Source organism: Malaclemys terrapin, chromosome 1 (genome assembly GCF_027887155.1).
Source record: "Malaclemys terrapin pileata isolate rMalTer1 chromosome 1, rMalTer1.hap1, whole genome shotgun sequence".
Lineage (NCBI taxonomy): Eukaryota > Metazoa > Chordata > Testudines > Emydidae > Malaclemys > Malaclemys terrapin.
Window position 1 is genome coordinate 254666111 of NC_071505.1, and position 72089 is coordinate 254738199.

The 72089-nt window shown below is 39.9% G+C and overlaps 1 long non-coding RNA gene across 1 annotated transcript; it reads left to right on the forward strand.

Annotated features, from left to right (window-relative positions):
- The first annotated feature begins 10866 nt into the window (after positions 1-10866).
- LOC128827810 (uncharacterized) lies at positions 10867-22366 on the forward strand. Its single transcript, XR_008443106.1, has 3 exons — positions 10867-11034; positions 16493-16555; positions 17490-22366. It is a non-coding gene; the product is annotated as an uncharacterized LOC128827810 (long non-coding RNA).
- The last annotated feature ends 49723 nt before the right edge of the window (positions 22367-72089 follow it).

Below are 72089 nucleotides of genomic sequence, written 5' to 3' on the forward strand. Positions count from 1 at the left end.
GCTTTATGCAGGGTAAAACGGATTTATCTGGATTTAGACCCCATTGGGAGTTGGCATCTGAGTGCTAAAGACAAGCACACTACTGTGAGCTGTTTTCAGGTAAACTTGCAGCTTTGGGACAGGAGATTCAGACCCTGGATCTGTGTCTGGAGCCAGACGGGAGTGTCTGGCTCAGCAAGACAGGGTGCTGGAGTCCTGAGCTGTAGGGAAAGCAGAAGCAGGGGTAGTCTTTGCACATCGGGTGGCAGCTCCCAAGGGGGTTTCTGTGATCCAACCCGTCACAGCTTCATCCTGCATTTGTTGTGAGCCCAACATTCCCATCAACTTCAGAGCAAGATTGAGCCATGGGTCCCAAATCCTGAGAGAAGCAAAGCATTTGCAAATCAAATGGAAGTCAATGTTTGGCAATCTTTTTAAACAGCATTTCCTTTTAATGTAGGGCAGATTCTTACTTTTAGTAAACAGAGTTTTGTTCTTAAAAAAGAAATCCAGACTCACCCCTCTGCTCTGAGTCTGAAAGTTCTGAAGGGTGTTAAGGAAGAAGGGTAGTTTAAATATACTGGGCTAGAGAGACAGGATTCAAAGGCTAGGTCTATACTACCCGCCTGAATCGGCGGGTAGAAATCGACCTCTCGGGGATCGATTTATCGCGTCCCGACGGGACACGACAATCGATCCCCGAATCGGCGCTCTTACTCCACCAGCGGAGGTGGTAGTAAGCGCCGCCGACAGAAAGCCGCAGAAGTCGATTTTGCCACCGTCCTCACAACGGGGTAAGTCGGCTGCGATACGTCGAATTCAGCTACGCTATTCATGTAGCTGAATTTGCGTATCTTAAATCGACTCCCCCCTGTAGTGTAGATGTACCCAAAGACAATCTTAAGGAGTGCATACTGACTGTGTCCTATGGGGCATAGCTCCCCAGGACCATCCTGAGAACCATTACCAAGGGAGGATTTCGAAGCAGAATAGAGACAGTTGCTCCATGACTATGCTGATGCGCCTTTTCAAACTCACATGCAGGAGCATGTATGTTTGGGATGTAGGGACAATTATACAGACAATGGTATCAGACCATTTTCTATTGTATAATACAGACTAGTAATAGGATATTAGAGAGCTATTCTAGCTGGAGAGATTGAGAAATACAAAACCTCCATCATTAATGCAATGATGAGGCATAAAACTGTCTTTAATTACCGTAGAATAGTCATGGAGTTGGGCGGAAACAGTGATATCCAGTATAACTCAAAAGAATTCCTAAAGTTTGAGATAGCAATGAAAAGCACAAATTTGATGCACTGTCTGCAACTCAAGGGAAAAAACCCATCACCATCAGTAGAAACTGAATAGCCTACTCAAATAGAGCAGAAGTGACTCATATATTGCTACGCTGGACTGTTGAATATACCAACCGATGGCAAGGAATTACTTGCTTAAATACTACTAAGTTTGCATTTGCATACAATTTTGCTTTCCACAAAAATCAGCAGTTAAAGATAAGAAGTCAACAGTCAAGCTTAGCTGATGTCCTGGGAAAAGATCAAGGTAAAAGGAGTGTTCCTGTCTAGGAACACTAAAATTTAACCTGTAATACAGGAAACAGAGTGCAAATGTAGAATCCTTGTGGATGATAGTAGCCTTGCATTGCTATAGTCAAGTTACGAACACCAAGATCATATATAGTACACAGAAAAATGGAAGCATTATTAGTGAGAAATATTTGCTCAGATGAATTTAATCCGATTGGTTCTGATTACAGCTCAAATTGATTTGTTTCCCAGTCACCAGACAGTTTAGTTTACAGGTGCATTTTACAACATTATATTTTAAATTAGAACTGGGCAAAAAAATTGGGGCAAATAATTTATTTGCAGAAAATTGCAATTTTGGGTCAGCAAAAACTATTTGTGAATTTGACATGAAGTTTCAGAATAGTTTCAGCGCAATTTTTGGGGGGTGGTGGTGGTGGTTAGATTCACAAGGGAATTTAGGCATCATTCACTAAACTGAAGAAGCAGGCACTGCCGCCATACCCCTTTTACCCAATAGCCAGTACCCATCTGGGAGAGACAGATTCAAATCCCCACTCTACAGCAGGGACTTGAATGTTGGTGTCCCCCCTCCAGGTAGTGCCCTAACCACCAGGCCATAGAGTCATTCTCAAGAGCTCCTTCTGGCATAATGACTATTCAAGTATGTATTCAAAGTGGAACAGCTTCAGCAGAAGAAATTCAGAGAAACCGAGCCTAGAATAGCCTGGTAGGTAGGTATAGCCTGATCTATAGATTATATATATTGATTATATTGATTACTTATGAATTCCCAGTTATCCGTTTGAGGGTTGACAGGTTCTTGTCCCAAGATCAAGCCCAGTATTATTCAAATTATTATAGAATTATAGAATCATATAACTGGAAGGGACCTCGAGAGGTCATCAAGTCCAGTCCCCTACACTCAAGGCAGGCCATCCTGACAGGTGTTTTTCCAACCTACTCTTAAAAATCCCCAATGATGGAGATTCCACAATCTCCCTAGGCAACTTATTCCGGTGCTTAACCACTCTGACAGTTAGGAAGTCTTTCCTAATGTCCAACCTAAACTGCCCTTGCTGAAATTTAAGCCCACTGCTTCTTGTCCTATCCTCAGAGGTTAAGAAGAACAATTTTTCTCCCTCCTCCTTGTAATAACCTTTTATGTACTTGAAAACTGTTATCATGTCCACTGTCAGTCTTCTCTTCTCCAGACTAAGTTGGGAATCCTGATGTGCACAGTTGCAACACTCACAGTATAGGAACTCTTCTATATTTACAAACAATGTATTAATACATTTAGCAAACTCACAAACACTCTAACTCAATAAGACAGATAGAAATAATACAGAAAATACACCTGAACATCCATCACATCATCCCTTGAAGAACAACATGAAATGTTAGCTATTATCTTCCTCATTACCGTCACCTTCCTCATCTTCACCAGTGTTCATCATCCTAGCACCTCCCAACGGCTACATCTCTCTCTCCCCTGCTTCCCACAGGCTGGGTGCTACTTTCATAATATGTTACACTAATGCTACCATGTCTAATACACATTCAGTAGGGGGTTCTCCCTTCTTCCTTATTCATATTTTTTCCCCTTACCAAAGTTAATGTGTTCTTCTATAGGTTAGTATATTAATGATCTCAAATTATTATCATATGGCAATTTGTTGAAGGCATGTTCTTTTCAAAACTTTCCAAAAGCTGGTGTTAGCTCAGGTTTCCATGGTTAGCTGATGTCATTATGAAAAAAATTCCCCCTTACACCCAAAACTTAGGGATTACTGTTGGGCCATTTGTTTATGTCAAAGTTCATAGGCCTCAAGCCTCATGCTAACTGCTGAAGTCAATGTCTTACAGAATACAAGGCTCCTTCCATTAGTGCTGAATATTATAAAGGAAGAATAATAAAGGCCTGGCAGTGAATATAGTAAAGGCAAGCTAGCCCTATGGGCTTCAGAGGGCACTCACCTGAGAGGTGGGAAACCTGAGTTCATCCTTGATCCAAAGTAGGGATTTAAACCAACATCTCCTGTAACCCAGGTGAATGTTCTAACCACTGGTCTGTAGTGCAAATGGGAAAGGCAGTGAACCAAAAAAAAAAAAAAAAAAAAAGTAAGTTAGCTGCTTTTAACACAAGTGGTTAGATTTTCCAAGAAATGTAGCTTCTACATAAGCAGTTAAATGGAATGGCTAGATTTACAAAAGGGCTCAGAAGGTCCCACTGAAAATAGCTGGAAGTATTGCATGCTGAGTTCTTCTGAAAATATGGCCCTATAGGTTTTGTTGCCAAAATCCACAGAGAAAACAAAAACTAATATGGTTAGTGCTACCCACTCTCATTGTATTGTAAAACCTCCTGAAAAATAAACCTGTTAACACTTGAAGCTAGATAGTAATGTTCTGAAGTAAGAAATGTTCTGAGCAAATTTCAGGTCAATATTAGCAATACAATGGATTTCTTATTTTCCCCTATAAGTGAGGTGTGAAATTAAGACCAACAGATAGTACTAATGCAGATTGTATTACAGGTTCTGTTTAACTGAAATTATAGACAGCTCACTTTTAGAGAAATGCTTGTTGTTAGCTAGGGTACAAATTTTATTTAGTGAAATCCATTTATTGATTTTTTTTCTATAATTTCTAAAGATACTTATGTACATAATTGTTTCCAAGATCAGGCCAAGTTAAGTATTGGAAACAGTAACCACGAGAAGTTGAGGAATCCTTGTCATTGGAGGTTTTTAAAAATAGGTTAGAGAAACTTCTATCAGAGATGGTCTAGGTTTACTTGGTCCTATCACAATGCATGAGGATGGATTTAATGGCCTCTTGCTGTTTCCAGTGCAATACTTTTTGATGCTAAACCATTCATAATAGGATTTATTTCAGTTAAAGTGAAAGCCCAAATGCTGAAACTAACCTGAACAATTTTAAATTATCTAATTAGCTCAGTGCTTTTGCAAAATGATATTTATTCTCTCTTTAGTGAATATTTTGTTGTAGCAATTGTCCTGTAAGATTTGGTAAAGTCAAACTGTTTTCCAGATATAATGTGATGCTGGAGCCTTTGGAATTTTTTAACTCTGAGAAGTACTATTAAGTCTAGTGGCAGCTAATTCAGAAATGGCTTGCCATAAAAAAATGCATTGCTCAACTAGTGAATTGATTTGCTTTGAGAATTTGACATGACACTTAACAGATAACAAATAGTGCTTTCCTTTGATTTTACAAAACAAGCAGCTGTTTAATCAAAGTCATTCAGCATTGTGACAGACCCAGACCAGTGGGGTACAGGAGTCTGGTAGAGGGCAAATATACTGGTCACTGGATGAGTAGTTTTCTGTTCCCTGAGTGACCAGAGCAGGGGCTACACTAGAGTAATCAGGAACCTGCTAGAACCAGTTAAGGCAGGCAAGCTAATTAGGACACCTGGAGCCAATTCAGAAGAAGCTGCTAGAATCAATTAAGGCAGGCTAATCAGGGCACCTGGGTTTTAAAAGGAGTTCACTTCAGTTTGTGGCATGCGTGTGAGGAGCTGGGAGCAAGAGGTGCAAGGAGCTGAGAGTGTGTGCTGCTGGAGGACTGAGGAGCACAAGTTTTATCAGACACCAGGAGGAAGGTCCTGTGGTGAGAATAAGGAAGGTGTTTGGAGGAGGCCAGGGGGAAGTAGCCTAGGGAGTTGTAGCTGTCATGCACCTCTTACAGGAGGCACTAAAGACAGCTGCAGTCTACAGGGCCCTGGGCTGGAACCCGGAGTAGAGGGCGGGCCTGAGTTCCCCCCAAACCTCCCAATTGACCTGGACTGTGGTTCTTCCAGAGGGGAAGGTCTCTGGGCTGTTCCCCAACCCACATGGTGAATCTCTGAGGCAAGAAAATCTGCCAATAAGTGCAAGATAGAGGAACTTTGTCACAGCATGTATAAAAGTATGCTCTGCAATACCAGAGGAAGAGATTCATCTGTTTTTCCCATTCTAAGTCACACTGAGGAGTTCTAGTTAGCCTGTAATGTCACATGTAACACAAATCAATGCATTTCTGAAAGGGAAAAAGTCAACACAATGACAATAATCCTGCCAGCAAATGAGGTAAAAGAGTAGAGAATCTCTTATATTTTGTTAAAAGAACAGGAGTACTTGTGGCACCTTAGAGACTAACAAATTTATTAGAGCATAAGCTTTCGTGGGCTGTAGTCCACGAAAGCTTATGCTCTAATAAATTTGTTAGTCTCTAAGGTGCCACAAGTACTCCTGTTCTTTTTGCAGATACAGACGAACAGGGCTGCTACTCTGAAACCTGTCATTATATTTTGTTGTTCAAAGTGGAAGTGGAATTCAATATTCAGCAGACTATTTGCTGCTTTGGGTAGCCATCACCTATCAAAACATGTAGAGTTCTCTTGTCAACATTTTTACCACATATTTTATGTAAAAAACAGATATCCAACATACAGGCAGGCAGTTAAATTCCTTGGGGCAGATCTTGGTATATTGGGAGGCACTGAAGAGGGTGACTTGGAGCTCTGTTTTGCAGGAGCAATACACGAGCTTTCTGCAGGGCTCAGGAATTAGAAAGAAAGAGAACAGGGGTGGGAAGACATGGTCTGAGAGACTGGTAGAATAACTCTGCAAATCCACCATTCACTGCCCATAACATGTGGAGGCTACTGGAGCCTCTAGGATGAAGTAATAGCTGTAGTCCATAGTTTCTAGCCTGGAAGAAGGAAGCTATCCCTCCCTGTCTCTGCATTCCCAGCATCCATATTGGGAGGGTAGGGTTAGGGTCCAGAGTGACCTAGACAAATTGGAGGATTGGGACAAAAGGAATCTGATGAGGTTCAACAAGTACAATCGCAGAGTCCTGCACTTAGGACAGAAGAATCCCATGCACCGCTACATGCTGGGGACTGAGTGTCTAAACAGCAGTTCTGCAGAAAAGGACCTGGGGATTAGAGTGGACAAGAACCTGGATATGAGTCAAGTGTGCCCTTCTTGGCAAGAAGGCTAATGGCATATTGGGCTGCATTACTAGGAGCATTGCCAGCAGATCGGGAAGTGATCATTCCCCTCTCTTTGGCACTGGTGAGGCCACATCTGGAGTATTGTGTCCAGTTTGGGGCCACTCACTACAGAAAAGATATGGACAAATTGGAGGGAGTCTAGCAGAGAGCAACAAAAATGATCAGGGGGCTGGGGCACATGACTTATGAGGAAAGGCTGAGAGAACTGGGCTTAAGTCTGCAGAAGAGAAGAGTGAGGGGGGATTTGATAGCAGCCTTCAACTACCGGTAGGGGGGTTCCAAAGAGGATGGAGATTGGCTGTTCTCAGTGGTGGCAGATGACAGAACACGGAGCAATGGTGTCAAGTTGCAGTGGGGGAGGTCTAGGTTGGATATTAGGAAACACTATTTCACTAGGAGGATGGTGAAGCACTGGAATGGGTTACCTAGGGAGGTGGTGGAATCTCCATCCTTAGAGATTCTTAAGGCCCTGCTTGACAAAGCCCTGATTGGGATGATCTAGTTGGTGTTGGTCCTGGTTTGAGCAAGGGGTTGGACTAGATGACCTCCTAATCTACAATTCTATGATCTAGCAGAGCTATTCAAACTGGGAACTGGGGCCGGGGGCGGGGGTGCACTTTGTAAACACCAAAAGCATATGAACTATAGTTACAATAAGATCATCTGCTTGTACTCACCATGATAGCATCAAAGCTACTAATGTTTCTAAGGAAATGGTAGAACTGTTTAGACCTTACTGAATATGACAGCAATTCAGAATTGTAGCTACATTTGTGCACTTCTGATACTTCATTAGAACTATGTGGGCTTTTGCATGTTTACTTTAAAATACACATAGATTTACTTCTTGTCTGAGACTCTATAAGCCTGTAGCAATTCTCCAAAAAGGGAAATATTTTTGGCGTTTAATATACACAGTCTATATACATGCGCATCATATATCATTTTAAATCTTGTTCTGTGTACATATAGAGAAGGAATGATGTGGAGCTATCAAGTGGTTCCATAAGCATGTTGGCGAGATGAAACAATGGTATCCAAAATGAGACAGTGTAATTTTTTGCACAGTTCCAGAAACATAGCATCATGAACTACAGTTGTTACAATTTTAAGTTAATGTCAACAGTTTAATGTGGTGTTTATTGGTCAAAGCTACTAAATGACAACGTGTCAAAAGATGTTTATTTTTTCATGAGTAAGTATTTGTTTATCATGTGGCAAAACTGGAATATCAACATTTTGCAATATAATAACATGAAATGTTTTCACATCACATCTACTCTATTGTCAAAAGTGTCTCACAAGAGATAATACTTTTGTATATTTTCAATTGAAATTTGCTGAAAAGATCTGTCTCACACTGAAGGTTGTCCACCCATAGCAGTAGACTGCATGCTCATAGTGTGTACCACATAGCGGGTAGATATAAATGTATGTGAATTCCTAAAGCAATTCTTTTCCATTTGTAAAGTTTTGTACATATAATGTAGCATCTTGTCTGCCTTATAGATAATTTTACTTTGCGATTGCCTAGAATTTGAAATATTCTGGAAACTAGTTTTTTAAATTCAGTGACACTTATGGTCATTATTAGTGTTTGTTAGAAATGGCAATGCACAGTTCCATGCTGGGTTTCAGTCAAAGTGCTCACTAAATAAAAATAGTGATTTTAATAACAAAGATTTGTTTTTATCTAATTTAGCACAATTTATACAAAATTTATATATATTTATACAAAACTTAAAATGGTGGCAGTGGGGGAAGCAATTCTAACTATATACTTTGGGAATTATACCTGTACTGGGAAGTTACTGTATATGAAGCCCTGGAGGATACCAGCCCCTGAAAGCTTACATCAAAAAGAAACAGACTTTCCACATGCTTTGAAAATATATTATTTGTGAAGAAGTTCAAAATAATATAAAACAGTGAAAAGCCACCAGTGCTATACAGAATTCTGTGATGCTGGGATTGTGACCGGAGTTCCAGGGGGCCCATATTGAGATTACTCAATTAGGGCAACCTGCAAAGAATGGGGCAGACAATCCCCAAAGCTGGTGGATATTCCAATACTTAGATTTACCAAACAGCTTCTATGCACCGAAGCCAAAACACAGCTCCCTTATAGCAACCCAGCTGTGGGCTTCCACCCATACACTCAAGTAAAATATTATAGGGATTACTAAAAATCTTATTAATTTGTATAAGAAAGTTCTACCAATCCCAAAGGATCAGACACATTACCTCCCAAGTTAATGAATATTTCAGATCTTTCCCAATTACATGCTTAAGGCCAAAACAGAAAATAGAGAGTATTCCTTTAAAGATCAGTATACATACAGATATCAGTACAGTTCTGAGATCAGTTTCATAGCAGAGACGGTGAGCCTTGGAGTTGCAAAGAATTCTTAGAATTATTCCATAGCTTCAATCCAATGTTTATATTCAGGGTGATCCAGATTGGACTGGAGATCTGTCTTACGACTAAAAGTTTCCCCTGCATAAAGCAGATCTGAGATAAAAAGGATCAGGACCTAAGACACTTTTATATATTTACAGGCCTTCTCTTGACAGCACGAACTCCTTAGACAAACAATAGGCAATCATCAAGACTTTGGGTAGACTCATTTCCTAAGCATCACTGGTAATGAGCTACAAGGATTAACATAAGGCAATTGCCTGTTTTCCACCATCCGCAGGTGAGTTGCTACATAGTTCAAAAAGAAATCAATACAATGATATCACTCTATTTACAGTTCATTTAAATGTTAATTCAGAGATCAAAAGGAGATCTTAACAGAATACAGCATAGACAGGAACTGTTTGATTACATTGTTAATCTCTAGCAATATATATGAAAACACAAAAAGACACAAACATTATGTACCGATATGTCCCTAATGATTGAATTTGGGTCATTTATCCTGCAGGATGCTTAACCCTTTATGGTCATGTGTCAAACCCCCAACGTGAGATTGGTGTAGAAGGGAGTAATCCTGAATACATCTTAAGACCTTCCAATCTTAATATGAGCTGTGTTTTAAGCACACTGAATTCTTTGTAAGGCCAAATTAGTGATGCATGCTCTAGTGAAACACTACATGTTTGTGAATGTACACCTGTAATAGGTTTAATGTTAATGTGGATACCACAATGATAATGTGGCTAACAGGTCTTGGAATGATTGCAATGTTGATGTCAAAATCGGTAAAAATGTACAGTGTGTATGATTTATAGGAAAAATCCTTAAACATGCTGGAAATGGTACACAGATGCGCTATGTAATGAAAATCCTTATAACTATGTCTTCTTCAATAAGAACACACTTGGTATTGAAAAACCTAAAAAATGTTGAGGTTTCACAGCTAATGCCTATACACAATCATAAAACTTTCCACAGAATTAAAAAACATTACAAACTTGGACTGCTGTGCAAGAAGGAAAACTGAGGTGCAACACTTCACAACTTCATGGCTGAATGTCAGAGTAAGTGCTCTCTGAAAACATTGATGCCTATGTTAAGTTAACACATTGCCAAGTGTGCAATTTTCTAGCCCAGCTGCGCTACTTTTTAACTGTCAGTTGCCAGGTGTTTTTTTTGTTTGTTTTTTGTTTTTTTTTTTTAAGCAGTTGCTAGTTGCGGTATTTTGGACTATTTTGCTTCCCTGCTGCCACTGGCTGCACTTCTCAGGAGGGAGGGAGCCTCCTGATCTGCCCTGCCCCCTGTTGAGATGCCCCACTTGTCTCATGTCATGGCCCCTCCCGTTAGGTAATGTTTGCAGCACCACATCATAAGCTTTCAAATTATGTATGATGTGCATATGTGTAGAGAGGGTTCATTAAGTCACTAGGTGGTGTCTGGTGCTTGTACTTACTTCACACCTTGAACAACACTAACATGATACAATGAAATGAACACTGATGTTAAAAAAATGTAGTAACCAACTTACTGTAGCAACTCCAAAATTGCACAGTACATTTGCCATTTCTGACAAATTTTGCCTGAACAAAAACACCAACTTGTTTCAGTTCATCATGTTTCCCTGTAGCTGTTCACATCTTTTAAATGACTGTGTGGTTTAAAAACAGGCTTTCTTTAATTGTAAAGCTTAATATACTTATTGACTTTGGGCTTTGGAATCTGCTGAGTCTGTGGGTGACCTTGGTTGTGTTGCTTACAAAGAACTACCAAACCAAGTAAGGATCTGCAGGGTCACCTTGAGATGGAAAACATTTTCTGGACTGCAGAAAAGTGAAAATAGTCAGTTGGGGAGTCATAGTGCCCTTTAAGGATAGACATGGACACTTCTGGAGTTGACTCTTGTTACCTGCTTAAATAATCAGCCCAATTATTGGATAACTGGCTGACCCCATGACTGGTCAAAAATGAGGACACTGATTGCAGCTTTGTATTTCAGTTCATTAACCTCATGTTCCCTTTTGTTGTGAAGGTCTCCCTGTGAGCAGCAACCGGTAGGATTTGGTTTTGTTTACTTTTTTAGATTTTCTTGCCTTTGTTATTAACCTGCCTGTCGGAGTTGCCTTGATACAGCTCCAGGCACTTATCTAGTTCTTTATTGTTCAATTAATTCATTTAATTTTATCTGTGATGTGGGCTCTTAATTAAGTGGCCTATTAACTTTTTAATTTTGTAAACTGCCAGTGTGTTAAGTCCATTAGGTTTCCCTATACCGTTCTGTAGTTGAGATGGTACTGTTAAGGTTTGCAGGTTGGGCTACTGCGGTCTTTTTTTGGATGTTACCTATGCTACTTCCAATTTTATGCCAGATCTTTATAAATATCCCTCCAAGGAACAATCAGAGGGATGGAAAAACCTGTCTGTTTATCTTCTCAAACCTCCTCCCAGTTCATAATTATTCAACAGATATCGGCCTGATCCAAAGCCCATTGAAGTCATTGGCAGTGTTTCAATAGATTTCAGTGGGCCCTAAATCAGGATTTATATTCTCTACTGGAAATAGCATGGTCTAGTGGATAGTGAATTGGGGAACCAGATTCTATTCTCATTTCTGTCGTTGACCTGCTGTGTGACCTGGACCACATCACTTCACATTTCTGCACCTGTTTCCCCTTCTGCTTTTGTTTGTAAGTTTTTTTTCAGGACAGGAACTATCTCTCATTATGTATCTGCACAAACCCTAGCACAAAGGAGCTCCCATTTCAGTTGAGGACTCTAGGTCATATTGTAATACTAATAATAGTAATCCAGTTTCTCACCTGAGAACTCAATTACTCCTGCTGTTCATCTATGCAAATACTGACATTTGAGTGGTCCATCATATGCTGGTATCCCTCCTAGGAACACTTTCTCTTAAGCCTTGTCTACATTGGCAATTTACTGAGCAGTAAAGCAGTTCTCTGAGGTGTAATTCCTGAGGTGTACACACTGACAAGCCACTTAATGTGCAGAAACTCCTCAGTTACAGCATTGCAAAAAAGCCACCATGACGAGAGTCGTAAGCCTTAAATCGCAGAAACTCCAGCACTGTATTGGCAGTGTAAACACATTACAGCACAGAAAGCAATCTGTTGGCCTCAGAAGTGCCCCATAATCCTGCAAGTGGCTGCTCTGCTCATTGTTTTGAACTTGGCTGCCCTGGAGACATGTGCCCCTCCCCTTTCAAAGCTCTGTTTCTGACAGCCCTTGCATGCTGTGCTGATCTGCTCCGAGACACAAAGGAAACCATTAATGTGGAATGCTTGTGCCCTTGAACACAGAGGCAGGTGTGTGTAAGAGAGAGAGATTGCTGTGCAGAGAGCTGGGGAGGAAGGCAGGGGCTGATGTTGGGGCTTCCCCCTCCCTCAGGACTGGTTGCTTCCTGCCGTTGTCTGAACTTACAAGACAGTATTCTGACACACTTTCCCCCAAAACATTGTGTCTCTCCTCCGCCTCCATACACATACACACTCCCTGTCACACACTCTGCCCCACTTCAGTTGAAAAAGCAGCTGGCAATGTAGTAGGATACCCATGGAACAATGGGATGTGAAAACCTGCATCATGTGATGCTGTGCCTGCCCCATGAGGCATTGAAAACCCTTCCCAAAGCACCCTGCAGCCAGTTGTACAGTGGGATAGCTACCACAGTGCACTGCTCTGTTTGCCATTGCAAGAGTTGCTAATGGGGATGCACTCCACTGTCACAAGGAGCATAAAGTTGAAGTTGTAGGCGGTTTAATTCCAGCGCTTTAATAAGTGGTATAACTTGTTCCGCAAAAACTTGCCAGTGTAGACATACCCTTAAAGTTTTAAAAGGATGACTGCATAGCATAGGCTGATCAACATTTTGACATTCTGGTTGTGCTACAAGGATGCAGCGAAGAGGTTTGAAACCCTGTCTCCAGAAAAGAAGGCACATATTTGGTCCATCATTAAAGGACAGTAATGAGTAAAATGGAAAACTGTTTGCAGCATCTGTGTAACACTTGTATGTGATTAATATCTATCCTCTTTGCTGCCTTTATGTTTGTTCTGAGATAGAACGGGGGCTCATAGTATATGGATTATTAAATCTTTTTTTCTTGTTTTGAAATCTTCCACAGAAAACCTTTATAGTGTTACTGAAATTGGATTACAGTAAAATTACAAATGTTATTTAAACATTGTGGTTCATAGAAACAATATTTTGCACATAAGAGGATATGTAATGCAGTTAGCATTGAAGGGGTTACAGACTAGCCATCAGGCAATGCAATTCCTCTCTAATATCAAATAATTTAGGCATTGGCTACCTTTCAGAATGGCTGTGTGGCTGTCTCCCAATAAAGCACTCAGCAGAGTTTTCTCTTTGTTCTGAGAGTGATACCTCTTCAAAGATCATGGACAGTTTGTCCTGAAGAACAAAGAAAGCTTATTTCTGCTAATTTTGTCCCAGCATGACAAATGAGGAAGAGGAGAGACACTGTACTACAAAAGGAGACAATAAAGTAGAGAGTATAATTGGTAAAATATTTGGGTTAGAAAATATGTAGGCATGATAATAAGCTATGAGAGGATAAGCTTATGTATACTTTTAAGATAAATATTGAGAAAAAATGCTGATTTGTCAATAAGGATACATCTTTAGGATGACTGGATAACAGCATGAAATTTACTTATAGAATTTGTTACAGTAAGACAACAGAGTGATTCATTGTGAATTACATTGACAATTTGAAAGATATGTTTATTTTTCCTTTAAGGAGGCAAAATTATACACAAGCATGCAGTACTTCAGATAAGTCATAGATTCATAGATTCTAAGGCCAGAAGGGACTATGATGGCACTGTTAGTCATACAACTTTTTTTTTTTCGCATGTAGGTAGTGTAGACTCTAAGAAGAAACGCTGGATTGGTGTCAACTTTATTATGCAGTTTTACTGAGAGATGCTATTGCAAATAGTAATAGTTTACTCTTGGCCTTTATTTTTTTAAGAGAGTCAATTCTTAGAGCATAGTTGCTTCCTGGGAAATGGCCATTTGTGTCTGGGCTCAGATTTCTGAAAGAAAAATTGCTCGCATGCATTTGTGACCATTTACATTTAGTGGCTGATTTATTGAGTTTAAACAAAACAAGACTATATAGAGATTCTACGTCATTGATTTCTCTTAAAGCAGGAAACTGACCGGACATCTGATACTGCAGTGCAGCAGAGAGGTCCCAATATAAATGTAAAACTGCCACTGAATTCAATGGAAGCAGAGTTATGCTTAGGCTGAGCAGTTCTGAAAAGCTTACCATACTTTTAAAAAATGCATGTAAATAATGTATTAGTTTCTGCCTGAGATCATCTTGCCATTTTGTGTATGTGAGAGAGTGTAAAGGAGCTGGAGCTATATATACAATTACACAAGCATGTTAACTTTGCCACTGAAAATGGCACTGAACAACCAACACACACACAAAGGAGCCACCATGTGTGTACCTCCTAATCTGATACCACAGTTCTTATTGAGGAAAAACAACCAGTGACCTCAATAAGAGTTTTAGCATAGTCACTCCTAGCACAGTCTGTCCTTTCAACAAAGTCACAGGCTTACTCAGCTGTACTGAAAACACTGCAAACAAAACAAACCCCCCCAGGCTCCATAGAGTGTAATACAGGGATAAAACTGAATGAGGTTCAAACTACAGTAGATTGTTCATTTTCTGGACATGAGAAAAAAATTGATTTTGGAACCAGCCTTGCTTAAATGACTTCAGAATGTAAATCTTAAGAAGAAATACCACTCAACTCCTGAATGAAATATCAAAGACCCAAATTCAGAAAATTGCCTAATTCATGTCATGTCAAAGAAGATTCCCAAGATAAAAGATCTATACAAAATGCAGTAATATAAAGACATTACTCTGCCTTCTTTCCTACAACTTTGAAAATAGATAAGTAACAAAAAATACAGTATATACTTACTGCAGATACCATAACAAAATTCAAATCAATATCCCCTGCTGCGTCCGCAGTTCGGCTGATCATGGCTCCCACTGGCCGCGGTTCGCTGCTCCAGGCCAATGGGGGCTGCAAGAAGCCGCAGCCAGTACATCCCTCGGCCCATGCCGCTTCCCGCAGCCCTGATTAGCCTGGGATGACGAACCGCGGCCAGTGGGAGCCTCAATTGGACGAACTTGTGGACGCAGCAGGTAAACAAACCGGCCCGGCCTGCCAGGGTGCTTACTCTGGCTGGCTGCGGGCTGAAGGTTGCTAGTCCCTGCTTCAGTCTCTAGATGTCCCAACCCAGTTTGGATCCCCATTGTGACAGATGTTGTACAAACAAATACTGACACATAGCCCCTGCTCCAGAGAGTTTACAGGCTTAAATTTTCAGAGATTAATGATGGTTTTCAGTGCCTCAATTTTTCAGTATCCAGCTTGAGACACCTTAAATGGGTTAGATTTTCAAGAAAGTGCTGAGCACTGATTGGCGGAAGTCAGGTCTCTCAAGTTGAGCACTAAAACTGAGGTCCTCAATCACTAGTGATTTTGGAAAATGTAGGCCACAAATTAAATAGACAAGAGAGATAAAGGAATCATAGTTACCCCCATTTTACAGATGGAAAACTGAGGCACAGAAAAATGTAGGGAGGGATTTTCAAAGCCACATTAGGATTTAATAGCAAAAGTTCATTTACGTGACTTTTGAAAATCTCCCCCCAAGTGACTTGTTCAAGTTCACACAGGAAGTGTGTGGCAGAGCCAGATAATGAACCTAAGTCTTCTGAGTTCTGGTCTAGCTGCTTAATCACAAGACAGTCCTACTCTTCATGCCTTTCTGGCCCTTGATGAGGAGGAAAATTAAGGATTTTTAATCACACACACCCACACACACACCATTTTTGTATTCAAACTCTCATAAGAATGAGCTTTATTTCTCCAATTATTTATTTTTGACTGATAAAAATAAAACAAAACTTCTAAAAACAAAAGGAAAGAGAAAAAAAGACTAAACTCATTTCAAGCTCCACATTGTTTTAATATTATTGGGTTTTTTTAATCACTATATCATGATTGCAAAAGGCCATTCTTGCACAGAAGCTCTTTTAAAGTTATATGTATGAGATAAGAAAACATAAGAGTCCCAGGTACATGGGGTGGCAAGTAGGTAAAAATAAAACCCTATTCAACTGTGCTAAAATGCACCTTAAGCAATATTACTTATAAAGAAAGTTTATACAACTGAAGTGGTGGTTTTTCTTTGAACCTCATCAGTTTCAAACCGCTTGATCTTACATCACCCACAGTTCATTTTGAATTTGGGATTCAGTTAAGCCCCAAATCTGATATAAAAAAAGGGTACTTTAAAACACATACCTGCACACAATACTAGCTCTTTTATCCAAAGCCTATTGAGAGACTCCCATGGCCATTGGATTGCACTGTTTGTATTTAAACCACTCAAATTTATAAATCAGGGAAGATTTTATTTGTTTACAGATTTCAGCAGCCTTTCAAGAAACATGGTGTGAACTTCCTGTTTGTGAAGAAACATGGAAACAGGTTAATTTTTCATGCTAATAATATCTTGAGCTCTATCCCTTTCCCCCAAATGCACGCAGTGTGGGGATTACATTACTTACTGTCACCTTTTTGCTTCCCCCCGCCCAATCTCTCATTTTACAAAAACAAATCTACCTTTCTTTTAAAATGTGCTATATTATTTGTTCTAAATTTCCTTCTCTTAGTGAAATTTTAGAGGCTTGTCAAAACAACTGTGAAATGCCACATAGGGGACAAAAACTGGTTCAGATCTGACTGTGTTGCACTTCTGAAGCAAACTGTAAAAATGGAGGATGGTAATAAGAAATGTAAGTGTGTCATGCAAACTCCAGTATTGTATAATGACCCAGAATAGGAAGCATGAATAAAAACCGTGTGCTTTGTTCATTTCTATTCATGTGTGAAAATATTTTGTGAGGAGGTTGGAACAAAGGAAAGGGCTTTAGAAAGCAGATTTGCTAAAGGCATGTTAGAGAAAGGTGCTGAGCATTATTTCAGAGTGTGAATTGTAGATATCTTGAAAAGAAATCTCAGATTCCTTTGTTGGAAATAGATTTTAGTTTGGATTATCAGTCACAACCCAGTTTTGATTTACTGATGCTGAGAGCACGCAAAATGTCATCATTGCTCTAGTCCAGTCTCTGAAAAGGATCAAAGGTTTTGGCTTGGAGGGTTTCCAATATGTGTGCACAATATATAGTGAGAAATATAATTGTTGCCAATATATAGTGAGAAATATAATTTTGGCCACTGCACTGCACTCACATTTTGAGCTCCCACCCCCCACATTTCTCCCAACCCCAAATCAACTCCACCCACCCAGCCACAGAACAATTCTACACCTTTCTTGTGCCCAAGCCCCACATTTGCTTCAAGTCCTTTGCACTTCTTCTCCTTCTGCAGTTATGGAGGTTCTTTCTTCTCTCCCTTCCAGGTCTGGAGGGACGCAGCTCCAAGGGGATTCTTCTCTCCATCTTCCCAAGATTGGTGCTGCAGCATTAGAGAAAAGACAAGAAGTGGGAAGAAGCAGAGGGGAGCAATCCATTTCCACAAAGTTGGAGTAGGGAATGAGAAAGCAGAGCCTCCTCAGAATCTGTGCTGTTTGTGCTCCCACCTCCTTTCTTTTGAAAGTGATACTGGCTCTCACTCTGCCATCCCCCACCCAAAATTTCCTCTTGGCTCCTTAGGGGCCTGCTTCTTGCAGCAACCCTGATTGGCTGTTCTTTCCCAGGAGGTGGGAGGGCAGAAAATCAGACAGATCTTTCCTTGGGCAATCTGAAATGATATGAAGACTGGAGTTTCTCAGTGCTGAAAGATGTCCCAAAGAGGTCCATGCTTAGGCTTGAAAGGACTAGATTTTGACTGGTAAATGTTTGTATACATACACAAAGAAACCAGCGAAAAAATGTTTCCATCAATAATAATCAAAATTTACCTGTAGGCAAAGAAAGAAAAGTGCTGCCTGATTACTTGTTAGAGTTTGATTTAAGATTATTTACTGCAAATATTTTGATATGTGATGTTGACAATTTGTGTTTTAACAGTTACAAAGTTTTTACTTTTTGAATCTCAATATTCGCTATCATTAAATAATTGGCTGACCCCCCCCTCCATTGTCTGACATCTCGATAAACTACTTACAACTGTGAACATTTAAGTCAATAAAATAGAAAAAAAGCTTAAAATGCATACTTTTCTGTAACTGTGAACTTTTAAACCAATACAAATCTAAAAAATGTTTAAAAATAAACCAGTATTAACTGTCAAAATCATAAAAATATAAACACTGAATTTTCCCAATCCTATTTATAAACAGCACTAAGATCAAGGGCAGCTTCTTGGTAGCTTCTTAGTAGCTTTTGAAAAACTTTCCACTTATTTAGATACTTAAATATATATTTAGGAGTCTAACTTTAGACTGGTTTTTAAATTCTTGGCCCTGATGCTTAATTACATGTGTGCAGGTTAGTTTTACATTTTTGAAGATCAGACTCCATATCCCAAGAGCTGTCTGACAAAGATGATATACAATTATTGACTCTTACAAACAAAAGAAAACAAGAACAAACAGCAACAACAACAACAACAATAAAAAACCACAGCAAAAAACAAAGCTTTCTAGATTAGCAACAAAAAAATATAAGCAAAGCAGAAATTGTGTCTGGTCTATCCAGCCTATCACTTTGGAACATACGAAAGCATAATAAATAAACCATAATCTTTATATGTGGCTTCACATTTGAAGATACATTCTTCTGAGCAGAATTGTGGTCCCATAACAACAAATGATGACACTGATAATCTATATCTAGCATTGTCTATTATAACACTGAAATGACAAGCAAAATAGATATGTAATTTGGTGTATGGAAACTTTGCACTCTTAAACTTCTGGGTTCTGTCTGCAAATAATTTGTAAGAAGTTTAAGTAATATGATTAAGTGTAAAAGTATGAGCACATATAACAATCAAAGAGGCATAAGAGACTGCTGTGGCCTATTGTCACTGTAATTATTTTCGTGTGTGTGTGAAAAAGTACTCTAACTATTATCTAACCTTATTTCTAGTGCCAAATAGTGTTTTTGCTCATTTAACCTTATCTGAGTAAATGGAATATAAAAATGACAATCAATTTTGCATAGTCTCTTAAATTCAGTAAGAGCTCATAGTAGAATGTCTCATTTTTTTTAATCCTAAATGTATATACTTCCTTGTAGTGCTAACAGAGTTGGTCTTCACTTTTTATGCAACAAAGCATTTGATTAATCCCTTGAAAACACATCAAGATTACAGCCCTTTGCTCTTACTTGCATTACCAGCCCATTAGACTGCCAGGGAAGAGAGAACATTCAATTACAGAAAAACAAATGAAAATTCAGGGTAGACACTTAAATTTCTGTCTTCTGAATATAGACATTATTTGTCAATCACCACTGACTGATTTTATTTCTGTTCAGACTAAAACAATTAAAGAGGTAGGATGATACGTATGTCATAATTGTATTTATGAAATACAAATGAAAAGTGAAAACTCGAAGTAATAAAAACGTAGTTACTGTATTTTATTATTAAAAGGACACTCTACCCACCCCCATGTAAGTAGACAGCTGAGATTTTCCATGAGCTGAAGTGATCCAGCACAACATGGTTATAAAGTCTAGACAAGATAATATAGGAAATTGCATAGATTGGGGGGACACAGGCCCGGATTAACCATTTAACCCCTTGCATAGGTCTCCCGATCTCAGTGTGGCCCTCATTGGGCCTATTGTATTAGACAGAATATATGGGCTAAAGGTGTTGTTACCAGAGTTGCCCCTTATTTTGGTGTATGTTCATTTATTAGGGTTACTCTTCTGGGGTGTGGATTCTGTAATTCTTTCAATGTACTACTTGTGCCACTTATATTTTCATATCTTCTTCCTTCTACAAGTTCCCTCCCAATGGAGCTAGCCTGCAGGATCTAGTTTCCCCAGGGCTGGGTTCCTCCAGCCCCAGAATCAGATGAACAAACACAGACACATTAACAGAGAGTGCCTGAGTGGACCAGGTCAAGCAGCACTCCCAAGCTGATTCCTTGTATGTCCCTGGATTTAGCAGGCTGGGTCAAACAGCATTTCCAAGCTGCCACCCTCATATGCCACTGCACTGGAATAGAGTATGCCTGAGCAGGCTGGGTCGAGCAGCACTTTCAACCTGCCACCCTTATATGCCATGCACTCACACACCTGTTACTATATGTTTCTGTTGGATAAGGCAAATCTCAGACATGCACCTTGTACTTGGAACACAGGGTGATGAGATTTGTGATATCTCTTTCTTTCTGGGGGAGTTTATTCCACAGTCTCAGACCAGCACAGAGAAATTTCCATTATTGTTGAGAGTTCCACTGTGCCATAGAAGCAAAATTGTGAACTGTGGTCTTGTTGTATACAGGTAATAAAAATGGCAGTGTATAATAAGAATAGACATATTTAACTCACTGTATGGACCATCCAAATTAATAGTTTTATTTTAGTGTCTCCTTGGTAATTACATGTATTTCTGTAACTGAAGGATACCTTTGCTTGTACAGTATCCTGACATTAAATAAAGTTCATTTGGTTTTTAACAGGCATTTTTTCTGGAAGCTGATCTGCCAGTGTAAAAGGACAATATACTCAAAATTATCACATTCTGCCTCTCAGACAGAACATTTAAAAGTGACGAGGAGATTCAGCTAGGAGATCAAGGCCATTTCAAACAAGCTACTTAACAAAACTGTTTGTATTTTGAAATATGCAGTTCTTGAAAAAAAGACAGGAATCTTCCTAGTTCAAGTGAGCGTGTGAGACAGTTTTCTGATACAGGAAGCAAAGAAAAGAAATTAACACACAATGAATTGTGATGGGAAACTACTTCCAGAAATACATTTCTCACTTGGAGAATCCAAAAAGGATCAATTAATTCTTCAGTCCTATTCAACATCTATATTCAGCCATTAGATGAACTGGCCACATGACATGGACTCAAATGCCAGCAATATGCAATACAATGATACATAACTCTGTGTATCCTTGACCACCATCAACATGATGGCCCAGTGTTTGGACTGAACTTAGCTCATGGATGAAGAACAGTTGGTTGAAATTGATCCCCTGCAAGTCAGAGGTGATGCTGATGGGCAGAGTAAAACATTTTTAAGAGTTTGCAGCCACAATGCAGTCTGTTTTCATTGAAGGTACATACCTTGGATCACTCAATGATTGCCAGTTCTACACATTCCCTCTGAAGCACGTGGCATTGGCCACTGTCAGAAGACAGGATACTGGGATAGATGGACCATAGGTCTGACCCAGTATGGACATTCTTATGTCCTTATGTACCCAGAATTGGTCGCTTCAATTCATAGCTTAGGAGTGCTCCTAGATGATTTTTTCATACCAAACTCTCACATAGCAGCATCCATAAGTTACCTTTTCTACTACCTGTAGTTTGTTAGGGGAATCCTTCCCATCCTGACATTGACCTGGCCTCAGTTATCCATACCTTGGTCATCTCTTGCTGGACTGAAGCAATGTGATATACCTAGGCACGAGGTCTTGAGGGCTTAGGAAAGCACCGTTGGTACAGAACACTGTAAACACAAGCTGTATAGCTGTTTGTGTGATGAATGCCAACATCATCAAAAGCAAGGTGAATGCCAGGGAAAGTCTGCAAGTGAGGTGTCAAGTCTGCAGGCTGCCTGCACACACAAATTTTAAATGTATGTATTCTAGCTGCCCCAACTGGATCCCTACACTCTGATGGAATCCGAGCTGTACACGGACTCCTGACATCAACCCTTCTCTTTGACAGCCATTACAGGAAGAGATGAAAAAGGAGATTGTAATTTCTAATGCAAAACTAAATCTCTGTGTCGTTTTGTACCCTCCCACATTAAGATACACCTGCCTTTATCTGGAAAGCATAATGGCAAGAGAAGGTAGTTTGAAAAGAGTGGCAGGCATTCATGCACCTTCTTATGTAAAAGTGGTCCAGAAATCCCTGTGCATCTGTACTTCAATCAAACACATGCAGAAATGAATCTTTCCTCCTTAGCAGATCAGGGATGTATCAATGTTAATAAAAAACTGCAACGGTGATATAAAAATAAAAAACTTCTGGTGTTTATTATGTAGTAAAAGGAAACTTGTAAAACTCATATTTGTTGGTGCTGGTTTCCAGAGCCAGGATAACTCAGGTGTTTTGACACTATAATGTTTTCTTGTATGAGTATGACCTCAGGCAGCAGAGTACCCAAGGGATAATTCAATCAGAGACACCAAGGCAGTAAATCAGCTTTTCCTGGGATTATGCACAGTCGTGGTGCAATTCTATATATGCTAATGAAAATCATTTTTCCAAGATCTAGTTGTCGACATAGATTCAGAACTTGTGTGTAATAGTACCATCTAGTAACTCCCAACACCATTATATTATCCTATTTTTCCTCCAACATATCACATCCTTTTAATTTGATAAAGGCATTCCTTTTAGAATGTCCATTCATTTAATTGTCCCAATTCTTCTTCCCATATTGCAGAAAATAGGGAAGGCAAGATGATCACAGATTACTACCATCATCATACCTCATTCTATATATGTGACTTGCAGATCTGGGTTCTTTCTGGGATAATATTTTTTTGGTATGACAGCAGCTAGGGGAGGGTGTGACATATGCTAGCAAACATAGACAGAGCACCTACCTCCTTCTCTTTGGACTAGGTCACCTTGCACATGCTCTCTGACTGGGGGAAAATGCGCCCTTCTTTTCTGTTTCTCACTATGGGTACTGACATGTCCTGCAAAGGGACAATTCTGCTGCTGCGAAGGGAGTGTTGGGAAGATTTTTGTTGTCTGTGGCTACTATACATTCCCCTCCACTGGGTCATTTCTCTCCCATTACTTTTCCTTGCAGACATAGTTATGTGATTCCTTTGAGGTGGCCCAGTTGGAAAGTTGTTCTTTTAGTTCATAAGACCAACAGTTAAGACAAGACAGCATCACTTATGACACAACCATTCTGAAGAAGGGCCTTGTCTTAGTTACCCATCTCCACAACATTTGAAGGGGAGAGAGGAGAAGACTGACCTCAACCATCCTTCTGCCAAGTCACAGGAGATGATCCTGAGTTCATATATGCCACCCTTAGTTCCAAACTAATGCATTGTGCACCTGTCATCTACCCTTGATTCTCCTGGACTGGATTCTTCACTGTTCAATGTTTTCCTACCTTTTCTATGCTCAGTGGGTTTTCTGAATGAGTCCAAGGCTGTGAGCAAGGGACAGGCATTTGTCAAGTCATTGTTGCACTTGTGTTTTGGCACCCACCGGTGTGCCAGCAGATGCAAATCTTTATTGTCAATTCCTTAACCGTAGCTCATTTAAAAAAAAAATGGTGGCACAAACACAGAGATTCTAATCTCAGATATTCTCTTGGGAAAAAAAATAGCTTTTTCTCCACTGGTGGTGCAACATCTACTGTGAAAACAATCTTCATTGTAGCAGATCTGCCTTAGCAATGCTAAACCAAGTAAAATTGGTTTGAGTGTTTCACTTTAAAAACTTCCTGTATTATTCCACTGAGAGGCATAGGATGAGAATAAACAAGAAGGCAGCAGAAAGAATAATTTGTTTGTTTAGCAATAATGGACTTTTGTCTCTAATTCCCAAATTGATTCCTGAAGATATTTCTCAAAAAGGTGATTCCAAAATCCACCCATATTTATTGTTTTATTAGAGTTGAGTGGTGCCTTGTAACATGTTACACGACATGTGCTAGACATACAGCAGAGACATATACTAAAGAAAAATGACATGGCATAGGTATAACAGGCTGACAATATCCTGAACAAAATTTATGGAATTAAAACAAACTTAATTCAATAAATTAAACCTTTTTGAAATAGGGTAAATACTCTTGATATACTTTGTATTAAAATGTAAGTTTGTATGTACTATTGTGAGATTGTATGAGACTTCCTCAATAGGGGGACAAGATAAATGCAATTTCTGCAATGTATTAGGAACTTCAAGTCTTTTAAGAACAATACATGTAAAGTGGATTTCCTAAGTATCTTGGGGTGAGGTTAATGAAAGCTCTCCCCTGGAAAACCAACCTATTGAAGATGCCCTGGGGAGAGAGCCCCATGGTGTACCAATTACCTGCTTCTAGAAACTCCAAATTATGAATTCCTGAACTGTATAAAAGGATGAACTTAACATATGATTATTGTGCTTGTTCTGAGGAGAAGCTGTGATGAACTGGTAACTATGAGGATTTCCCTTGGGTGAAGATTTGAAGGTCTGCTCTGCCAGAGTCTATGTTAAGGTTGGGGTGATCTTGGTAAGCTAATTAGCATATATGTAGGTTCCTTTATTGTTTTTTAAAAGTTGTCTCTGTATTTTTTTTACCTTAAGTATAAAATAGGCTTGCATAGAAAAAGCTGTGTGGTACTCATCACTGTAGTAATTGCACGTTAACTATATCTGAAGAGAAAGGAAGCAGATGTCCTTGGGCAAACTGTGTGTGCTAGATTAACACAGTGAAAGTTGGGAACTGTGCAGCCTGGAAATACCCTGCTGAGAAGGGAGAAAGACATGGGTTTACCCAAAGGAGGTGACAGCCAGGGGATTCAGAAAACTGAGAATAGGTGCACTTGCTATGTCACTGAGGGGAAATACAGCTGCAATTGCCCTGACATGTGACAATAGGTAAGAAGTCTTATTTATCTCTTTTTTACTGCCTCCTCCACCCCAGTTTCCTGTTTTCTGTAAGTATCTGAATTCTTAATATTCTGTTTGGTTTCTTCCTTTCAGCTATTGGTAATGAACTTGAGACAACACATGATCCAATGCCAGGTCATTATGTGTGGCTAATACTGTATCTATGGTAATTTAAATTCCAAACCCATGTATTTTAGCTTAAAGGCAGGGTAGTTTGGAGGTGCCTTTAAAAAAAATCTAGCAAATCAAGAATTTTAGTTCTTCATAACCTTCTGATAATCTGTATTATTTTATAGCAATGTCATAGTATTTACGGAGGATCGATCTCAATTGAAGTTTTGTTGGTAGACCAAGTTATTCTCAGTTCAATTCCTAGAAAACAGCTGTGTACAGTCAAAAATTAATCTTTGGTTTTAGTTCCATGAGGGAAGCTAAAGACTGGAAAAGCACAGAGACTCATCTCCTCTTTCATTGCTAGAGGCAGTCCCCGAAGCTTGGGGTTGGAGAACATTAGGGTGAAACAATGCAAGGAATCTTGAATTGCCTCTGCTATATCTGTTTTGTAGCTTGAGGATTTCAGTCTCCAGACCTGTCAAGATGACACCTTTTAAAAACTCTTTGATTAGACTTATTTAGAAAAATGCGTCCAATCTTAGCTGTAGCTGCAGAAGTGATTTCTCTCCTCCCTCAGGGGGAAATTCCTTTTAATTCCAGCAAACAACTGTTTTATTTAAACATACATATTTATTACCCATGAAAACACAGTTGGTGAAAATTTCTTCCCAGAAAATAGGCAGCTATATTCTAATAGGTATTTGTAGGGATTTAAGGTAACCCAAAGTTTTTATTTCTTATTCAACTTTATCTATTGAAAAGTTTGGTTCAGTCTGTCAAATTTTTCTTTCTCTCTAGAAATTCTTCTACTTAAATCTTTGAGGTCTAAGGATAGGTTATTGATTTACTTCTTGTTCTGGATTTATGATGACCTCAAAATCTGCACAAATCCAGATAATATTTCCAGAGAGAAGCAGAGATACAGATAGTGGGGACATACTAGTTACTAAGATCTAGTAGAAGAAGCTTATTTCATTTTCTAGGTATTGTTGTTGAGATTTCACAGCCTCTTAAAGAAATAAGATTCCAACTTATCAAAAAGCTAAAAATATAGGGAATGATTTTCTTTTTTTCTTTCAACTGTACACTGAAATATTATGTTAAGCCTGTCTTCCAGGTGGAATCAAAATTAGCTACTGATTGCGTGGGAATGTAATGCAGAAGAAAATTTCTGTTATCAGGAAGTATATGCATTCCTGCATTAACTCATGTCACTTCACATTCCTGGTAACTTATGGCTATTGTGCACGTGAACAAGGAGATATATTTCATACCAGACAAAGATAATAAAGGCCACATATTTGATTTTAATTGAATGTTGGGGTGCATCCATATTATGCCAGTATGGATAGTTTATCATAGCCAACATAGGTAGAGTATCATGATTTTTTCCATAACACTATGATAAGAATTTTTGTGCATCACATAATTATAGAAAAGAGAGAGAATTTTTTATACAAATCCAGTGAGTATTTACCTGATATGCTTTTCATTCATATCACATCACTGCTTTCCAGTCTACCACTGCCAGCACAGTTGCCTTACTGCCACTGATTGTCCCCCACTCCCACCCAATACATAGCAAGAATGATGCTTCTTGCACAGGGGGTTAACTGGAAATACTAAGATGGAAGCATGACACACAGAGCAGTTTCTCCTCGGCCCTTTTGCTTTCACTGTGCTCAACTCTAAGTCTTTAAAAAAAAAAAAACAGGATTGTAAAACTGTCATCTTCTGCAGTGAAATCTGGTCAGTGAGGGATTGTGTCAGTGCCTTCCATTTAACCCTGAGTACCTCAAAATACTTTGCTGCTGTAGCTTTCTTGACAGAATGCATCCAGCATGCACTGAGCATGCATACAAGCATGCACTGACAGCCTCTTTGTTAAGCAACTGTGGTTCAGCACTCTCATTCCAGCAGCTTGCTTGTTATCGCACAACCACACTCTGGCCTCCATCAGCCTTGGTTACACCTGGAGTGATGACTCTGACCCTCACAGTGCCAGATTTTCCCCAAAAGGTGTGTTCTGCAATGTCCACCCTTCTTCTGGACCATTCAGGGTGATAATACAGTTTGTTTGTTCCTTTAAAGATACAATACTTGCCATATTAACTGGAGTTAACATTAACTTTAAACCAAACAGAGTACCGGGTTGATTTAGACAAAAAAGTAAAACAAGTCTATTAATCAAAGGAATAAGATTTTTACTTGAGTTCAAGTATAAGGGATAGAATTAGAAATGGTTACAAGCAAATAAAAGTGAAAAATGTTTTCTAGAGGCTAAGACTTAACTAAACAAGCTACAGCCTTTGCTCAAGGTAGTTTCCCTACCTTCCAGCAAGATGGCTGACCAACCCCTCTGGTCAGATCTCCCACAATGTCTAAAGTGCTCTATTCCTTTGTCATGCTAGGTAAAGGATGACTTGGGGTTCTCTGCCCCTCTTTTTAGTCCAGTGAATCTTCAAAATGGATTATTCTGAAGATTATGCCAGAAGTAATGTTCATTCAAGCTGTGAGGAAGTTTCCTGCTGAATGAGGTCTCATGCTCCTTTTTCCCCTGGCTGGTGTTTGCCAAAATGCAAGTTGATCTGTTTCCTGCAATTCCTTCTCCAGCTGTAAAGCTGAGTGGTTATCTTCTCCCCTTGTAGTTTAGTGGTCATGATTACTTTCTATTTATATTGCATTCCCACTGTCTCATAGTTAACCTTGCAAATACATTCCCGATGGCAGAACCACATTACTTTGTCTAGGGTAGGGTAACTTTAGCCCTGCCTGGCAGACATACTTTAATAACATAATTTCCAACGTGTCTGGGATTTTTAATTTGTTCTTTGTATATATGCCACATAATAATATTAATGATCAGTATGTTATTAGCTTACTGTTGATGTCTAACATGACACATTCTAGCTACAGGTTATGACACACAGAGCAGTTGGGGTGCACTGAACTGATCGGGTTAGCTGAAACTCACTACCACATACCAATGAGCCCCTTGCCCTCTTGTGCTGGGATGCTGTTCGTTATAATTAGATACCCTATTAACACATATTAGTACTTCCCATTATCATTATCATAAGTGACAGTATAATATGGTCGCATACTCCATCCCTAAGTCCAGTGCATATGCCTTTACAGAAGAAAAGGAGGTTATAGAGACTAGGCCACAGGCCCACACCTCTCTAACTGTTCTAGGCCTAACAGTCTATTTTCCCTTAGTCCATAGGCTCACAGATTATCCCCGGTTAATAGGGTTTTCCACAACCCTTTTCCAGTTTTTTAATCCAAACCTTCTCTTTCTATGGTATAGTTTCCACAGCCCCTTGGCTATCCCTTTATATCTCTTCTCTAGATTTCTGGAGAGCAGCCATACTAAATCTCTTACTCATCTAAGCCACAGATGGCTGTTTTATAGCTGTGCTTTCATGTGACTCTTTCAATCAGCTGACTCCTCTAGGGACTATTTTCATCCCTTAGGCAGCCAGAATACAGAGCAGGAAGGGGCTGGAATAAGGTCTACCCTTAAAAGGACATCCCAGCCTGTGACAGGCAGAAAGGTAGATGTTTTGCCTCTGCTGGAAAATGTTCATAAGATTTTTGCATGGCTGGTGTGAGATTTGTCCACCATACAGTAGCCATTCCTTAATTTCTCACCTAGTGTGCTCTTATATCTGTCTAAAGTTTCCAATTTACTAACATATTGAAGTTCCAGAATAATCCAGAAATATGAGTGGTAAGTATAAAGGTCTCTTTTCTACTAAACTCTGTTCCACACAGATTCTTACTTATACTCAGCACTACAGCATATGAGTGTCTTTCAGCAGTGCATTAAGTGACATCATTAGCATCTGTCACTCTTGATTCATTCTCTCTCTCATCCCTCTCTCCAGTGTGTTTTGAGAGGGTTCTGGTTTTGTGTATATTGTTATGTTTTAAAGGTACCCACTGCTTAGTGTTTATATTGATGAAGACAAGGTTGAAGAAATAAGCCTTGCACTTGGAGTGCAAGCTGGTGAGGTTCATGGTGGTCATTAGTTCCTGTGGAGGTTCATTCCAGACTGTCAGACTGCCCCAAACCCTGTGAAAGCTCTGTCTCCTGCACAGATTTGAGACAGTCTCCTGCAAATAGTGGATAGTTGATACACACAGAATCAGAATGGTTCTAGCCTCAGGAGCCAGAATTCTACATATCCTCAGCCATCTCTGCATCACCAGCACACAAACAGAATATCAGAAAAGGGTAGTGGCAAAGTGTTCCCTATGGCCATAGTCCTAAGAACAGGTGTACCCATTTTTTAATGTGAAAGTAAGAGATGTTCAGCTTTGGAAAGATCCTTTGTACCTAGGAAAGCAACAAAGTGATCAACAAAAGGGAAAAGAAGGGAATTTAGCAGCCTGATATCTTTGGTTACTAGCTCAGAGAACAGGATCCAGTGACTGTAAATTCCTTTATAAAAAGAGGTATATCAGGGTAGATAAGAAGTATCTTTTGTTGTTGTAATCCCTGGAAGTACAATGTCCCAGAGATTTATTTGGAGCACAACATCATTGTGATGGAGAATACTAAATGGCTTTTAGGACCATTTAACAAACTTTGCAATAATTGATACAATTATTAAATTACTGTATTGTAACTTCATAAGAAAAATGTAAGGCTATAAAATGATGATCATTATACATATAAATTCCATGCCTATACCATAATGCTAATATGTTAAGAAATGCCAGGGTCATGCTACCAGTCTGCTAGCATTGCAAGTCAAACTTTTTACATCTATTGATTGGCAGGCTATGGATACAATTGTGCTACACTATAACAAAGAGACTGCTTCTGGGAGGATAGCCAACATTTGTAGTATTTGAATATGTGGATGATAAAGCCTTCAGCGATATTGAAACAAAAAGCCTTTCAGCACTGAACAATCAAAATATATTGATGACAAACAAAAAGCCTTTCAGCATTGAACAATCAAAATACATGGATGACAAATAATTTCCTAGAACCTGCCCCTTTTCCTCCTCGCCAAACCACAACCATCACCATTACACAAAAACAAAAAAACACCACCAACAAAAAGCAGCTAGTCATTTACTCATGGGGTCACTTTCTTTTCTCAGATCAGTATTCTAAATGTAAACACAGAAATTTGCTAGAACCAAAATAGGCCACAGAGCATATTATGCTACTACTCCTTTGTACATTCTTTGTTTACATGTTCTTACTTTCTCCTACTTCAAAGTGAGCTACAAACATTAGATAAGTCATTTTCACAACATGACTATAGTGTTCTTCCCAGTTTACAGATTAAATAACTTGCCCATGTGGTCTTTTGTCCAAACTTAGATACCTGATGGAGAAGTGGATTTTAAGGAGAATGCATTACAAGATGGATCAGATGCACATATTTGCATTGATGGGCATTTACTGTTATAACCCAAGAAATGTACATCCCTTGATGCTATAATTGGGCTACACAAAACCCTTAATATTAAAATACTTATTGTGAGCTCTGCACTACTGTTACCAAGGAGTTAAGTAGCTTTTAATGGCAGCAAATTCATTCACTTGCATGTTGAGATAGGTAATTATCATATGGAAATGTCATAAAAGCAAGTGGCTTTAAGTGTGTGGTTATATGAGGCACATAGTGTGCAGCAGACCTCATTATGCTGAATTAGAGGACTTCTTATGCAGTAGATTTTTACCTGTCAGAGAGCAGAAATATACTTAGATGATTTATAATTCTGATTATTAGGATGTTCTGCATGAGGAGCCCTGCAATTCATCACACATAGAGGTCTCAGATATATAATTGTCTCTCTTGGATCAAACCTGTTTGTTGCAGGAGAGGAAAGCAGGCACAACTTAAAAAAAAAAACATAATTGTAAATCTATTGTTGTAACGTACGGTCTCAGCAGATTTAAATGTTGCTAAATAGAAGTGCTTGGCTTTCTGCCTTCACTACTGTTGATGAGCTGTTTTTCTATTAAATATACTCATGCAAATAGATTTCTGTTCTTCTTAGCAGTATCATTCTGATAGGTCTGATCTCAAAAGTCATGTGGCACGTCACAGTTGTGTCACTCTCAAATAGCTCCTCAAAATGACTGGCTAAATTTATCCTGAGTGTAATTTTGTTGAGATCCCTGGAGTTAAACCAAGAATGAGTTTAGCCTGCAAGGGAAAGATTAGTGCTCTGGATGAGTGCTTCTTTAGTTATTTCACGACACTTAGGTTGAAATGGGAAAGACCGTGACCAAAGAAATAATACATTAGGTTACAGGAAAATAAAGTGATGTATGTATATATTAGCCTCACAATTTAACAGAGATCAATGGTTCCAGTTGAGAACTGGAAGATTTCATGGCTCTTTCTCCTCACAATTGCTTCTACAGGTGCCCAGGCTCTATAATAGCGGTGCAGGCTTAACACCTGAAAAAGCAGTTGAAAAGAAGGAGGAGTCAGCTTTACTACTGAAGAAGAGAGAAGAATGCAGCCTCTCCCACAGGGGCAAGAGTTGCTGGAAGAAGAAGAACTAGAAGCTGACAATGATGTCAGTCTCCAGTGGAGAAGGATAGCCAGTTGGGCACAGGAACAGTAAGCCAGGCAACAGTGGAAGACAAGGAGACATGCCTGTGGAAGAGAGAAAGACAGATCAGGGGGACCAATGGAGTGATTAAATGGAGACTGATCCCTCCCCGCACAAGAAAAGCTTTCTTAATATCACTTTTCTATGTAAACAATTGTTATGGCTCTCACAGGCATGTGAGGAAAATGGTCTGTACATCTGTGAATGGGATATGAGGAGTTTGGTTGGCAAAGCACTCTATTAAAATGTGGTCCACGTTATTAGAGAGTTTGACAATCACTGTTGTAGGCAATGTATCATGACAACGTGGCTTTATAAAATCCAACACAAAACAATTGAATACAATCTATTTTTTTTTAAAGAACTCATTCTGTGGAGTCCTGGATGGCCATCTGAACTAAAATATGTAGTCAATGGGTACAAAGAGATCTGAGTGTACCTAGGTACAAAATATCTCTTTTGATTAATCATGTCCATATAATCATAAGAATAATCTCTCTCTACCAGTCTATCCAGGTATTTATACAGGCCCCAGGACTGTAGTAAATGAATACTCAAATACCTATTAAAATGCACAGGAGCTCTTGCTTTCTGATAAATCAATGGAACTCTCATTACATCTATGCAATTTGTGTGTAGATATTTCAGACCAGATGTACGCCCACCATCTTTACAACGAAATTACATACCACACAATATATTTACTCTGTGTTACTCCTTTTTGTTATTCATTAATCAGTGTTTGAGCTAATTAAGCAAATATTATTTGCATTATAGTTCAGCATCTCCTTGGGCTATATGAGTTTGTGTGACTAATGGTGATAATTAGGTTAAACCCATTAGTGCAGTAAGTGCATTTCTTATTTGATTTTTCGTGCAAACCTCAAACACGTTTTTGACTTCAGAGCCTGTGGGGTGACTGATACTGTGTATTTGGTCATTGCTGATCCATACAGCGTATTTCTAATCACAACTCCCATTGCTATAAAATGCAAAAGTTCAATGATTGTTTTGACACTAGCCCACTAGAGATTGTCCCATTCTGTTCTATGTAAAAGCTGAATTCCTACTTTTTTTTCCTTTACACAAATAAATTTGTGGAGTGTTAACCCCGAAAATAGCTGATTCTTTCATGTATTTGAACCTTCTTTCTACTAGAACAAATGGATAAGACCTGTGACTAAAGTTAGGAGGTGGGGGGAGATTATAGATCTCTTTCCTCTGTTAAAATCAGAGGGAGAGATCCTCCTCATCCTGATTAATAATGCTAAATGTATAGGAATATCACCTCCTTGTCCCTGGATACTGTGCTGAGAACGCCTCCCCCTGTTCCAATCTTCTTAAATACACGCTAAGACTCTGTAGCCCAGATCAAATTCACATCTACAGTGAAGCTACAGCAAAACTGCTCCTGATGGACTGGATTGGAGCCATCTTTTTCTCATATACTCATAGACTTTAAGGTCGGAAGGGACCATCATGATCATCTAGTCTGACCTACTGCACATCACAGGTCACAGAACCTCTGGCTGAGATACTGAAATCCTCAAATCTTGATTTAATAACTTCAAGTTACAGAGAATCCACCATTTATACAAGTTCAGACCATCAGGTGACCCAGGCCTATGGGCTGCAGAGGAAGGTTAATCCCCACTCCCCGCCAATCTGACCGGGGGGGGGAAATTCCTTACGGACACCAAATATGGTGATCAGTTAGACCCTGAGCAGGTTGTGGAAACCCACCAGCCAGACACCTGAGACAGAATTCTCTGTAGTAGTTCAGAGACCTCCCCATCTAGAGTCCCGCCTCCAGCCATTGGAGATATTTGCTAATAATAGTTGCTATTGTTCTAATTCACAAGCTTTTGTTCATTTAAGAAGTAGCCTCCCAGCTCTACTGCCAGAATTCTGGATTCACAAAATACTTAAAGTCAGAGGCAATAGTGGGCCTGATTTCAGTGGAGTTACATCAACAGAGAATTTGGCCCAATGTCCCTACCCTTTGCTCATGAGTCTTGCAACTTCCATTTCAGAGCAGAAGTCACCAGTTTACTTGTGTGATCAGAGAGGTAAGGCGAGCTGTGTTTTCTACTCTGAGGCCTAAGAAAGACGATTTTCCTTTTTAAAAAGAAACTAATTTTAAGTTTTGCACTATTTGATCATCCTCAGAGAGAGAGAAAGATGCAGTTACAAGAGAGTCTTCTTTACCTAAAGTGATAACCATCCAGTATTTAAAGATCCCTTGTTTATTGCCTAGTCTCCTGAAACCTGCACCCATAAAGTTAAACATTCAACGATGTTGTGCTGCTAAATCAGCCAATTGGACAGTTTAAAAGGAGAAAACAATTGGGGCTCTGGTAAATTACACCTGCCCAAAGTTCACTTGGCAGGAGGAGCATGGCCTGGAAAATACCCACAGCATGGAATGTTCAACAGTGCACACCTGGCTTAAAAATGGAAGCTGCAGCTGCAAAGTTTTTTTGCTTTTTTTCTTCCAGAGACTATGTTCAGTAGTCCTCCTGCAGGTAACCAGACCACGCAATTTGACTCAGTAGACCTGCCATGTTAAAGGAGCTGGAGGCAGACAGTGAATTGGCAGCAGTTTTTGGTTTATGGCATGTCACTGACAACATGAACCCATCTCATGCTGGGACTCAGCAAAGGAACACAAAGAATTGGGAAACAGATGAGGAAATAATTCAGGGAAGCCCTATGGCCTGTGTTATGCAGGAGGTCAGACTAGATCCGTGGTGGGCAACCTGCGGCCCGCTTCCCGAAGCTCCTATTGTCCGGGAAGGGTGAACTGCGGCCACTGGGAGCTACAGGCACCTGTGCCTGCAGACAGTCAATGTACACAAACTGTCTCGCAGCCCACCAGTGTATTATCCTGATTGGGGGCCACAGGTTGCCCACCAATGGACTAGATGATCACAGTATGAAGTATGAGAAAAAAATGGAAAATGACCCATGAATGGACAGGGCTGGTTCCAGCTTTTTTGCCACCCCGAAGCGGCGAAGTGGAGGAAAAAAAAAAGATAAAGCCTCGATCGGCAACACTTTGGCAGCTCTACCGCACCACTTTATTCTTCGGTGGCAATTCAGCAGCGGGTCCTTCGCTCTGAGAGGCACTGATGGAACCGCCGTCAAATTGCCGCTGAAGACCCGGATGTGCTGCCCCTTTCCATTGGCTGCCCCAAGCACCTGCTTTATTTGCTGGTGCCTGGAGCCAGCCCTGTGGATGGAACACTGGTCATGTATATCTCCATTAAAGAATGTAGAGGACACAGCTAAATTGACTATATATAGCACAGGAAAAAAGGAGATATAATTCACAGACTATTGCAGACTTCTGCCATGAGATATGGAGGAAGGATATGAGAAGGAAAGTTGGGAGAGTCACACACAGAAACCATGCTGAGGTGGCTACAATCATCACTATATGGGTGGTGCCTAGCGACAGATCCAATAAGGGAACAATCCAGAAACCACAGAGATTAGAAGCCACTCTGTTGCTTTTATCTGCATGGAGTCGTTTCTGAGTTTCAGTCTCAGAGGACTAGTCATTAGAATAGCTCCCACTGAGACAAGCTGCACTAACAGTAAGTCAAAAGAGAGACAGTTTATGACTTTTCAGCATCTCTAGTCTGCTCCAAATGAAGGCTACTGCACTCCTGTTCTCAGTGAATGAGGCAACCTATGGGAAAAGAAAGGAATCATAGTGACACAATACCCTGGACCATGTCCTGATTTGCGCATTCTCAGGAGTTCTGGTCTGGCAGAGAGAGTCTGAGACCCCAGAGAAGCATGTGGTCTGCAAATATTTGCTGAAGTACAATTAATTGTAATCAGCTTCCTGGATGCTACTGGGAACAGCCCACAGCAGAAATATACTTCCCTGATTTGAGAGATGCTACTTATCTTCTGAAAACATTAAAGATAAATTCTAATCCAAATATCTATGCTCCTTAACAAAAAATTCAGTGCCTGGTACAACAGCCCATTGCCATGCATTTCTTCTCCTGGAGAGAAATGGAACATCTCCTGCAATGCAAGCCTTTAGCCCAGGGATCGGCAACCTTTAGCATGCGGCCACTCAGGGAAATCCGCTGGCTGGCTGGGACGGTTTGTTTACCTGCAGCATCCACAGGTTTGGCCGATCGCAGTTCCCACTGGCCACAGTTTGCCGTTCCAGGCCAATGGGGGCTGCGGGAAATGGCGCAGGCCAAGGGATGTGCTGGCCGCCGCTTCCCGCAGCCCTCACTGGCCTGGAACAGCAAACTGTGGCCAGTGGCAGCTGTGATTGGCTGAACCTGTGGACACTGCAGCTAAACAAACCATCCCGTCCTGCCAGCGGAGTTCCCTGATGGGCCGTGTGCCAAAGGTTGCTGATCCCTGCTCTACCCTATCCTGATTTATGCAAATGTGGGTGCAAGTGTGCTCCTGAAGAGAATATCAGGTACATCTATTAGTGATTAATCATGCTGATTGGGGGGAAATGCATAAGCTTCTATTGCCCCTTTGGCCAATGGGAAGCTGAAATTTGAGGCTTTGGAAAGTAGTATCCATTTTGGATGAGAAATTGGTGACAGAGTTTGTGTGTAATTTCATTATTTGAAAAATGTACATGCATCTTGTTTCCTTGCAAAGTAAATGGATTTAAACTTTATAAAGACACTCTTTTATTGCAGAATCCTCAGTCTAGGGCATTTCTGCCTTGTCCAACCAAGCAACCAACCAAGCAACCAACCAACCAACCAAACAAACAAACAAAAGCTCACTCCCCTCTAATTATTTGCAGAAATTCATGGAGACTTACTGTCAACATAACACTTTTTTTCCAGCCTCCAACTCAAGTTTGAAACTAGGGCTATGTCTTCACTGCCAAAACCAGAGTGTTTTTACAGTGAGGTAATTAATGCACACTAGCTATCCTGCTATAAAATCCTAGTTAAGACACAGCTCTGTAGAATTTGCTGTGAAGTAGCTAGATTGGTCAACACTAGGATTTTACAGCAGGGTAGGTTATGCACAATAGTTATCTCATTGTAAAAACACACCTTTTGGGGCAATGAAGGCAAAAGCCAGGGCACCTTGTTTGCTGTACACTCCCCTCTGGGCCATACAGTCTTATCAAGTGGCTCCAGGCTTCAACCTCTCTTTGGTCTGCAGCTCTTTTTACTACACAAAGGAGTTTCTGTTAAATATTTACAGCACCCACATACTATTAGAATGTCTGAGATCACCATTGCTTCCAGGGACCCTAATGGTGGCCCACTGAAAACCTGTTTCATAACACTTCTAATTACATGCACCCACAAGAGTTGAAGTCCTAACAGATGACAACTAAGATTTTGACTCTTCAGCAAACATTTTGAATGATTGCACAAACAGCAGCAGGCCGCACGATTCAGCTGGTGTTCGAAACTCATTCTGCAACCCTTATTCACATCTAGTAGTACCTTAATCTGTATGTAGTCCCACTGATTTCAGTGTCCTTGCTTGTGAAGTAAGGGATACTTCTCACTGAGTGAAATTCACGCCTGTGCAGAGGGCCTGCCCAAGTCCCATGCACCATTTAAGTCCTCAATTTCACTCATCATGAGTAAAGGCAAAATCGGGCCCTGAATATTAGCATTTCTCAAACCACAAAGCTTTTGCAGTGACTGAAATCACTGCTGTTAATAATTCCATGTACACGTTCAAATGTGAGGGTGCTAGAATAAGAATCATATTTCTTCTCCCTTTGAGTGATCTGGTCCGTAGGATCCAGTATAAAGACTTCCACTTTTACATAACTGCAAAAATAGATATTCTAGAAAATTCTGCACCTCTACAAACTGCCAAGCTACAGAGATGAAACCCTACATTCTGCATATTTTGAGGACCCTACCATCCTTTTCAGAAGAGCTATCATTGAATCTCTGGATTGACAATCTTTCTTATTGAAATTGAGATAGCTAGGAAGGACTCAGCAAAAGAAAAAACAACCTGGGTTGAGTATAATTCAATGAAGCTGCCACTGGTATGTGTACTAGTGCAGATAGTGAATCAGGGAAAGGATTAGTATTAAAAGTCAGTTGTTCTAACTGTGCTTGTACTGTGTTTTCTTTTAAGGTTAATAGAGAACTATATCTACCCAGATCATTTTCTTTCTTTTTTAATGCTCCTATTAGCGTATTTCAGGCTAATTCTGTTTATCACTTACTCTTCTTTTACATAAGTTAATTCTATGGACCTTTTGGTCTTACTCCCAGTTAATACAGATATAAGTGAGAGGAACATCAGGACTTTAGTTCTTTTAAAATAACAATTTCTGTCTAAAATATGTCCTAATGAGTTTCAGTACAATGATATTGCCCTTAATTTAAGTCGCATCTTTTTATCTAAACATTACAGTTACCAGGAGGGTCAATAATTATTAGAATTGGTAAAAAATGGAATTTCTATCCTGTGGAAAACTCCAAGATTTCAAATTTTTGTTATCTCTCAAATTGGGATGAGAAGTCAAAATCAAAATTGTACATGAAATGGAGTATTCTAAAAACATTTCATGTCAATTGTATCAGAACATTTCAGTAACAGTCAGCATGGATTTGTCAAAAAACAAATTGTGTCAAACCAACCTGATAGCTTTCTTTAACAGTGTAACAAACCATGTGGATTGGGGAGGGGGAGAAGCAGTAGATGTGGTATATATTAACTTTAGTAAAGCTTTTGATACTTTCTCAAATGACCGTCTCATAAGCAACATAGATGGAGCAACTATAAGGTGGGTGCAAAACTAGTTGGAAAACTGTTCCTAGAGAGTAGTTATAAGTGCTTCACAGTCATGCTGGAAGGGCATGATGAGTGGCGTCCCTCAGGTATCAGTTCTGTGTCCGGTTCTGTTCAATATCTTCATCAATTATTTAGATAATGGCATAGAGAGTACACTTATTAAGTTTGCCGGTGATACCAATCGATTGGGGGGTGCAAGTACTTTGGAGGACAGGATTAAAATTCAAAATGAGCTGGACAAACTGGACAAATGGTCTAAAGCAAATAGGATGAAATTCAATAAGGACAAATACAAAGTACTCCATTTAGGAAGGAACAATCAGTTGCATACATACAAAATGAGAAATGACTGCCTAGGAAGGAGTACTGCAGAAAGGGATCTGGGGGTCTTAGTGGATCACAAGCTAAATATGAGTCAACAATGTAACACCGTTGCAAAAAAAGTGAAAAAAATTCTGGGATGTAGTAGCTGGAGTGTTGTAAGCAAGACACAAAAAGTAATTCTTTCGCTTTACTCTGCACTGATTAGGCCTCAACTGGAGTATTGTGTCTAGTTCTGGGCACCAGATTTCAAGAAGGATGTGGACAAATTGGAGAGATTCCAGAGAAGAGTGACAAAAATGACTAAAGGTGTAGAAAACATGATCTCTGAGGGAAGATTGATTGAAAAAAATGGGTTTGTTTAGTCTGGAAAAGAGAAGACTGAGAGGAGACATGATAACAATTTTCAAGTATGTAAAATGTTGTTCTTAACCTCTGAGGATAGGACAAGAAGCAATGGGCTTAAATTGCAGTAAGGGAAGTTTAGGTTGGACATTCAGAAAAAACTTCCTGTCAGGGTGATCAAGCACTGGAATACATTGCCTATGGAGGTTGTGGAATATCCATCATTGGGGATTTTTAAGAGCAGGTTAGACAAACACCTGGCAGGGATGGTCTAGATAATACTTAGTCCTGCCATGAGTGGAGGTGACCGGACTAGGTAACCTCTCGAGGTCCCTTCCAGTTCTATGATTCTATGATTTTTCGATGATGATTTAGATAAGATGGAAACTATTCCATTATACATAAATTTATAAATAAATTTGTGACTTTATCATTTCCATGTGTATGTAATATAATTGCTATATTATGTATTATATTACATACAAGTAAAACAATACAGAAACATTACAATAATGAAACATTATTGTGATTTCCTGTGAACATTTTGACAAATTTGATATGTTCCTGTGAAACATTTTGATTTCGTCAAATCAGCATTTTACAGCAGAAAATTTCTATTGGAAATTTTTTGACCACTTCTAATAATTATCATGGACTACACTCATTGCTCCTGTGCAAGGACTTACAGAAGGACAGATAGACAGAGATACTCCCCAACTGATATGGAAATAAGTTCCCTTGGAAAACCATCCCTACAAACAGGGTTTGAGACACAGAGTGGGAAGACGATATAGATTCCCAATCCCATAAGTCCTGAGGCTCTGTGAATAAGGTAAAGGAACCTTACATGCATAAAGGCAGTGGACAGCCACATGCTGGGTTGGCATTCTATTCTGCCCTGTTGACCTCTTATTCCTAGTAGTATCACTTTCAGAAGAGCCATGCTGTCACTGGCTGAAATGCCTTTTGCTGCATGATTGCAGTCATGAATTTGACTACACAGAAGCTAATGGATAGTATATCTGTGGGGTCAGACAGGACTGAAGCTACAGAGTTGTGGGTCCTGGGCTGCTAGTCCTGGGCCTGCCCATTTCCCCAGAAACTAATCCCCATGTTGCATGCAGGGAGGGCTTCTGATGGGTTCTAGGGATGAGGAAGGATGATACCAAGTCCTCTTTGTTGTCTTTCTCCTTAAGTTTGATCCTCTCCACTTGGTAAAACGATACAGTAATCTGTGCCCTTTTACTTGCACATGTGGAGGGGAGTTAGCTAGGAAGTGGAAAATAGGGGTCAGAATAGCTTAGGGGTCAGAATAGACATAGCTTATACATTATGATCTTTCAAAAAGGCCATTAGGTTGAGTGATCATGCATTGCCTCAGGGCAGAAACCATTTATATGCTCTCAATTTAATACTATAGCTTGCTAAAAGAATATAATAGGCCAGAGACTTGTCCAGCAAATCACTCCAGCAAATTGTCAAGTGTGTACATAAAGCTTTTCTCTCTATACGGGGCTATTTCTGGAACCTTAGTTGCCTTGTGGAGAATAATATCCCATGACAGTGACAGCCAGGAAATCTATTGTTTTTGAATCACTCCACACATTAGTGTGGAAATGCATTTGTTTTTCTTTATGCTGGTGGAAGTGCCCGTTTTACTGTGACTCAGCTTCTCAAGACAATAGCCAAAGATGAGCATACGATAGCCAAAGATGGGAAAAGGGGATGTAATAAAATGGCTCTGTGGCTAAAACACTACACCATAGTTACCTTTCTCTAGTGCTGTGTGTAGATGGGAGGAACCCTGCTAAGGTTATTTCTATTGTACTCTGACTAAGCAATGCAGCCTTTGGGTAATTTGGAGTAAAATGGCTTTTTTCACTCTATCATTTTTAAAGGGTTAATTGTTTTCTAACATATAGTATGATACCTCTGGGTCTTAAAGATTTTTCTTTAAATGAGGTGGAGAGAGGTAGGGAGTGTGCAGATCTGCGGCGGGAAGAGGCCCCTCTCCCCCAGCCCTGGCCCCAGCCCGGACCCCGGCCCTAGCCCTGGCCCCGGAGCTGCCACAGTTGGGGAGAGGTGCCTCTCATCTCACCCCAGGCTGCTGCAGTGAGAGAGGGCTGGGGGGAGTCCTCTCTCCCTACTACAGCCCAGAGGCAGCCTGCACCCTAAACCCCTCCCCCAACCCTACCCCAGAGCCTGCACCCCCGGCTGGAGCTCTCATCCCTCTGCACCCAAACCCTCTGCCTTAGCCTTGAGCCCCTTCCCACACTCCAATCTGTCATCCCCAGCCCCACCCCCCCAGAGCCCACACACCCAGCCAGAGCCCTCAACCCCTGCACCCCAAATCTCTGCCCAGCTCTGAGCCCCCTCCCACATGCCAAACCCCTCAGCCCCACCTCCGCCACTCATCACCTCCATATTGGTGCACATAACAAAATTCATCCAACACATGGATGTAAAACATTAGAAGGAACATTGGCACTCTGTCCTCTCCATGAGCTGAGCCACTATACAGAAGTCAAGAGAAGAGGAGGTGGGTAAAACATCCGCACCAGTAGCTTCACATACATAATGCCATATTTCTTAGCAGTGGAGAGGTGACAGGCTTGTAGAGTTAATCCAAAAGTTCAGGGAAGGAAATAAACTTCTGAAGTGACTTTCTGTTTCCCTGTCCTTTTCAATGCTGTTCACTGGATACACAGGCCAGATTTTCTGGTGAGGCAGGGGGAGCTAAGTGTTGCATAGATGTTCTCTTCTCTTCTCTATTCCTTTTCCAGGGGAACACTGTAGCTTTGAGTACAGTCTCAAATTGCCTCTCTGTCCTGTAAATACAATTCAGCAAATTCTGGGTGTATTATAAATTCAAGCTGGTTCTTCAGATTTAATGTCAGGGCAAATGTGTTTAGTCCACCTTCATAGATCACAAAACATTTCCAGCAATATGTAGCATTTTTCTGGCATATGTGGCTGGGTATCCTTCTTAGGACTGGAAAGTCACTTCTCTTTTCCATTTTGGTTCTCCGAACCAAAACCCACTCCTGCTGGCACCTTGATGCATTGTAAATAGTGCAACATTATAATAACAGTACTGTAATCTTATACAATTTTTACCCTCAGCCCCTTCCTCATGGGATGAAAAAGTAGTTGGGAGGAAGGAGGCTGAAACAGTAGCATTCTTGGGATGCTAAAAAGTATCAATATTGGAAACTTATGTTGGGGGATTTTATAGGTTACTTCAAAGGTGAAATGAAATATAATGCTAGTTTTGTCTTTGACTTGCCAGGACATTCCTATGCCAACAGGGAAAATATTCCACTGGTAGGGCAGGATCAGAACTGCAGAGATAGGAGCAGTACCTTGGAAGATTTGTTTATTGGCATTGACAGAAGGAGTCAGGAGCACTTCAAGTTCCTTAGGGTAAAGGAGGATCAGGTTCTTCGGTAGGAGGAGGCACTGATGTACTGCCAGGGAGAAACATGCTGGACACCTGGCACAACAACTTGTGCTGGCACCTGGAACCCCTCACAGTGGAACCATCCCAGAGCATGCAGGAAGGGAACAATGAGTTCAATCCAGTCCCCATAACCCAGCCTGTGTTCAGCCCCCTAACCCTATACAGGAGATGCCCCCTCCTGCACAATATTGCACAGCCATTCGCCACCTTGTCAGCGTGATGGGCAGGGTAAGCGCAAAGCAACGTGTCCACAGACAGTAATGTTTGCCCACTTCTCAGGGAATTTGACTGGGTGTTTTGTTCATTTGTTCCTGTTTCAAACTGTCTTAGCTCTATGTACTATGAATGTCTGTAAACAAGTCTCTGTTCATTTCACTTTGTGTGTGCACCTTGCTTTCTGAGTATGATCAATGTCATATTTCCCACACATTTGGGATGGGACAACAGGATTAACAATACAAGACTGTGATTTCTGTAAATGTGTGGTGCCAATGAAATGCAATGAATTTGTCTCTCCTATGGTCCCTTCCCTCCCAGCCATGAATTTCCAATTCCTACTGTAAAAAAATAAAAATAAAAAAACCAGTGTTCATGACAATGAACTAAATTGTGAAATAATCATTTCTGTTCAAAGCAGGAAAATGAAAGCAGAAGAGAAGTTAGCAAAGCCATAAAGACATTTCAGTTAACAACTTAATTGAAAATACAGATAAAGGAAACAAAACTAAACTAACGTTGAAGATATCTGACATGGAATGGAACTTCTACAACCCCTACTCCTTCACCCCCTTCCAAAAATAACCATGGGAATACTCATGCATAGTACCTTATATGCACTGTGAGTAACAGTGTCAGAAAACATTGTGAGGAAGGAATTGGTTGAAGTCCCTCCCAAAATCTTACAGACTTATTTTCAAAATACTTTAATAATGCTTAAGAGCTTCCCACTATGCACCCTGAAACAGAGCCATTAACACATACCCCCTTTGCTCAACGATGGCATGAAAGGGCATATGCACTCTCTGTATGAGAAAACAATAGCTAAAGGTGTTCTGGTTCCTGCAGCATCTCAGAATCCTGATCAGGTTCCTCCAGGGGGGCCTCCTCAACCAGGTCCACTTGGTAAAGATGCAGAATCACACGCTCCTCTCCAGGGCTTCCTCGATGACCTCCTCCAAAGTCCCTCCTGCTTCCTCACCCTGCCCCTCATCAGCATCCCATCATGTGATGAGGCAGCTCCTGAGTTTGAGTATGGGCATTTTAAACACTGGAAGCTTCAGACAGGCTGGACCTGAATGCTGGGACAGTGAAGCATCCTATGCTGGGAGCTAGACCTGCAGGCTTTTATTTCATTCAGAAGAGAGAGAAAGGGCCCTGGGACTTTTATTTTATGAAAGCCAGACCCACCATTTGAGCTGACCTGTGACGGAGGGAAAATACACAAAGTGCCCAGAAACTCCTCTGTCAAGGGAACAGAAATATAGGAACACCTGTCACAACAGTACCATCTTCTTTCCCCACTCAGCATACATCTGCTTCCTGAGAGGAGTCAGCTGAATGATAAAGGTCTTTGACTTCAGAGAACAAACTTTTATTTTAGGGAGATGAAACTAAAGAGTAGCTTATCATTAGGCTCCTCAGGCACACTATGATCTCTCTGACTCTCTCAAGAGCAACCAACTTCTCCTTCTTACTTCAAAAGGTTAAAGGTCACAATGTCCAGATTGAACAAAGACAAAGTTAACAAGCAACATAGCATATTATAGCTGTCTTCTGCCACAGGCTTTGCAGAACACTAGTGTAATTTACTGTAAGTATTATCCAGTCACTGTGAGAGTTCACCTCATTTTGACAACTATTATGGGTTCAGCTTTTGGAACTTTAGATATTATAAGCTCTTACCTCATTAGCAAATCAGCCTCTGTGCTAGGTAGCAAAGGCAAGCAGTATAGAACAGAAAGACTTGAATAAGAAGAAATGACAACCATTGCATTACTGTATAATTATTGCATGCATTGAATACAGGTTAAATAATATAACTGCTGATTCTCACAAAAGAAGTGCAATAATTACCCAGAAGTGGAGGTTCTAGATGAACTCAGTACACACTAGCTGAGGAACCTGCCCACAAAGACCTAAAATATTTTATATTGTTGTTGTTAATTTGACGTTTTAAATAAAAATATTGAAACAAATCCAATGCACACATGTTTTTGATATTCATAATATTGATTTGGAATCATAGATTTATATTTGTATCTTGAGCTCAGAATACCCCATACATTTTGTGGGTTAGGGAAAAAAAGATAGATTAGATAAAATAATTCACACTCATGCCTTTCCCCCTTTGCTGTTCTTCTTAATTCGGGAATTTGCATATTAGAAAAAAAAATCTTCTTGTACTATCTATAAGGAATGAGTTTAATCATGTGAAGGCTGTACCTTGGAGAGATAGGGCCAGATTCTCATGGTAAGACCCTCAGCTTGTGGAAGTGTGTGTCACTGCAGAAACAATACAAAGGCATAGGGCCTTCCCATGGATAAGTCTGTAGAAACTAGGGGAATCCTCCAGGTTTAAGGGCAGATTCCCATGGATCATTTGAAAATCCTTCTCCTCATCCTCAACAGAAATGTCAGGGCAGAAATGAGGGGCTCACTGTGGAGCTTTATTCCCCATTAGTCTCTTTCTTTTCAGGCGGTGAGGTTGGCCCTTTATTTATTTGACTTGAAATGGTTGTATTATTAAATTCTATTCTCAGTTCAGATACATGCAGCATCATATATGAAAGTTCTAATGTTGTCCAGGGCTGAAAACTTTCCTGTAATAGTATCTGTCTAAAAGTGTGTGAAAGTTACATGATGCCTTTTTTAACTTTGTGAGAATCCCTCTCCTTATCCATTTTCTATTTAAAAAAGACTCTGTATAATCCGCTGAAGTAATTGATAAATTATATTAAATAGAACAGTACACACAAAATCCTGCAATAAACATTCCTGAGGTAGTTTCAGTGCAATGAGATTCCTTTAACTATGAAAACGTTTTGAACTTTTTCAGTTCAGTTACACATTTCCACCTTTATTATACTGCACTTCAACCTAAAAGCAAAATGTCATCATTATCTAAAGCTGCTTTTCCCATAATTGTAAGCAATCAGTTATGCTTCATACTAATGGTCTTTCAGACATGCAAATTAGCAGCAAATTCTCTTCCAGCATCACATCTTGTCTCAGATTTCTCACTCCTGGTAAGTACAAATCTTCATGATATTTATTCTTGGAGCAATATCAATGATTCAAGACCTTGTTAATCTGACCTTTAGTGTTAGAATGTCAGTTTACTTCTGTGGGGCCAGCTAAGCATAGACTTTTCACACCTAAATTTTCCCAAATTCAGTCAGAGGTGTCAGTTCTGAGGATTTTAGTCATCATGTTAACGTTTGGTTGACATAATTTCATTTTATAAGACTCCTGGTGAATTTTTACTTTAAAGAGTAAAACAAAAAAGTGAAGTTATGACTATTTCACCAATCATTGAAATGATCTACCTAAAGTATCTATCCATCCTACATATTTTTATGAGCACCCTCATATTGGTCCCTGTATGTCAGACTAAAGCCTGAAGCATCCCCAATTCTTCTCTTTACTTATTTTAACTGATAGGAAGGCTCAGTAGCCCCACACTGTGCTGTGCTAGGTACAATTCTGTTTAACATTTAGCTATGCTGGATGAATGCCACCTTATATATAGGAATGCTGAATGCTGAGCAAAGCTCATGCCCAGAAGCAGTGGAGGATGGTTAAGGTAGTACTGCTGAGATTTAGAGGGGCGATAGACTGATAGGGCCAGAACCACAGTTCATTGAAGTCAATGGAAGTCTTTCTGCTGTATGCAATGGGTTTTGAATCAAGCTCCCTGAGAATGATTGGTAACATTAGGGAGTGTCATTAAAGCAGTTGCAGCATTCTTTTTTTTTTCTTCTAGGATCACTACTTCTTTATATGGGATATTGAGAGCTACTGTATGTTAATGAAAAGGTTTATTCATGATTGAGGTCATAACAAATCATGTGTAATGGCTGCTTGCTCAGTGCCTGGCAATGTTCTCTGTAGAAATAATTTTGTGTTCCAAAGGTCACTGGATAGATACAAACATTTAAGAGGCAGACTGAAAAAAATCCAATGTCAAAAAAAGCATTTTTAGCCTTCCTCATTCATTACATCTCCCATATTGATTTGTAAAAGATAAAGAATTTTTTAAGTCTTAATTATTTGGGGCAGTGTTTCATAGATTAAAAAAAATGTCTGAACATTTTAAAGAAAATAAGGCGATTGGCTACACAAACAAAGTTTGCAGTACACTGGAGTATAAATAAACCCTGCACTTACACTTGGGTGTAAATCTACCCCGCACTAAGTAACATATTACTTTTCTTAGGCTTATCTAATTTGTAGTAATATTCCTGTCACATATTAGGTCACACTTTTTTGTATCATCTTCATTTATTACATTACTCTGTAGTTAAATATATTCCTGCAGGTTTACAGTGTTAAAAATACCATATTCATTTTTTTTCAAACCAAAATTGTTTTTATATATATATATATATGTTTGTTATGTAAACTTTATGTTTGTGTAGCCAATCCCCTTATTCTCTTTAAAATGTTCAGAATTTTTTTTTAATCTATGAAACACAGCCCCAAATAATTAAGACTTAAAAAATTCTTTATCTTTTACAAATCAATATGGGAGATGTAATGAATGAGGAAGGCTAAAAATGCTTTTTTTTGACATTGGATTTCTTCAGTCTGCCTCGGAAATGTTTGTATCGATCTATCTATATCAGGGATAGGCAACCTTTGGTACGCGGCCCACCAGGGTAAGCACCCTGGCGGGCCGGGCCAGTTTGTTTACCTGCTGTGTCTGCAGGTTTGGCCGATTGCAGCTTCCACTGGGGCTGCGGGAAGTGGTGGCCAGCACGTCCCTCTGCCCATGTCACTTCCTGCAGTGCCCATTGGCCTGGAGCAGCGAACCGTGGCCAGTGGGAGCCGCGATCAGCCGAACCTGTGGACACAGCAGGTAAATAAACTAGCCCGGCCCACCAAGGTGCTTACCCTGACGGGCCGCGGGCCAAAGGTTGCTAATCCCTGATCTCTCTCTCTCGCTCTCTCTCCATATACATATATATATAATTTTGCAAACTATTTTAGTGTATATATATATGTATACACACACGCATATGTATCTGTCTAAGCCTGGACAATGAAAATGGAGTAATCAGCTTCATTTTTGTTTGTAGAGTTTTTAATCAATTTCACTATAAGAGTCTCAATGTCACAAGGACTACAAACATTGAAGGAGAATATTTGTTTAAAAACTACTTTGGGATTTATAAAGTGATAATGAAAATACTCCTTTAGATCTTAATTTTTGTAAAAGCTTTTTGCAAAATGTAGCATTTGGGATGTATATCACCTGACAGTATCCTTTTAATGATCTAATTATCTAATCCAGTATACAACCAGATGATCATTGCAGGGATTGTGCCAAATTGGTGTGGCTATACTGAGTGGTGTGAGTATAACTTGACATGACTTAAACATGGCTGAATGGCTGCAGAGGGTCCTGGAAGCAGGGTCCCTTTAAGTAGAAGCAGATTTGATAAAGGACTGGCAAAGTCTGTGTGAGTGATTCATATTGAACCTGTTGGTCGGCAAATATGGGCCCCTGCAAAAGTAAATATCACATGTATAAAGTTCTAGTATGGAGCACAGGTTGACCTTGTTATAGTAACCTTACAGTAAGGACACCTTGCAAAGAGCCAGAGTGGATAATTGATGAGTGAGTAAATGTGGGGTGATCTTCATTTGGTACCACCCATAATCAGATAAAATTAATAACCATATGTGCACTGGGCATGCTTTTAAGACATGTGACTCCTCTGAGGAAAAAGAGTATAAGAATCAAGCAAAGTAAATTACTGTAGTCGGAATTCCTTAATTGACACTTAAAGAAACAATGCTGCTAGACAAAGTAGCCAAAACTCTGTTCCATGGGCTCAAGTAGGATTGTGAACCGGAGGGTTCTCTAGGCAACCAAAGCTTTGCCTTGAGGGAATCTGAGACAAATTCTCAGGGCTGAGAAGAACAGACCTGGAGAAAAAAAGCCATCTGTAAAATTGGTAACCACCTTCTCTGTTTGCGAAGCAGGAACTGCGTGAGGCTAATGCAGGGCCTGTTTGTGTATGTTTGTAAAAGGGTGACTCATTAAGAAGAATGTATAGCTGTTAGTGAATAGCTCATTTCTAACATAGGAGTTATGTGCTTAATATAACCCTTTACTGCTTGTGTAAATTCCTTCTCAGTAAACTGCTGTGCATTGAAAATAATTACTGTGACCCTTTTTCACTGGTATGACACCAGGAGCCGACAAAGATCCATTTCAGGGGTAGTAGCACCCCCTGTTGTCAGCAGTCATGACCTTAGGGGGAAACAAAAGGCAATAGAGGTGGAGACTGTGGTTTTAAAAGGCTTTGAAAATTTTATTACAATCTAAAGAAAAGAAAATTTCACTCTCCCACTCCCAACACACTCTCTTCAAAATACTCAAAACATACACATATGAATTATATAGGCTTAATTGTTAGCATTGCTACATTTTTTATTCTTACCTTTTATAGGAAATGTAAATTTTTCACCTTTTGAATAAGGGGTTGCCAACCTGAAAAGGCTGAGAAAAATTGATCTAACCTAATCATATTGTTATTTATATAGCCCTCAGCAGGTGTCTGTATATATCTCATCAGTTATCTTTATATACCCATAACCTCAAACAAAGTTTTACTATCAATATAGAAGAAGAAGATGAAGGAGGTAGGATATCTATTGATATTCGCTGGTCAATGTTCCATGCCAGATCCTCAGCTGGTGTAAAATATGCCGTTTTGCTACAGCTGAGGATGCGGCCCTTTGTCTTCAGAAATAGGTATATGACACATGTGGCTGAAAACTCTTGATTTCCATATGTAAACCCAGGGATAATCTCATTTAGTACACAATTTGTCTCTACTTCTGTACCAATCCTCCATATGGACTTCATCCTTTACTCATGCCAGAGTCTTTTCCTTTCCCAACCCAGCACATTATATGTTCCATCTTCTTCTCAAGTGGGATCTGCTGTGTTCTCAAGTTGAAGGACCTGTTGTTTTCAGGCTAGCATATCTCAAACTCTTTGTGCCAACTCCAATCATATCTATTTTAAAATACCTTGCTTCATGTTCAGGTATCCAACTGGCAATCCCATTATATCAGGAATGGAAGCAGTCTTTTTCGGATGACTTATGAGAATTCCTGTAAAGTTCAGCTGTGGCTGCAGGCAGAGTATTTTTAAAGCTATTTTTCAAACTACATAGACTTAGGGCCTAACAGTCTTCGAAAGTCCATAGTGTTTTAAAATTGGATTGTTAAAAAAATAATAAGAAAAACACTTTTCTCCTCTCATAGACATAATGAATTAAGAGAAAGTAAAGAACTGACAAGTGTTTATCCAAATGTTTATACAGGATTCCCTATGGTCATAACCTTTGCCATAAAAATCAAATACCTTATTTCATAATGTTCATTTTATAGTGTAGTATAGCAAAGGTTTGTCTATATAGACAGCAAAAGACAAGTTATGTCCCTGAAGATATTGTCCAGAAAGTAATTCAGCCAAAAACTAATATTATTTTACTGACAGGCCCAATTACAGCACAGAATAAAGAGAATGCTAAATCCTCTTGGATTTAGGTAACTGAAGTTTTGCTAAACTAAGAAAGTATTTCTTATTGTGGTAATAAAAACTTTTCTAGCCTCATAATGTAGGAGCATTTAGAATGGGCAATAGAAGCTTCTCAACAAATATAAGCGATTATACTATTTCAGCAGAATATATACGCGTGGAGTATTCAATACCTATTACAGACACTGTAAGCTGGGGACTGTCAGTTTTTCTCATACTTCTAATTTGGAAGGAGGGTTCAGACTCCCATATGGTACATATTTTGTTTCTGTGTGGTCACTGTTATGGTTTTTATAGTCCTGATTTAGAGAACCTTCAAAGTGGTTCAAATTAGGTTCAGGTCTGAACCTTCAAAGTGGGCTGGCTGCAAGAAACTGGCTGCAAGGCTGAGAAATATATTTTCAGGTGTGTGGTAAAGTTTCTGTTTTGGGCACAGCTATATTGGGGAAATCAATCAGGTCTTGATGATATGTGGACTCTCTTCTGTAAAGAGAGTGTCCAAGCCCTAAGTGGGCATTGTATTAATCTCATAATCAAAAAATGGGATGTGGGGACAATTCAAAATTACTTAAACCAAAAATTGATAGGGAGCTGTTGTATTAATTTAGAGGGAATAAATGTACCCCAGGTATTAACATAAACCACTCACTGTCCAACATTAAACAATGTTAAACAAGTTTAGGGGGTTTGTATACAGAGACCTCAGCCTACTTATGGCAAACACACCATTAAAAATCCTTCTAATCTTTTACTAAAGATACAGAAAAGCAGGATGAACATTTAAAGCATTATAAATGTTAAGTATTAATTGAGGCTTTCCTTTAACAACATTTCTTGTTCTCTTTTTCTTTAGCTAGAGAGAGATTTTAGATGGAAACCCCTCCCCCCCTTGTTTGACAGTCTCTCTGTCAGTATCAGAGATGGTAATCACTGTCCTTTTTTGGGTAAAAGAGAAGCAATTATTTGAGATGACTTAAAGTTGTTATAGAAGCTGATGTTGTTGAAGTCCAATCCCGTTTCATCTCAGGTGGCATTTGGGATTCAGCTGGAGATGATAGGGGTGGTGATGTCACCTGGATCCTTCACTCTGACCCATTCTTGTCAGGACATACCTCAGGATTAGGATGAAGAAGGTCCAGGATCACAGGAAAAGGTGGGGGTGGCAGCCATTATCATAGAATCATAGGACTGGAAGGGACCTCAAGAGGTAATCTAGTCCAATCCCCTGAACTCAAGGCAGGACTACGTATTATCTAGACCATCCCTGACGGGTGATTGTTTAACTTACTCTTAAAAATCCTATCTAGAAGGGTTAAAGAAAACAATTTTCTTCTGTCCTCCTTGTAACAATCTTTAATGAACTGAAAATTGTTGTCATGTCCCCCCTCAGTCTTCTGTTCTCCGGACTAAACAATTTTTTTTTCAATCGATCATCTTTGTCGCTCTTCTCTGGACGTTCTCCAATTTGTCTACATTTTTACTGAAAAGTGGCACCCAGAACTGGACACAATACTACAGTTGAGGTCTAATCAGCAGAGAGTAGAGAAAAATAATTACTTCTCGTGTCTTGCTTACAACACTCCTGCTAATGCAGCCCAGAATGATATGTACTTTCTTTGCAACAGTAGTACACTGTTGACTCATATTTAGCTTGTGATCCACTAAGACCCCCAGATCCCTTTCCACAGTATTGCTTCATAGGCAGTCATTGCCCATTTTGTATGTGTGCAACTGATTGCTCCTTCCTAAGTGGAATACTTTGCATTTGTCCTCATTGAATTTCATCCTATTTTCTTCAGACCAGTTCTTCATTTTGTCCAGATCATTCTGAATTTTAATCCTATCCTCCAAAGCACTTGCAACCCCTCCCACCTCGGTATCATCTGCAAAATTTATAAGTGTATTCTCTATGTCATTATCTAAATCATTGATGAAGATATTGAACAGAACCAGACCCAGAACTGATCCCTGCAGGACCCCACTTGATATGCCCTTCTAGCTTGACTATGAGTCACTGATAACCACTCTCTGGGAATGGTTTTTCAATCGTTTCCAGTTATGCACCCACATTATAGTAGCTCCATGTAGGCTGTATTTCCCTAGTTGGTTTATGAGAAGGCCATGCTAGACAGAATAAAAAGCCTTACTCAAGTTAAGATATACCATATCTATTGTTTCCCCCCTATCCAAAAGATGTCTTATCTGCTAAGAAAACTATTAGGTTGGTTTCACACATTTGTTCTTGATAAATCCATGCTGACTGTTACTTATCGCCTTATTATCTTCTAGATGTTTGCAAATTGATTGCTTAATTATTTGCGCTATTATCTCTTCTGGTACTGAAGTTAAGCCGACTGGTCTGCAATGTCATGGATTATCCTTATTCCACTTTTTATAGATTGGCACTATATTTGCACTTTTCCAGTTCTCTGGACTCTCTCCCATCTTCCATACCTTTTTGAAGATAATCGCCAATGGGTACTTAGTTATTAAATTTTTTAATGTTGACAAGATTACCTTTCTATCTTGCCTTCTTCTTGAGTCTCTGTGTTTGCTTCTCTTTTTCTTCACCACATACTTAATCTCCTCTTCACCTAGAAAGCTTTCAGACCTCCAGTGTCGCCAATATTTTTTGCCTTATTTTATGTTCCCTCCCATTTCCTCAGTCCACCTGAACTCTACTACTGATTTCTCTCTTTATCTCTTTTACTCCTTCATGACCATACACCTTGTCTCCTGACATCTCCTACTGATGGAACAGCCCCTTAATTAACACCTCCATCATATAGTTCTTCAAAATAGTCATGAAAACAGCTACAAAATATTCCAGCAATAATTATCATAACTCACTTTGTTTCCCTATATTACACATGAACTTTTGTTCTATATTTTATCATACTATATTTTATGCCAGGGATCAGCAACCTTTGGCACGCGGCCTGCCAGGGTAAGCCCCCTGGGAAGCGGTGCTGGCCAAGGAATGTGCTGGCCACAGCTTCTCGCAGCCCCCATTCGGAACGGCGAACCGCAGCCAGTGGGGGCTGCAATCGGCAAACCTGTGGACGCGGCAGGTAAACAAACTGGCCTGGCCTGCCCAGGGGCTTACCCTGGCGGGCTGCGTGTCAAAGGTTGCCGATCCCTGTTTTATGCCTATGCCTTTCAACTGTCTGCTCTTCAAGTCAGAGATACTATTCTTTTAAAGCAAATTATACTTCTATGGTGCTGCCTATACAATAACAAATGTTCATATCTGCTACTATTTGAGTATGCTCTTCTAAAATATTTAATTTTCATGTGTTTTGTTATTCATCTACAAGACCAAATATTTTTTTAAATGTCCTTTGATATTTCCATGCACTTTCTCAAATAATTCCTTACTCTTCTCTTTTACTTGTTTCTCAGTTTTCTTATGTCCCCACACTTTTAAATATATATATATATATAAAGTTTTGAATGTTTATCTAGAATTGTACTTCATGTTGAATTACTACATTGACATTCTAAATTTTGAAAATGTAGGCCTTTGTAACTATCTATCTATCAGAAAGCAGAAATAAATAATGCATTTGTAGATGGAAAAAAATACTGTACTTCTGTATTTAAACTTTAAAATACACCTTCATTAATAAAGCCAGATTATCCTTTATGAGTACAACAGTGGTAGGAGTTCTGCTTTCACAGGCCATGTTTGCGAGACATTCCTTGAAACTTTTGGCTGAATTAGAACATGCCTGTTAGAGAGATGCCTAATCTTGATTTAAAGAGTCTAAAGTGACTGTGAATTTACCACATCCCTTGATAAACCATTCCAATGTTTAATTACTCTTTCTGTTAAAAAATAATTGCTTACTTCCTATTTGAATGTTTCTGACTCCAGCGTTCAGCCATAAGAACTTGTTATGTTTTAGTCTGTTAGCCCTGGCCTACACTACGAGTTTAGGTCAAATTTAGCAGCGTTAGGTCGATTTAACCCTGCACCCGCCCCACTGTAGATTTACCCACACCAAATTGATTCCTGACTGACCGGTAGCTGTCCGGTGTTGCAAGCTTCCAGAGGACTATCACCACTCACTTCTCAACTGTGAGGGCTGCTCTTATCTTGGTATTCTTGCGCTTCAGGGCAGGGGAAAGCAAGTCACAAAGTTCCATGAAAGTGCCCTTACGCACGCGAAAGTTTCTCAGCCACTGGGAATCATCCCAGACCTGCAACACTATGCAGTCCCACCAGTGTGTATTTGTTTCCTGGGCCCAGAATCACCGTTTCATGTCATGAACCTGCCCCATTACCACCATAATGTCCAAATTGCCAGGGCCCATGCTTTGAGAGAAGTCTGTGTCCATGTTCTCATCACTATCGTGATTGTGCTGTCGTTGCCTCTTCACCTGCTTTTTCAGGTTCTGCACATACTGCAGGATAATGCATGAGGTGTTTACAATGCTCACAGCAGCAGTGGTGAGCTGAGTGGGCTCCATGGTTGCCATGGTATGGTGTCTGCAGGAGAGCAGGAGACAGAGTTGTAGCGGAAGTGGTGGAGGACGACGCTTAGCACTGCACACATTTCCTGAGGAAGAACACATGTACCTGGAAGCCCATGACAGACAACATGAAGAAATTAGCTATTGAGGCAATAGCAGCAGAGCAGAGTTGCAGCGGAGGTGTTGTATGACAATGGTTAGCAGTCCTATTGCACCGTCTGCTGACAGCAGCACCCAGGGCACAACAGCAGTGGTGTCGGTGACCTGAGCTGAGCGGGCTGCACATTTGCCGTGGTATGGCGTCTGCGTGGAAAAAAGGCGTGAAACAATTGTCTGCCGTTGCTTTCACGGAGGGAGGGGAGACTGACGACATATACCCAAAACTACCTGTGACGATGTTTTTGCCCCATCAGGTATTGGGAGCTTAACCCAGAGTTCCAATGGGCGGCGGAGACTGCAGGAACTGTGGGATAGCTACCCACAGTGCACCGCTTCGTAAGTCGATGCTAGCGACAGTAGTGAGGATGCACTCCGCTGATTTAATGTGCTTAGTGTGGACATACGCAATCGACTGTATAAAATCGATTTCTAAAAACCGACTTTTATAAAATCTACCTAATTTCATAGTGTAGACCTACCCTTAGATTAAAGAATCATCTAGTATGAGATAACTTCTCCTTGTTAGAGCCTTATATATCGTCATTAAATCTCCTTTTAACCTTCTCTTTGGTATGTGTGATAGACTGAGCTCCTGCACCCTCTAATTGTAATGTATGTTTGCCAGACCCCAAATCATTCTTGTAGCTCTTCTCTGAACACTGTCCAATTTTTCAACATCCTTTTTTAAATGTGGACACCTGAACGGGACACAATATTCCAGCAGTGTTTTCATTAATGTCATTCACAAAGGTAAAACAAATTATATTATGTACAACCCTAGGGATACTCCTTACCTATTATGCATCACCTACAGAACCTGAACCCTGTACGATGGCATAGATTTCTACCACTTGAGCTATATAACTAATTACAGTGATATTCCATCTTAATCACAGGCATTTATTAAAGAAAACAGTATAAATAATAAGCACAATATTAAAAGTCTTCCACACAGCTTGATTTCTGTATTTGTCTCTCCTTTTTTACAAGGAACAACATTCTGTCTGGTGTCTAGACAGCACATAGAGACAGCTGGTGGATGAACAATGTACTGCAAGATAACATTACACGAGTAGCTACAAGAAATCACAAAATAAATAAAATAAATAAAAATGTTTTCATAAAGAGCAATCCTCAGCAGAACATTAATGTTGATTTAAAATAAGTCTTGGAGCTCTGGGAAAATTCTACAAAACTGGAAGAAAGCTAATGTGCCAATTTTTTAAAAACGGGGCAACAGAATGACCCAGGTAAGAATAGATCTGTCAGCCTGACATCAAAGTCGAGTTAGATAATAGAGCAGTTGATACAGGATTTGATTAATAAAGGAGGCTAATGTAATTAATGCAAATAAATATGGGCAAATTGATCCTCTCAGACTAACTTGATATCTTTTTCTTTGATGAGATTACAAAATTGGTTGATATAGGTAATAGTGTTGACATAATATACTTAGACTTCTGTGAGGCATTTGACTTGATATCTCACAACATTTTGATTAAAAAGCTAGAAAGACATAAAATGAACATATTAAATGGATTAAAATCTAGCTAATTGATAGGTTTCAAAATGTAATTGTAAATGGGGAATCATCATAAATCGGATGTGTTTCCAGTGGGGCCCACAGGGGCCAGTCCTTGACCCTAAGCTATTTAACATTTTTATCAATGATATGACAGTTTTATCAATGACATGACAAGAAAACAAAATAATCATGGATAAAGTTTACAGGTGACACAAAAATAATTGGAGTGGTAAATAACGATGAAGACAGTTCACTGATTCAGAGCAATCAGGATTGCTCGGAAAACTGGACCAAAGCAAAAATCACCATTTTAATATGGTCAAATGTAATTGTATACACCTGGGAACAAAGAATGTATGCCATAATTACAGGATGGTGGATTCCCTCCTGGGAAGCAGTGACTCCGAAAAAGATTTGAAAGTTACAGTGGATAATCAGCTGAGCATGAGCTCCCAGTGTTACACTATAGCCAAAAGAGCTAATTTGATCCTGGGATGCTGTCATACGCCTTGCTATCTGAGTATCAGAGGGGTAGCCGTGTTAGTCTGAATCTGTAAAAAGCAACAGAGGGTCCTGTGGCACCTTTGCCTCCAGCTTCCACCCCGGTCACAGCACACAATCCATCGTCTACAGCCAAGCACTGAGGTACAATCGCATCTGCTCCAACCCCTCAGACAGAGACCAACACCTACAAGATCTTCACCAAGCATTCTCAAAACTACGATACCTACACAAGGAAATAAAGAAACAAATCAACAGAGCCAGACGTGTACCCAGAAGCCTCCTGCTACAAGACAGGCCCAGAAGAGAAACCAACAGAACTCCACTGGCCATCACCTACAGTCCTCAGCTTAAACCTCTCCAACGCATCATCAGTGATCTACAACCCATCCTGGACAATGATCCCTCACTTTCACAGACCTTGGGAGGCAGGCCAGTCCTTGCCCACAGACAACCTGCCAACCTTAAGCATATTCTCACCAGCAACCACGCACCGCACCATAACAACTCTAACTCAGGAACCAACCCATGCAACAAACCTCGATGCCAACTCTGCCCACATATCTACACCAGCAACACCATCACTGGACCTAACCAGATCAGCTACAACATCACCGGCTCATTCACCTGCACGTCCACCAATGTTATATATGCCATCATATGCCAGCAATGCCCCTCTGCTATGTACATTGGCCAAACTGGACAGTCACTACACAAGAGGATAAATGGACACAAGTCAGATATCAGGAATGGCAATATACAAAAACCTGTAGGAGAACACTTCAACCTCCCTGGCCACACAATAGCAGATGTAAAGGTAGCCATCTTACAGCAAAAAAACTTCAGGACCAGACTCCAAAGAGAAACTGCTGAGCTCCAGTTCATTTGCAAATTTGACACCATCAGATCAGGATTAAACAAAGACTGTGAATGGCTATCCAACTACAGAAACAGTTTCTCCTCCTTGGTGTTCACACCTCAACTGCTAGCAGAGCACCTCACCCTCCCTGATTGAACTAACCTCGTTATCTCCACACTGATATATACCTGCCTCTGGAGATTTCCATTACTTGCATCTGAAGAAGTGAGGTTCTTACTCACGAAAGCTTATGCGCCTTGCTATCTGAGTGTTACAAAGTCTATGGGACATATCAATCCACATAAAAAGGGGGCATCTTCCCAATATTAACTTACACCAAACAGTCTGAATTTGAAGGGGATGATGACTCTGGCTCCCAATCCCCAAGTCCTATCAGTGGAGTCCCCGATTCACTACCTCCAGGACGGGGAGATGATTGCAGTATCAAATGCCTAACAGCTTCTGTGAGCTTGCCAGGCGTAACATGCCCAGTCAGGATACCAAAGCCTGCTGCATCCTTATAGGGGCACAGGATTGGTGAGTATCCTTCTTGAGAACAATTTCCCTGAAGCTTTCTAGTAGTTTCTCTCTGGAACTATAGAGCTACTGTCGTCTGCCAGAGCTGCTCAACAACTCATTGGAGCTTCTTCCTTTTAAACCCTTGTTCCACTCCTGGCATGACTGATAGAGGTAGAGTCAGCCTCACCAATAGTAGCTCTTTAATCCCTTTGTCATCTCGTGCAGTGTTTATATACTCCATCACAGATGCATAAACAGAGGAATCTCAAATAGGAGCAGAGAGGTTGTTTTACCACTATATTTGGTGCAACCACTGCTGGAATAGTGTTTCCAGTTCTGGTATCCATGTAGGAGCAGGATTTTATAATTGTACTATGACAATTAATGTATGATTTGATTTTATCCTGTCAGCCACCCTTTTTGAATAGCAGAAAGGAATGACAGACCAGAACAACTGATTATGGTCACCCTTTTGTTTTAGAGTAAGTTATAATGTCTACTATGGTTTCCTTTATGTCTTACAAATTAGACACTCTAATTAAATATACATTTCTTTGTTTTAAGGTTTTAGTAAGTAAGAGACAGGATCTTGTATTGTATCTATGCTAAAGAGATTAGAAGAAAGGTTAAGGGCCTGAAGCCCCAATGTGAATTGTTTTAGTTATAAGATTTAGCAAGGCTTGATTTACAATGTATTCTGCTGAATATAAAATGCTGTCTGTATACCTTTGAAGGTTTATGTAAAAGATTGTTTGTGTGAATGAGGCATGCATGCATCAGGAAAAGATAAGGTGTGAAAGCCATCACAAATGTCCAGCTGGTCAAGAAAAAGTGACAGACTTGGAAAAACCAGTAGACAATCAGAAAACATCCATTGTATCCGATGCTAAACATGTTAGCAGCATTGACGACCTCAGGCAGGCAGCCCCCAAAGGCAAGACAACAAATAGAAGATAATGATGGGAAACCCAACAATAACCATCAAATGATAACAGCAGAAAACTCCATGATTAGCATCACTTAAGGACTAATGATTACAGGATAACATTGCAAAATGCATGGACTCAAATGGGAATTTACAACTATAAAGCTGGGGTGTTTTGCCATGGAATTCTGGGTTCAGTCCTGCAAAGCCTTGGAGCATCGGATCACGACCGACAAGAGCTCAGCTCCTCACTCATGCTCAATCTAACTGGTCATTAGATTGACTCAATCTACAACAGACTGGTAAATATAAATATCAACTGGCAGGACTCTGTGTGTGTGTGTATGTGACTGAAAAGCATATGCTAACAGTTGTATTTTCAATAAATGCGGTGTATTTGCTTTTTCCCCCCTGAAAAGATCCCGTGTGCTTTGTATAGCATAACATCCACAATTCAAGAAGGATGCTGATAAATTGAAGAGGGTTCAGAGAAGGGCCATGAGAATGATTGAAGAATTAGAAAACATGCATTATAGTGATAGACTCAAAGGGCTCAATCTATCTATGTTAACAAAAGAGAAAAATAAAGGGTGTGTAAGGATACGTGGCCATCCCTCCTTGTTAATCTCTGAGGGAGGCCACACCTCCTTACAGTGTCGCCTTTGTCTTGGTGCTCACTGTATGGGGAATTAGCTGCCGGTAATGCTGAGGCCACCTGAGCTGGGCCGAGCAGCACCGAGTCTAGGTGCTAGGCCCTCAGACAAGACAGGGCACCACCTAGTAAGGGGCTCTGGACTGAAATCAGGCAATGCAGTAAAGTCTATGATCCCAGGCCCTCAGTCAGGGCAGGGCAGGGCAGAAAACAGCTAGGGAGCTCTGGTCTACTGTTAGGGCATATCAGCAAATAGTCTATGAGCTTCCTCGGGCAGCAGAGGTCCTGCTGGGCATTCCGCTCTGGCAGCTGTGAAGAAGTATGTGTCTCCCTCAGCAGCTCTAGCCCAACTGAGCTGCAGGGTCTGCCTTTTATACTTCTGCTTCCTTTCCCACCCCTCAGCTTCCAGTGGGGTGGGTAGGGCTTTCCTCGCTCTGCAACTCAAGGGGAGGCTTGTGGTCCCTCCTTGTCAATCTTTGAGGGAGGCCAGGCCTCCTCACTACAGGTGACTTGACGTTAGTCTATAAATATCTACAAGGTGAACAAATATTTAAGAATTTGCTCTTCAATCTAGCAGAGAAAGGTATAACATTATCCGATGACTAGAAATTGAAGCTAGACAAATTCAGACTGCAAATAAGGCATCAATGTTTAACAGTGAGAGTAATTAACTATTGAAACAATTTACCAAGGTTTGTGGTAGATTTTCTATAACTAACAATTTTTAAATCAAGATGGGAGTTTTTTCTAAAAAAAAACATGCTCTAGGAATTATTTTTGGGAAGTTTTATGGACTGTGTTATACAGGAGGTCAGACTAGATGATCACAATGATCCCTTCTGGCCTTGGAATCTTTAAATATTAAAAAAAAAAACCTCAATAAAATATTTTATTAAAACAGAGGAAGGCGATAAGATGGCATGCAACATGTACCATGATAAAATCTGTAAAAGCATTTTTTTATTATGGTATTTAATACTACATCAGACCCAAATCCTGCAGAGATATACACTTACTTAACTTTATGGATGGGATGTAATCCTATGGGATTCAAGGAGTCCATTCACAGCACAAGAATCTAATCATACGCGTAAGTCTTTGCACGGTCAGGCAATTAATGCAATTCCTTATGCAAGGTATTTCCTCTTCTTCCCCTCCAAATCTCTCAAAATATTCTTCAATGCTAATCTTTTTCTTTAAGAAATCTGTGGCAGAAACGAGGCATTCATCAAAAATACATCAATAAAGAAAAAAGAACTTAGGTACGTAACACAATTAAGTTATTCTAAATAGTGACAAAGCAATTTGTTTTTGAAAAAGACTGTGACAGCTCTTAATTAATGCTGCAATTAATTCCTGATTTCTTTCAGCTAAGGAACCAGTATATTATAGAGAATTTGTATTCATTTGGTTTGTATTGAGAAAGTAGTCCATGAATAAGTTCCCCACATGTATTTAGTATCAGTGTGCACTTGTATAGGTACTTCTGAAAGACTTCAAAATGACTGCCCTTAGAGGCAGTCATAAAGCTTGGCATAAACTTCAGTATATGTCTGTTACTAGACATTTTATGTGAGTCAGGTGCTGTGCTGCCCACAGGAGAGTCTTATGGTCCAGCAGCATGAAGTCAGAGCAGAGTGTTCTTAATGCCTCCCATATAATTAAAAAAGCTGCACCATATGGATATTTGACTGTCATACCAAAGGATCACCAAATTGTTGCACAAAGGGTACTTTTTTTTTACAGTGACTGCTCCATTTTCTTCAGCAGCTTCTCTAAGCACGAACAGCTTCTTTCAGAAATGCTTTAAAACTCTTTCTGGTTATAATAGACATAAGTTTCACTCATAATAGACACTTTTGGAGACTGTATCATTATTTTTTAAAGGGGTAGAGTTGAAGGAAATATTTGTAAGCACAGAAAGTGGATGGAAAAGTTAGAGATTGCATATCCTTCACAGTACTTTAATTCTTCATGGCCTGTATAAACTCTTTTTTTTTTAGTATTAAAAAAAGAAAATAAACCAAAGGACAATGATTCCACATTTTTCAAGGAGACTCTTACATTGTCAATTACCTATCTTCTTCTCATTGCTCACGAGCTTGTAACCACTATCAAAAGAGAAATATATTTTCCCTCATTACCCGCAACACTACACTCAGCATAGGTTTATGTTTCTTTGACAGTGAATTCTATTTAAATAAAGCTGTAACATAAGGTAATACTATAGATAAAAGAGAGACCAATGAGTTTTGCAGTAAGCTCTGAAAATTGTCATACTAATGCTCATTTTGATAGTGTGTTCCACACTCTAGGGCCCAGCACTAAGAGACTTTTCCTCTAGCTACCTACATTTCTCTGAAGGCACTGGTAATTTCCATGATCCCAGCAAGAGCAGTTGCTTTGGGTTGCAAATAGAGATGTGATCTTTGAAATAGTTGATCCAAAACCTTGAAGAGCAGGACCAGGACCCTGAATTGGACTTAGAAGTAGGCAAGGTCTCAGTGGAAGATTCAATACACTGATGTGCACTGTTGTTACTAGCTAGTCTTATGTAAGTGACATGCTGCTCAATTAGCTAGTGTTATGTTTAAAGCTAATCTGGCCATCCTAAGCAGAGAGCATAATACAAACTAGACAAATACATTGACCATGAATCCTGGGTACTAATGTGAGAGGTAGGCGCCTGATCCTGAAAAGAGCTGAGCATCTGCACTTCTGATCAACTTCTGGAAAGAGTGGTCTTACAGATTTACATCAGTGTAAATGAGAGCAGGATTTGTCCTATACTTATTCATGTTAATTACTGTGGACACTTATCATTTATAAGACACTAAGTCAGTTTGTCACATTAGTGTTATTGAAATATGCAGATGATTATTTTTGCTAACAACAAACTGATAAAAGCCTAAAAAATAAATATTACATCAACTAACTAAACTGTAAGTGATTACAACTATAAAGAGGAGAAAGAACAACTGGAAACCTCTGGCTAATAAAATAGGACAAAGTATTATACTATAAACAGAGCTCCTGCCAGCATATTAAAAAGACGAAAGAAGTCAGGCAAGACAGTCTAATAGCTGATTGTGTTCATAGTTGTGTAAGGAACTGTACTATTCAAAATGTAGTAACCCTGAAGAGAGGACACAAAGCATGGCTGATTATGTGGTTGTAACATGGCAAACTGAACCAAAACCAATTAGCAACAAGTCATTTAATTATTTATTATAGAACAACTATTGGTACTTGCTTAATGACAGTTTTTCAGAAATAATTAATACATTTGACTACAGCAACTAAATTATCTCACCTTATTGACAATATCTAGCATTCTTGCCAAAATGTACTGAAACTTCTAATATAAATGATTGAAAAGTTGATAGTGTTTCCTTGCTGTCCATTGTCTTGTTTTGTTTAGTTTTTACTTTCAGCTTCTGTCCAGAAAGTGTGGCTTTTTGTTGCTGTTGTTGTTTGTTTGCTTGTGTTTTAATTTGCGTTTTTCTCTTAATTTTTTATCCATGCTGTTGTCTCAAATGCTTTCTTCCAAAAAAACCCTATTTTGGCTGTGGATTTATAAATAATGAGCATTTTTCTATGTGATGTGCCTGTGTTGGATCACTTGAGCTTTAAGACTTAAATGACTGGAATACATTCTCTTTTTAGATTATTTGGTACTATTCTTTAATTTTGAATGCTTGTTAACATCACTTATTTTAATCAAATGAAAACTCAAGAAGTGTTCTGTCACTTGCAACCCTATACTAAGAAGGGGCGACTAGTTGGATGTGCCTAGTTCATTTTGGGTGCCCACTTTCAAAGCACCCAAAATCAGTTGTCACTTTTCAAATGTTTTGAACTCAGATCACAGTCCCGCAGGATGCTGAGTACCTCATATATACATAAATTACACACTGAAAACTATGCTAAAAAGAACATTATTAAGGTTGCAAGATCAAGCACTCAGAAATTAGGAAATGTTCAAACTAAGGTCACCTGTGAAACCTTACTTCATCCCCCCTTGTTTGTATTCATTTTAATAGTCTTTAATTATACAATAAAAGATTCCTACCCCCCACAATACGACTGCTGCCTCATTCAGTGCAAAGCACATACCTGCTCTGGGGATGAAACATGTGGTTATATAACACTGCTCTATAGCCAAAATGCTTCTGAAATAAATGTAGTCAAACTTTACTAATTCTGGGTCACTGAGAACGAAAATCATGCTTAAAATTGTTGATTGGCTCTAGTTTTCAAGATATGCTATTGGGTCAGTATATATGACCCTTGACTTGGGAATGGCAGAGGATAAGTGAGTTATAAAGGGAAGGGATCTCAATTTAAACCAGAAATGACTAAAATACATCTTTGACTGGATCTATGAATAAATCTATGACTGGGTTTGGACAGTACTTGCTTTTTAGGCAAAACAATGAATGATGCAATCTGAAGCTGGTATTGTGTCATACATGATATGAATTGCAATCATGTTATTCCTAGAAGTCATGGATGATGCAATCATAATGAAGCTTACATCACTCTGCTGAACAAATTGCCCTATATCAGCTCTAGAAATCATACAGTGTCGTCCTTTCTTATTTGTCAGTGTTTGGTTTTGCAAAGGGACACATTTCTGTTTAGCCAAAGTGAGCAGAGATGCCTCGTACTTGTGTGAACAGTGCAGATAGCTCCTGCTATGTTTGAGGTGAAGTGACTTTTGCATCAAAAAAGTGCAATATAACTACTATGGTTAAGAAAGCCTATCACCTTTATTTTGACTGCAAAATTGGAGATCAGGACAAGAGGTGGACCCCACACATATGCTGCAACACTTGTGCAACAAAATCTTCGCCAGTGGTTGAACAGGAAAAGGAAATCTATGCCTTTTGCAGTGCCAATGATTTGGAGAGAGCCAACAGATCATACCAGCAATTGTTACTTCTGCATGGTGCCTCCAGTTGGGAAAGGTGTGTCAAAGAAGAAAAAGTGGACTGTGCATTATCCAAACATTCCATCAGCTATACGCCCAGTACCCCACGGAGAAGGACTGCCGGTTCCTGATGCACCAGAATCATTCTCACTTGAGTCAGACGAGGAAGAGGAAGAGGATGAAACTTCTGGTCCTGAACCATCAATGTCACAGGACCCACATTTTCTCCCATCCTCCTCCTCTGAACCACACCTCCTAACACAAGGTGAACTGAATGACCTTGTCAGGGATTTGGAACTACCCAAGAGTAAGGCAGAGCTGTTGGGCTCCAGACTACAGCAGTGGAATCTCCTGGCAGGTGATGTTAGGGTTTCCATGTTCCGTGACCATCAAAAGGATCTTGTCCCATTCTTCTTCATGGAAGGTGACCTTTTAGCCTGTAACTAGGGTGACCAGACAGCAAGTGTGGAAAATCGGGAGGGGGGTGGGGAGGGTAATAGGATCCTATATAAGAAAAAGACCCAAAAATCGGGACTGTCCCCTATAAAATCGGGACATCTGGTCACCCTACCTGCAACAACATTGATGGTGTGATGGCAGCCCTCAACATTGTTCACGATCCAGATGAGTGAAGACTGTTCATTGATTCATCGAAGACGAGTCTTAAAGCTGTTTTACTGCATAATGGCAATGTTTTGCCATCAATTCCAGTTGGTCATGCAGTCCATATGAAGGAAACTTATGACAACATGAAACAACTTTGGAGGTGCATAAACTATGACCAACATCAGTGGCAGCTTTGTGGTGATTTGAAGGTTGTTGCTCTCTTGCTTGGTCTGCAGACTGGATACACAAAGTACTGCTGTTTTCTCTGCGAATGGGATAGTCGTGCAAGAGATTCCCACTACATCAAGAAAGATTGGCCACTCCGACAGTCATTGGAGTCTGGGAGGAAAAGTGTTCAGCATTCACCACTTGTTGAATCAAGGAAGATTTTGTTACCACCCTTACACCTCAAGCTGGGTCTGATGAAGAACTTTGTCAAGGCCATTGACAAAACACAAGCAGCTTTCAAGTACCTCCATGGAAAATTTCCAAGGTTAAGTGAAGCTAAGATAAAGGAAGGTGTCTTTGTTGGTCCTCAGATTCATGAACTTCTTCGAAATGATGCATTTGACCATGCACTGCGTGGCAAGGAAAAGACGGCATGCAGACTATTGCTGAATAGTGACAAGAGATGCTCCATTTAATGAATACAAGAGACAAGCCAAGAAGCGCCGAGTAGACACTGAATAGGACTAAACTATGTACATAATAGTTTTTTGCCTTTTGTTTCATAATAAATTTTATTTATATAACCCTTTTGCTGATTTTTAAAGTGTTACATAAACAAGACAGGTGAAATATTATCATGTAAAGCAACCATAAACACATGAAAAGACCTAGGTTTACAATTTATGATTAAAACTCTACTATCTACACAATATACATAGACATAAAATGTAAAAACTTAAATATCTTAGAAACAGTAGTCAATCAGTTGTTTTAATTGTCATATTTGAATTCAGCACATCAAAATACATGATAAATAGCACATTTTATCTCTGAAGCAGACGACTTCTCAAAAATTGTAAACCAGTGTAAGCAGAAGATGTCATGGAAGATTTGGATATATGAAAGACTGCTGATAGATCTCATAATATCAGCATTGATTCTTGTCCCCAGCCCACAGCACTGCGGGTCTAATCCTTTAGTACAATCACTGTCTTCTCTTAGATCAATGACGTAAGGAAAATCACCATCAGTTTTCCAACCCTCATAATCTATTTATGTTTTGTAAGCTATTTCTATAACGAGAAAGGCAAGAAGCTTACTTTGGAAAAAGAAGAAAAAACTAGTGAAATGATAACTTACACTCAAAGGGGTTTGAAAATCAATGACTATAACTGCAGGATATTTGGGCTCTCAGAAGCCAGTGTACTAATCAATCTGACATATTAAACAACATAACAGTCCTATGAAATTCTTAACCTCTTTTAGGCTCTGCTAGTGAGTGGTAATATGTTGTTCTTGGGAAGTCCTGAGCTCTGTCAGCTTCCACTGAAATGATTAATTGCAGGTGCTGTGTATTATTAATGTTACCCAAAATGTCCCACCACCCTGTTTTCATTTGCTTATAGCTTTGCCAGACTAACTGTTGGAGCTACAATTTTACATGCCAAATGTCTGCCTCAAGCTGAAATTTTTGGGGCAGTTTCAGGAAAAAAATTGGTTCCGCTATTTCTGAGAAATAGATCAGGTAAAATTAAATAGTTTTGCCCATGTTGGGGAAAAAAAAATAGTACAACCATTTTGTTGAGTAGATCTAGCATCACCATGCTCTGGAGCAGGTTCTTAAAATTTTCCTAAAGGTGGCCTTTGTTTAAGGATGATATCCCCATGAAAAATCTAACACATCTTGCATATTGACTCAGTTTATTTGTTTTAATTCCCCTTGTTTTGTTTATGGGCTTCCCTGGAAGGGAGAGAATTAGAACTGACCTGTACTGAGGGCCAAGTCACAAGAGGAAGCAGCCACCATCCCAAAAGGGAGAGGACTGCCGTGCCACAGCCAGACATGAAGAGGCACAACAAGGGGAGCTGACCCCTTTTCCACCTTCTTTGTACGGACTGCGAACTTAGGACAATAGAGGGCAGATAGGAATTGGCCCAGGGAGGGCAGCCTTAAGGTACTTCTGGGTGTCAGACCTGTGGTAGCCCTCACAGGGCCCTGAGCCAGAGCCGAATGGAGTGGGGGGGCCTTGTCTCTCCTGCCAATCCACCCCCTCTGCATGTTGAAGGTCATAATCCCCTGACCACTAGGCAACACTCCCCCTGAGCATTGACCATCACACAGGGGAAGACTAATATCAGATTAGGACCCAGAAGGGGAGAGTGGGACTGGCTGGCTAAAAGCCAGGGTTCAGAGGAGGAGATTGGAAAAGGAATCCAGGGAAGTAAACTGTGAGTTGGAGTCAATGGGAACAGAGAAAGTTGGCAGTGGGGTGAGTAGCTAAGAGGGACAATCAGGGCAAGTGTACACTATGGTGCTACATCAGCACAGTTGTACTGATGCAGTTGTGCCACAATAGCACACCCGTTGAAGATGTTCTATGCCAACAGGAAAGTGCTCTCCCATCAGCATAATTACTCCACCTCCACGAGAGGCGAGAGAGCATCTCCTGAAGCATAGTGCCAATACGGACAGCACTTAGGTCGTTGTAATTCGTGTCACACAGGAGGGTGTCTTTTTCATACCCCTAAGCAAGGTAAATTACATTGACTTAAGCCGTAGTGTAGACCAGAAAGAATGGGACCAGAAAGATTGGGAACTGGGACTGCTGAGCAAGAAGACAGGGAGTGTAAGTGTAAGGGGACTGGCTGGAGGGGATAGGGCAGAAGCGGGTCAGGCTTGAAGGGAATGGGCAAAAGTGTCCATGCCCACTAGAATACTCCCCCCTCCAGAGCCTGGAATGGAACCCAATATTCCTGAGTCTCACAATTCCTCTGCTGTGAACAAATACCTGAGAAACCTTCTCACAGAGTGCCTCATCTCCCTCTTGTGCTGGTTGATAACAAGCTACTATCGCTATCTATTACTGGCTTAGCTCAGATGGCACAAGTCTTTGCAGTGGTTCAAAAGTTTCCACCCCACTGATGATCTATGTGCATGTCTATGATTCCACATGATAAAATATGTTTCTTCAGTTTTCTTTAGGAAAAAAAACTAAAAAAATAAACACCAGAAATCTCATTAAAATAACATTATTAAAATTGTACAGTCAAGCAGTCAGAAGAAAGGAAATGCTAGAATTAAGGCTGCCTGTGAAACCCTAATTCAGCCCCCTTGTGAGTAGGTGTTATCACGAAGTCTTCATATCAATACTTATCTTTCACAGCTGAATCATAAGAGATAGTTGCCAGTTTCTCAGCTACTTCTTGCATTGTAGACTCAAGTTATGCCATAATAAGGTCTGGCTGATATGCAACCATGGATAGAAATATATCTGAGACACATTTGTGAAACCTTGATGGCAATTCCACATTCTTTATAAGTGTCCAGGATGGATATTTAGGGTGAAATTCTGGCTTTATTGCAGTCAAAGGCAAAACTCCTATTGATCTCAATGGTGCCATAGTTTCACTCATCATGCCAATGCATACCTATACCACAGTGTAGGTTTTCCAATTGCAAGTTAATGTGCTAGTCCCATACATCCACATCCACACAGAAGCCATTATTTGGTACAACACACCTGAGAAGTCACCACACTGATCAGAGTCTGGTCATTTGATAACAGTAATGTGTATAAACAATCATATTATCAAAGGAACCTAGTATCCATGGATATTCTGGAGTGTTCACCAGGGAAAACTAAGTGTTAAAATAAAGTTATAGAATCTTTGATAATGGAAAGTGTTGGGCAATATAAATATAAATGTCACTGCAATATGCTACATAATACATACACACAGGAATAGACCTAAAACATCTAATTCACGGTGCTGTGGCTTACAGTATTCATCACAAGTTTTTTTTTTTAACTGTCATGTTCAAAATCATATATTGCAAAGCTGAGCAAATAACTAGCAAGTATTTTATTAGATTTATTTTGTAGGTTTCAATTAGCAAATTGTCTAAACAGATCACAAAATTCCCAAACATATTCATTCACAATTATGTACTAATTTCTTCTGAAGATAATTTTTGATCTGTAGATTGTTGGTGAAAAATTTATTGTGAATATCCATCATTCAAAATTAATGTAGTGTGGTTAATCATATAAGTAATACATTATTGTTTATGTTTCCTGATTGATGACTAACCAATACAATGTGAATGACCAACATTACAACAGAATATACTCTTTTAAAGTTTTTTTCAGTGAATATGCAAGAGAGAAGGTGGATGAGGTAACATCTTTTATGAATGTGCAAGCATATGTGGATGATGGGGGGGATGTGAAATACACCCCCCCCTGTTTTCCAAGCACCTCTTGAGTAAAAATTTCAAAGGTGTTTAAGTGACTTAGGGGTCTAAGTAACTTTTGAAAATGGGACTTAAGCACTTAAGACTGAGGCTCCTGAGTATCCAAGTTACTTTTGAAAAATGGGACTTAGGCACTTTTCACGATTTTTCCCCATACCAGGAGGATGAGAGAATCCCCCATTGATCTAAGGCAGACCTGCACCCAGCAAAAACATCAGAAAAATGATAAACACTAATAATTATTAGCATGTTGTACTTACACAGCATTTCTGACTCATAGAACTTAAAAAAGTGACAATTTTATACAACCTCTGTTAGAAAATAGCACATCTTTAGCTGAAGATTATTTCTTATCACTTTGGTCTTTTGTCTGTACTGTGAATGATACCAATTGTGGACAATGGGTGCAGCTGAACCAGTACAGACTGCCGTTGAGTTGCAAGCATATCCATGGCCACAAAAGTTTCATAAATCATGATTAAAACCTGCAAGTATTAATCGGTGCTTAAAAGAGAAAGAAAATTTGGTCTAATTCACCATACATCAGCAAACCTGGACCAAGTTTCAGGAATAAGGATTAAAGCCAAGTGACTTTCTCCTAATTTCAGGTTTTGTTACAAAAGTCTATACTGTTAAGAGCAAAAACCAGATGTGCTGATGTTTTTTGTTGGCTGCAGGGCAGACAGACACTGCAGTTTGAAAATAATGTGGTACAGTTTGTTGTTGTACAAAAATAGTCATCAATAAAAGCAGCACATCTTCATACTATGGGGTTCTACTTGTAACACTAGTAAAGTGGCTACTAAAAAGGATGAGATTTCATTAAGTACTTCTTCAGGGGATTTATTGGTGAGTTGCCCTCTTGAGGACATGGATCTTTATGTGAATTCTTGTTGTTGAAAGGCATTCATAGAGAACAAGTGGTATACTCACAAAGCTACCACACAAAAAGAAAATATTCCATATAATATGCAGGAAACAAAATCACACTTTGAATGTATTCCACTCAGCATCTCACCAAAATAAAAAACAAAACAAAACAAAAACAAAATTAAAACAAAGAAGCACAATAATGACAACTACCGAGATTAAGATAAATTCAGAACAAGAAAATTATTCTGAGTTAGGATTGTGCCAGACGAGACTGCAATTGGAATAGGAGGAGGGTGAGTGTGCTAACCATCAATGAGTATGAGTGTGCTAACCATCAATTTGAGGGAACCCCACAGCAGAATCTCCCATAGCCCAAAAGCTACCACCTGAGAGGTGGTAGATTTCTGTTCAGTTCTCTTCTTCCCCTTAGGTTGGGGAGGGGAATTTCAACTGGGGCCTCCCACATCTTGGGTGAGTACCCTAACCAATGGGCTAAAAGCTATGAGCAAGGTTCTTCCTTACCCCCTTGCCATTGTGTGAAAGCTCGCAAACTAGGGCCTGATTTGGTAGACAAGTCTCACATTCCAGTGCTTCACCACCCTCCTAGTGAAAAAGTTTTTCCTAATATCCAACCTAAACCTCTCCCACTGCAACTTGAGACCATTACTCCTTCTGTCATCTGGTACCACTGAGAACAGTCTAGATCCATCCTCTTTGGAACCCCCTTTCAGGTAGTTGAAAGCAGCTATCAAATCCCCCCTCATTCTTCTCTTCTGCAGACTAAATGATCCCAGTTCCCTCAGCCTCTCCTCATAAGTCATGTGCTCAAGACCCCTAATCATTTTTGTTGCCCTCCGCTGGACTCTTTCCAATTTTTCCACATCTTTCTTGTAGTGTGAGGCCCAAACTGGACACAGTACTCCAGATGAGGCCTCACCAATGCAGACTAGAGGGGAATGATCACGTCCCTCCATCTGCTGGCAATGCTCCTACTTATACAGCCCAAAATGCCATTAGCCTTTTTGGCAACAAGGGCACACTGTTGACTCATATCCAGCTTCTCATCCACTGTAACCCCTAGGTCCTTTTCTGTAGAACTGCTGCCTAGTGATTCGATCCCTAGTCTGTAGCAATGCATGGGATTCTTCCATCCTAAGTGCAGGACTCTGCACTTGTCCTTGTTGAACCTCATCAGATTTCTTTTGGCCTAATCCTCTAATTTGTCTAGGTCCCTCTGTATCCTATCCCTACCCTCTAGTGTATCTACCACTCCTCCCAGTTTAGTGTCATCTGCAAACTTGTAGATGCAAACATGGTGCAATCCATGCCATCCTCCACATCATTAATGAAGATATTGAACAAAAACAGCCCAGGACTGACCCTTGGGACACTCTGCTTGATACCGGCTGCCAACAAGACATGGAACCATTGATCACTACCAGTTGAGCCCG